The following is a 72089-nucleotide window of genomic DNA, read 5'->3' on the forward strand; positions in this document are numbered from 1 at the left end:
GATATTTCTTAACATGGACATAAATGAATAGTTTATCCTAACAACTTCACATTCATAAACATAGTATTGAGAGATTTTTAAAAGTCTTGGCCAAAGTGTTATTTATAAAACTGTGTATGCAAATTTGTGTAAAAAGTCAGACTTCTGAACATTTGGCTTGTTACTTAATTTAACAAGACAGCATAAAGTGTTTTTTATGCACATTTACTGGGAAAAAATGTATATCCAATAAATCTTTTTTGTGTTTAGGACTTTTATTCTGATGATCACAATAAGAATACAAACAAAGAATAAGCTTAAGTCTACCAAAAAGTAAACATATATCAAAGTTAAAGCATATATTTCATTAAACCTGTTATTTTGTTATTCTCACAGTATTTTCAGTTCTGTTTTCCACAGTTTATGTCACAATGAAAACAGGTATAGCAGCAGAGAAACTGAAAGGCTGTTTTTATTATTTGTCTGACATTTTGAGGGCGACTTCATGTGGAGTGCTCATTTTAATAGTAAAGAGAGCAGATCATTTTCAGAGGAAATAATGAATAAATAAGCAATTTGGATAATAAATATTTAAGTTGTGTCATGACTGTATGGCTAGTGGTGACTGTAAATGACAGCAAAGATGGTTATTTATTAAATAGGTTGATGCATTAAAATAGGTGGCTGATTATTAAATTGGTGTGTTGATGGGAAGAAAAACTGTTTTTGGTATATATCTTTTGAATCAGTAAATAAATTACACATCTCCCCAGAAGGACCCACAGGAAAAACCCATATTTATAGAATTATATTCTGAATATTGTTGATTTTCTATTAGTATTAACTCTGCATACCACTCAATTAAATATTTTTTAAATGTATCCTCAATTAACTTGTTTCCAGAGGTAGACATTTTATAAACAGTTCTTATTTTTTAACATTACATTGAATCCCACCTAAAGTCTTGTCCCACAGTTTCATAGAATTTGATGTTAAAAGGTCTATAAAACTCCTGCAGCTGCTCTATGACCTCCTGCTCAATCTGTACATGAGTTCTGCCCTTGGATTTCCCAAGGCATCGCGGCTGACTGCTGCTCTCTGGCTTCTTTAAACAGGGAAAACCTTTGGTTCGATTGAAGTAGAAGTGCTTGTCTGTGATTATCCGTTTGAGCCCTAGAAAGTCCTGGACACGGCCCATTTCCCCTGCTGGATCTGTAATCAGCCGCTCACCGCTCACAAAATGCATCTGTGACAGGCGAAAATACTGCAGCCAGTTTTCCAAGTGAAGGATATACATCCCAATCCGAATGGCATTCCAAGATGTATCCACAAGACCCAAGCTTCTGTTTCTAAAGGCCAGCTCTTCGAATGTGGGGATGTCGGGCTTCTTAGAAAGAGTCTGAGTATAGTCAGAGATGGCTCTGGTGACAGGGTTTCGTACCACCACAATCAACTTGGTATCATGAGACATGCTGGAGATGCGATGGGGTGCCTCTCTGGTCACAAAATAGCTGGGAGTCTTCTCTAATGTTATCTGGCTGTCGAGTGTGCGTGGCATTAATCCCCTAGTGAGAAAAAAACAGAATAAAACACACATTAAGTTGGAAAAATTATTTTTTATTTTTTTATTTTGCAGGAACACTTCAAGATGTTTTTGTTTTTCAGGATATATACACTATCAGTCAAATGTTTCAGAGCCACTTTCTTATTTAATGGTTTTATTTATCCTCATGACTATTTACATAGTACAAAGATTGTTACTGAAGGCATCAAAATTGCGAATTAACACATATGAAATTATGTTGCAAAAGTAAAAGGTAAAGTAGCCACCCTTTGCTGTGATGACTGAAATATTAACCTTTAGCCATCTCTCAATGAACCTCGGGGAAATTCTTTCAAGACTCTTTGGAAAACCGTTTCAGGGGACCACCTCATGAAGCTCATGGAGAGAATGCTAAGAGAGCAAAACAGTAATCAGAGCAAAGGGTGGCTAGTTTGAAGAATTTAAAATATAAAAATGTTTAGTTATTTCACACTTTTTGTTTACTATATAATCCCATGTGTGTTTATTCATAGTTTTGTTGCCTTTGGTGAGAATCTACAATGTAAATAGTCATGAAAATATAGAGACCTATTAAGTTAGGAAGTGCATCTTACACTGATAGTGTGTCTCAGGGCAATAATTCAACTGAAATATACATTACCTGAAACTTGAGTATGTAAAAAAGTTAAAAAAAATACATTAATGAAGTGACAGCTGTTAATATCACAAAGCAGACTTGTTATCAAAATAAAAAAAAAACAGAACAAATGTAAACCAAAAGCTTTGACTAAAATGTCCACTTCTATAACAAGTGGTCAACATAAATATCCAATGATATCCTATTGAAATTCATTTTAATACATTTTTAATACATTCAATAATTGAATGTATTAAAAATTTATTAAAATGCACATAATTTTATAATTGCAATGCAAATTGAAGTTGACTGTATAGGAGCTGCACGTTCTTAGCTTTATGTTTTATTTTATGAGCCAGGACACATATGTAATAAATAATTTGTGTGGAGTCATTTGAGGTCAGCAGGTAGTCCTTCATCGTGGCTTAGGGCAATTTACAGTATATAATCAGACTACTAAAGAAATAAGAGCAAACATATCCCTGAGTATTGACCTTCAATTTCATCCTAAGATTGTTCATTCATGCTTAAAGCTCTATCTAGGTGGGATCAAATTGCCCAGGATGGATGTTAAGCTGCTGTCACTGTTTCATATTATTATCACAAATATTGGCTTATCTAAAATACGTTTTATGTGAGTCTAACTGTAAAAAAAAAAGTGCATTTTGCTAAACATCAAATCATATCATGTCTATGAAGAATGTATCATTTGTGAGTCAACTGCATTTTTATGTGAGTGCCTCCACGTGATCAAATAATCCTAAAGTGGGTTGAAATGCCAAAATATTTTAGCTACTCCAAGCATTTAGGATGCCCAAGTGAGCCTATCTTCATTAGCGAAGACAGAGTGTCTGCATCACTTAATATAAGATGACTTAATATAATATACCTGTCTGAACTTCAGAGTAAAGTTTGAAGTGGAAAAAAGGGAACTTAAAGGGTTGTAGGTAGATTAGTTCTGGCACGTACTGACTCTGAAGAACTGCTTTAGATAACAAATGACATGCCTTACTCTTGGCCTGGGTCTTGTTGTGTCACTTCAAAATGCACCGGACTAGTCCTCTGGACCTGCGGTTCTGAACGCTTGGTTCTAAGGGAACCAGGAAAAACCTCTGCACATTTGTTCAACCTATAACATCAAGGTTCTCTTTTCAACAAGCCACTAAATTCTTTTATTTGGCTCAGTCAGATGTTTGATGGCAATGGATGCCTAAAGTTAGATTTTTTCCCATAACACTACTCCTAATTGGCAAAAAAGCCTTCTATCACTGTCTGATTGTTGGCATTCAAACAAAAAATAACAACATTGGATGAATTTGGGGGCCAGGGAGATGGTGGGCCTTGAAGAAGTCTATTTCATTATTAAGTTCAAGATACATTGCTTTCAGTTGAATGATCCTTAAAGGAGGTGCCAGATTTTAGGAGCCTTTTCAGACGGTCACCCAATCCTGATGTTTTTTTGTCCACTAATTCTTGCACTGACAATATCAATGTACTTAGTCCACTTCTCCCCCTTTTCACACAATGAAATGTCATTGCATTGCAAAAATATTTTTTTATCATGGGGTTGAAACTATTCATTATCCGGGTTGTTAAATTCAAAATACTTCACTAATGTATTGACAGTAAATCTGGAATAAAGAGGAATATAAATAATTTGTTTCACATTTTAAGACATTCAGGAAAAAAAATAAGGACAGTGTGAGTCTCAAATTTTCTGCTGAAATAAAACACCCAAATATACAAAATTTGGATGAATTTGTTAGGTACTCTGCAGTGACATGCATCATAATTACCATCATAATACTGCAACAATAATGGGTTTGCAGGCTTCAGGCAAATGACAGCATTTGTCATGTTCATCAAGGAGAGGTTTCTGTCCAGCTGTAATATTTCATTTTGCTCTGGCACTTTTGCCAATAAAAGTTGATTATTAACCAAGTTTGGCTGGCAGTTTAGAGACCAAATGCTTCATTTACAATCCAGAGATCAGCCATACATTCATGGCTGTCTGTTTTCTCCAGAGATAAATATGACTCAGTTGCATCATCAGCCCTGAAACTCAGAAGTTTGGGAGGAATCTCATGACAGTTCTTTTGAAAATGGCTATTAAATTGATAATTTCAGAAGATATAGTGTCTACATTTTTACAGTTGCTGTTGCAACATGCAGAGTAGTTCTTGATTGCAGATATATTACAACACGGCGCTGATGATAAACAGCACTCTTTCTTAATTATTGCCAGAGGAAGTCTTCGATTAAAACCTAACCTTTCTCAGAGCTTTCTCTCTCAAGGTAGGGAGAGCCATAGGTTACTGCTAAAGTCTTGGAAATATTGATCCATTTAGTTTTATTTATGATCCCGGGTTGTTGGCTTGGGTGCCTCAGGGCCACCAGGGAACTATTAATCTTTTATGAGAACGACACCTTTCCGAGCAAACAGCTTTGCTACACACGCAGACACATGCACACCGACACACACATTAAAAAAAAAAACGTTGCAGCTATATCCAAGATGTTGGAGAATCTTCAGAGCCCTTACTTCTGCTGAAGGGAGGATCTTTGAATTCTTACTTGTCAGTTCCATACATTTTTACCATCTTTAGAGAAAAAAGTAGAACTGTATGAACTGGTTCAAAATTGTAACTTGTCATCTTAGAACTCTGAACTGACAAAACTCACAGTGAAAGTTTACAAATGCTGCTCCTTAAAATAGAACCGCTAGCAGGTTTCATGACAGTTTACAAAACCTGTCTGTTGACTACATGTTTGCGTATGTCGCATCATGTGCATGAAGATGCTGGGACATTCAGGAATGTGGAGAAACATTCACAAAGCTATATTTCACTCAGGTTAGCTGTTTTGTTGAATACAAACTATAAAGATGAGCCTGTCCATCAAATAAAGTTGCAGTACCTAACTTGTCTGGAGTTATTGATTTTTACAGCTGTTCGGTTTGTTTACTCCCAGGGAGTCTTAGTACCTTATAGATTAGATGACTGTTACACAGAAGACAGAAAGAACTGATGGAGCTGAAAGAGAAGATGAAAACACTTCAAAGTGGAAAGCTTTGAAGAAAGCAAAAAAAAAAAACCATGTCTTCTTTATTTGTTTCTAGTTAACAGTGATTTGTCAATAAAATAGTTTTTAATGCAGAAGTAAAATTTTAAAATAAATAATTTCTTTAAAGCACTTTGTCATTGTCAGTCCCTGGTAAAAATCTATTTGCATTTGGTAATAGGATGAGATCCAGCAAAACACATTTTGAAAGGTGTTAATGAATACAATACACATTGGCAATTAAAATCCATCTGGATTGCATCTGCAGGCGGTCTCACTCAGTTTGACAGGATGATGTCAAGCTCAGTCTGTCAAAGTCGGTCAATGTTCTTAAGAAAAGACGACAGATGTTTAAAGAAAAATATAGATAAACTACGTAATGACATAAATAATCCATAACCTAATCACCAGAAAATCATTAGAAAAACAACAGTGTATGTTAACTAAGAGTCTATGGTTTAATCTTATGTATGACAGACTTGCTACAGAGTCATCAGGTAATCAGTGACCGTCTAAGAGTGAATACATATTATTACCCTTTTTTAGCCAGTTACCTGCATGGTGAAACAGTTGTAAGCATGGTGCCTTGCAGTTAGAAGGTCCATGATGGTGCTTCAGTTTCCTCCCACCATCCAAAAACATTCATAATATGTTAACTGGCGATTTTAAATTGTCATTAGGTGTCCATTTTCTACTGGAGATAGGCATCAACCCTCCATTATGACCAAGGATAGAGCTGGCATAGAAAACAGATGGATATATGGCTGAATCAATCCTAACCAGTTACAACTGAAAACTCAAGAACTTATTAATAAATGCCCCCATCAACAGCCAAAATGTAGCTCACAAAGGATATACAGTGCTACTTCTCAAATTAGGGATATTATTCTAAAGAGTAACATGTATAGCTAATTTGCTATGCATTTCTCCTATGGAAGGACCTACCCTTGGCTAATGTCCAGTGCTCTGTTCTGTGTTGGACCCACATCCTGTCCAATATGTGTCAATAGCAAAAAATAATTAGTGCCAAAAGAGCACCTCGTAGCAGCAGTGCTGGTGTGTTTTTGTCTTAGGTCCATCCAGCCAACTGGTTGCACATCATTATGCATGATGAGGATACAATTCCAGCATTTAGTAATGGGAATTGTCATTTAGATACCAGATTTATGAAGATAACACAGAAGTTTGACTTATTTTCAAATTTATCTAGAAAGTTTATTGCCAAAATAAATGTTTAAGAAGGACGGATTGCTATGGTGACTCGATAGAATGACGAGGAAATTAAGTTGTGTGTGACCACAGGAAAGGAGAAGATAGTGCAATCAAGTGATCAAAGAGCATTCGTCTTTACTTTTGTAATGAAATCAGGGATGCTTTCATGTCAGTGGGAGAACTCTTGGCTGATAGGTTCCATGTTGTATTGCTGTAATGTTAATGAGGAACACTGTGGGGTGGCTTTAGTATCTAAACAAATCTTTTTTGACCTAATATTTGTAGTGAAGGCATGATTCAGGCTCATTTCTCTAGTTTTAATAAAATCAACATTCCCCACTAAGATAGCTCTGTGTGACAGGATTTATTATGTTTAAGAACCAACAATGTTTCTTATAACAGTGAAATATTTTTATACTAAAATCTGTTAAATACATGGCAGCACAGCCCTATTTATGTGTCTGCTGGTTACTGAGATAGCCAGAGGTAGTGAGAATATTTTACAAATGAGGCGGATTTCTAAATCAACCATCAGAAATGTACTTTTCACCTTTTTTCTTTTCTTTCACTACACCCTGAAGAAATTAATAACACTGACTTTAGTATCTGAAATGAAAAGATAAAACTGAGTTCCAAATGCTTCAAGTTCCTCAGTTAGAAGATAATAATTATAAGCAATTAGAAAACCCAGATAGGGATTCCCATGGACTTGGTCCAAGGGTTACTAAAGTTTATGGAAGTTGGAAACACTCTCCTTCTGCCTTGACAAGTGGGGAAAGTTGCTCACACTCACGTCTCACATCTTGATTAACAGACATGTTGGAGAAGTGCCTTGTTTGATTACCACCGTCTCACTCAGAATCAACAGCAAACTTCTTTGGGGTAATTTACAATCTTCTTCACAATTCCTGGTCAAACGTCAAGTCAGGATACATTACAGTTTTGGCCGTGATGATTTAATCACTCTGAGAAAATGAACTCATGTGTGAAAGATCTGCTTGATACTGTAAATAAAACCTTCTACTAGAGAACATGGTTGAAAGCTAATTTGTACAGGATCCTTTACCCCTGCGATTGGTGCTGTAACTGCAGAGGATTTGAGCTAAACAAAGAACAACTTACAGAAAGTAACTACTGAATTTGTTTAATACTAAAGACACCAAAGAGAAAAAAACTATAAAATAAAATGGTTTGCTAAAAGACTACCAAAAGTTAGAGATATGCTGTTCCTTTCAATGGATTTTTGATCTGGGTCTCTTTACAGTAGATCGACTTTATATTACAGTGTTTATGTTGAGCCTTTTTACTTTGTTTGTTTTATACATATTCTAATGCTACAAATAATCCTTTCAGGCTTCATTTTCCTACAAATAATCCCTTCATCGATCTATTGTTTATACCTGCTTGTCTTTTGGTTGTAGGGGGTCTGGTGCCCCCAGTGATCACTGGGTGAGAGGGTGGTACACCCTGGACAAGTCACCAGTCCATCACATGGCAACACATACACATACAGGACAAAGAACCATACACGCACACACTCATACTTGTAGAGACCAATTAACCTAATAGTCATGTTTTTGGACTTTGGGACCTGGAGAGAACCCATGCATGGACTGGCAGCACATGAAATGCAGACAGGCTCCAGGCCAGGATTCAAACCCAGGACCTTCTTGGTTTAAGGGAACAGTACTACCAACTCTTCCACCGTGCAGCCAATTGAGAAATAAAATGTGTCATTTTTATTGTGATATCTTTGGTCAGTGATAATATAACATTATTTAAATTATTGTTAGAAAAGAAATCTTAAAACAATACTGTAAAATAAATGCTTTACTTTAGCTTTTCATATTTTGCTCAAAACATAGCAGTTATTGCCTCTCATTAAATAAATATTTCTACTAGATATCCACGATTTAGTCTTGCCTTGGTTTTTGGGTTAGGTTATTTCAAAGTATTTCCACAAGAAGAGTGAATGCATATCACTTACACTGATAAAGTCAGGCCAGTCATATAAATCTGCCAAATCTTAACATGCAATACTTCATGCGACTGTATACCTGGAGCAAATTTATTTGAACTTTATGGCATTTCTTTACATTTTTCTAGAGCAATAACATTTCTGAATTCCTGCTTAGCCCTTGAAACAATGAACATATGTTGTTAATATATGTACTTCATCAAATCTAGCAGTATTAGAATGAGGAAACAGACTGGTAAGTCTGCTGCAGACAGGTTTGTTCTGCTGAAAAACCTCTACCACTTAAGAACAGTGTAGTCTCATCAGTGATGAACATTATGAACATATAAAGGTCAATTTTGAATCATCTTGTGCTCAATCAGTGAACTTGAATTTATAACAGTAATACCAGAATAGTTTGAACTTTAAACATATTGTTAGATGGTGTCAATCAAAGAAAAGGTCTCTCTGCAGTTTTCAACACAAATTATAAATTTTACTGTAACCATACAAAGCCAAAACAATCAGAATTGGTAATTTAGAGAACAGCAACTTGTTCAGATGTTTTTTTGTTGAACATCACACATAACAGGACAAAAGAAACATGTTTTTTGTTTTCGTGTTGCAAATTGGTTATAATAACACTTCAAAAATTCTAACCATATCTGAAAGAATATGTAATTAGTGTAAAACAATTTAGTCCGGGTTTGACCAAAATATGTGCTTCACTAAAAATTCTCTTTTTGGGAGTTCACAAATAAAATAAAGGTTTTATAAATCTCCAACTATGTTTTAAAGAAACTACATAAACCATGGAATTACTCAGTCAGCTTTTACTAGTCTAGATTTTAAGACTAGAGCTTATTAAATTCAGTCCGAAGACTTTGAAAACAAAGAATTAGCCCTTTAATTAAGCACCACTGAAATAAATGCTCTGCTGCTCTCTGACACAGTGGTGCCCTGGGCAACCAGCTATATCGCCTCTATCTAAAACCACCAGTGTTGCCAAAACTTTAAATATCTCAATCTGACATTCACATTATTACAAAAAGCCTTTAAAAACAGTCACCAACAATTGTGGTCAATGATTGAATGCTTGAAAACAAAAAGTAATCAAGTGTGTTAGCATTTCTAAAAGTAGAAGAGGAGGCAGATCCTTTAGTTATCAAGCTCATCTCCTGTGGAACCAGCTCCCAGTTTTAGCCTGTAAGTTTACACCCTGTCTACTTTTAAGACTAGGCTTAAAACCTTCCCTTTTGATAAAGCGTACTAGTTAGAGTGGCTTAGGTTATTCTGAGCTATCTCTGTAGTTATGCTATGCTATGCTATGCAGCTAGGCTGCTGGAGGACATAATGACCACTTTCACTCTCTCTGCTACATTCTCATACTGTTCTCCAATTTTGCATTATTTGCTGTCATTTCAGCTTTTAACCTTATGTTCTCTCTGTTTTTTTCTTTCTACTGACTTGATGCAATCTGGTGGGTTTCCTTGCAAAGAAAAACATTTTAACCAATTTGAATAATAAACTGAATCTGACTGCACTATTTCATAGTTAGGATTAATTTGAATGTATTGTAATATTCTCTCTGTCTAAGCATTGTAACTCCTATTAAGAATGACTCTCGGTAAAGATGGAACGATTTATTGAAATAGCTGTGGTTGGCCACAGCCACACCGTACAGAACCAGTCAGAGAGAGAAAAAAACCCGCAACCCCTCCTTGCTGTAAACTGTCGTGAAGGCCAAACTACAGAGCTGCTTCAGGAATGTATAACTATAAAAATGCTCTGGAACAATTTAACTACAGAACATGCTACACTACCCCACCCCGTAGCCAAGTCCTTGACCCGGAGGACAAAGTCTCTGAACCTTGGTGGGAGCCGGCGTTTTCTTCTTGGGTGCCGTGGTGGGATGACATCCCCCAGGAGCTCCGCCCTTGATCGAGAATATTCCTCCTGCCCACCCCCAGTGGCCAACTGTTTGTAGCACTCTCCCCTGAAGAAGACCATGTGGGTGGCACTCCCTTGTCCTGACCTAGAGGAGCCGCGGTGCCCCTGTAAGGTGCAAGTCGGTCCCGGTGCAGAGCTACCCGGCATCCCCGCTGAGGCAACTGCACCCGGTAAACAACCTCCCCCGATCTCTCCAGGATTGGACATGGCCCAACCCAGTGACTGCCTAGTTTAGGGCACCTGCTTCTCTTCCGTGTGGGAGAGTAGACCCACACTAACTCCCCAGAGAGTCCCCAGAAAAAAGAGCCGCCCCTTGGTGTGCATGTCATAATTCCTCTTCTGTTGTGCTCCAGCATCCTGAATATGCTTCTTGGCATATTCGTGTGCCACGTCCAGCCAATCCTGCAGTTGCCTAGCATAGGCAGGTCCAGCCGGGGTCCCTGGTGTCTCAGGCGGATGCGAACTGTGCAGGAGTCCTCAGCTCACGGTCAAGCATCAAAAGGGCAGGTGTACAAGAAGCTGAATCCTGGACTGCCGTGTAGCATGCCATGAGGACCAGTTGCAGGTGTAAATCCCAGTCGCTCTAATGACCAGACGTTATGATGGACAGCTGCTCTGCAAGAGTCCGATTAAGTCGCTCCCCTAACCCATCATTTTAGGGGTGGAGGGGTGTGGTGCGCGTCTTGGCTATAGCCAGCTTCTCACACGTTGGAGAAAACCCTGGATTCAAAATTTCTCCCTTGATCACTGTGGATGGATTCTGGGACCCTGTTAGGATTATGAATCTGAGAATATTATTTAATATTTAATTTTAATATTTTAATATGTTATCAAATAATATTCCGGTCTCTTAAGGGTTGTCCTGTGAATACCAGCCCAGTAAGGCGATGGTATTAGGACAAAATAGAAAGGTGTGAGACAAGCTCTGACATTATTGAACAGCATAAACTCTGCACACACATGGAATGAATTCACACAATTTCTTAAAATACAAGAATTTATTAACAAAAATAAGTCAACTCAAAGTCAAACATATTTCAATGAACAAACTCTTTACTATGCTAAAACAATCCAACTAACTACCAAGTAGAATGAAAGAATAACGAAGACTCATGGGCTATGTACAATATAAACAAGTTGATTAAAGATGATTGAAAACCATGGACCACTGGAAAGGGGGGTGCTTTTATGCTCTGTAGACCAATCAGCAGCTCCGAACACTTTGGGCTCTCCGCACTTGGGACTGGTTAACTCATCCTCCTCTATGTCCCCCTGGTCAGCCGTATTTAGAGCCTGCTCTCGAGATTCTCGTCGGTCACAGTAGTGGCAGCCATTGTCACTGCATGGTCTTCGAGACAGAGCATCTGCGTTACCATGGCGATCTCCGGCCCTGTGGGTGACTGTAAACTCATAGCTTTGTAGCTCCTCCAGCCACCGGGCCAGTTGTCCTTCCGGTTCTTTGAAGGTCATAAACCACCGCAGTGATGCGTGATTGGTATGTATGGTGAAGGAGTGTCCACATAGTTAATATTTGAAATGATGGATGGCCAAAACAACAGCCAGCAGCTCTCTGCGGGTGACGCAATACCTTCGCTCCACCTTACTCAGAGCCTTACTCTAGTAGGCCACTACTCCTTCTCCTTCAAGTCTCACCTGCGACAGGACCGCACCTAGACCCACACCACTTGCATCAGGCACTACAGTGCCCAGGATGAAGGATAACTGTGGGTCTGGTGGTGCCAAGATGGGTGCACTTGTGAGGGTCTGCTTCAGGCTAGCAAAAGCCCCTTCACAGTCCTGTGACCAGATGAATGGCTGGTCCTTCTGTAATAGCCGGAACAAGTGGGATGCAATACATGAAAACTCCTGCACAAACCTCCTATAATAGGACGCCAGCCCAGAAAACCTTTTGACTGTCTCTGATCAAATGGTGTGGGCCACTCATTGATAACCCGCACCTTTTCTTCAGCAGTTCCCACTCCTTCACTGCCAATGCTGTTGCCTAAAAACTCAATTGTCTGGTCAGAAATCTACACTTCTCAGGGTGCAACTTCAGCCCCATCTCTCTAATGCTCTCCAGCACCCTGCGCAGTGCTCTCACACCGGAATCAAAAGAGTCCCCATGAGCCAGAATGTCATCGAAGAACATCAAACATTCTGTTTGTGGAACACTCGACAACACCCGCTCCATCAGATGCTCAAATGTGGCAGGTCCATTGCACAGGCCAAAACAAAGCACTTTAAATTGCCACAGTCCTTTGCCCATGCAGAAAGCAGTCTTGGGTCACCTGTCTGGGGCCAAGGTAACCTGCCAGTAACCGCTCCTTAAAAATCCAAGGAAGACAACCTGGAGGATCCAGCCACCAAGTCTAGGCATCCGTCCACATGTGGAAGGGGGTATGAATCTTTCTTGGTGACCTGACTGAGTCGTCTGTGGTCGACACAAAAATGCCACTCCCCCCCCCTTTCTTGGCACCTTAACCACAGGCGATGCCCAAGGGCTCTCAGAAGGCTCTATAATGCCCATCCGCTACATTTTCTCCAAAACTTGATCTGCTGCCTCCAGATGACCTAGGGGAAGATGCTGTGGACGCTGACGTTGGCGCTCCCTAGTATCAATGGACTGCTGCACCAGAGAGGTACACCCCAGCTCATCCTTCTCACATGAGAAGCAGTCTTGAAATTCTCTTAAGACGCCACATCACCTCCTTCTGGTTGTTATCCAGATCCATGACACTCCTCTGCAGGAGCCCCTGAGCAGCTCCATCCTTTTTCTCTGGTTCACAAGTGCACAGGCTGTCTGCGCCACTGGTACCGATGTCGGCAACACAAGTGGGTGAAATAATTGCCTATGCAGCATCAATCTGGAACACACCACCAGTAGCAGCATCCAGGAGAGGGACCCCCCCACACACACACAGTACTGTTGGGGCATTACTGTCAGTTCTGCACCACCACCGACATCCTGAGGCCTCATATGAACAATACAATTCCCCCCAACACTCAGTGTGGCCCTCTTTAAGTCCAACTGACAGTCATGTGCTCTCAAAAAGTCCAATCCAAGGATGTATGCATCCTGTACATCAGCCACCCAGACAGGATGTGTGACTTCCTGTCCCCCAACTGTGAGCAGCAGGTTACCCCTCTCCTGCATTGGTGCTAACTCGCCAGTTACTGTGCGAAGCAGAACAGTTGTTTCCTCCAGCTGGGTCCCCGATGGTACCACCTCCGGTCGCACCAGTGTCACTGTTGACCCTGTGTCCACTAATGCCACACTGGGAACCCCCTCAATGCATATAGGAATATGGCAGAAGTCTGAAATGGAAGTCCTGCCCACCACAGCACCCAGGCTCTCTCACCCAGCCGTCTCCTCCCAGTGCGATGGTGGGCATATTGGCTGTGCGGGACCAAGGTGTGGGGAGGCGCAGTTTTCCGCCTACTGCACCCCTGGTTCGTTTCCTAGTTGTCTGGTCTGGGTAGTCCTTCACCAGATGCCCAGGGTTCCCACAGCCCCAGCAGAGATGCTGCCGCAGCCTTGGCGGTGTCTGCTGACATTTCTCTGGGGGTACTTTCAGACCCCTTATTAGTTCAGTGGCTTCTTCTAGTCACACTGGTCTCTCTGCTGCCCTCTCACCCCCAGTCATCGACCTGGTCCTTGGTGGCACTTCCTCTGTGTGCCCTTGCACAGAAGCCATCACCATCTCTTTCTCCAGTGCATATTCCAGAGCCTCTTGTAGCGTGCGTGGGCGCGTGAGCTGGGTGTGGGCACGTAGGTCAGGAGGAGACGGAGCCCTCATAAACTGATCCCGTGCCAGTTCAGTCAACACATCCAACGGCATGTGAGCATAAGCTCTCCTAGTCAGGTTCTCCACATCGTTCGCCAAAGCCTGCAGAGATTTTCCTTCACGTCTTCATTGCCCACTCAGTTCCGATCGTAAGAGCTCTGGACGGAAGCACTGGCCGAACCGCCGCTTCAGCGAGCTCGTCAGCACGTCATAGTCACCCCTCTCAGTAGGATCCAGCAGCAGCAGACAGGACAGGCTGTCCCCTGTCAGACACATGGCAAGTTGAAGAGGTCTTTCTGCCAGCAACCAGCCGCTAGCAGCTGCCAGTATTTCAAACTGAGCCCTGAAAGCTTCCCAGTCCGATTTACCGTCGTCTTTAAGTGTTTTACCCCACACAGTCTGCTCGGTCCATGGGTGGCCCCATATTTCTTTACGTCCATGGTGCTGGGTCCTGAAACTTCTGAAGGAGGGACAGACGGACCCTCCGTGGTGGTCTGGACTGGGTTCTCTATGGAACATGGCTATGTCTTCACCTTGGCACCAGCAGCGTGGCCACCCAACCACTGCGCGGCCCCTGGTCCTGCCTCTTCAATCCTAATGCGGACCGGAACATCCATGGTAATGTTGCACTAGATAATGACCAGCACACCGTAAACTGTTAGGCTGCGCTTGTTACAGGTTTCCAGGTCCAGTAAGGTTCACTTCTGACACCACTGTAATATTCTCTGTCTAAGCATTGTAACTCCTATTAAGAACGACTCTCGGTAAAGATGGAATGATTTGCTGAAATAGCTGTTGTCGGCCACAGCCACGCCGTACAGAACCAGTCAGAGAGAGAAAAACCCCGTCTCCTTTTTTCTCCCATCTGCTCCCCCTCCCTGCAACAAACTGTCGTGAACGTCCAAGCTACAGAGCTGCTGCAGGAATGTATAACTGTAAAAATGCTCTGGAACAATTTAACTACAGAACATGCTACAGTATGTACCCGACTTAAAATCTGTGTGATTCCATCAAACTGACTTTGTGCAGTGCCTTGAGATAACATGTGTTGTGTATTGGTGCTATATAAATAAAACTGATTTGAATTTAACTGAATTAACATCGTCCTCAGAGATCTTATATCCAGGTATGAATTGTATGGGCTCCTGTAGTTAGTAATATTTTTCACACTATTTCAAACTGCTGCTGGCTAGTTAGCTGAGAAACCAGTGTTTTAGCTTATTGCTGTAGCTTCTATTACATGCCCTGATCTTCTTGGTCAGTTTGTTTCTGGCGCACTTATACAGTGCCCAGTACGTACTGTTGTAAGCCTCTTAATTGGTTCTACGCAGCTTTCTCAGATGTAAAGTGAACTATGGTTTATGGATGTTGTTTGAAAGGTCTTGGTCTGCACTCCAACAAATACTGATGAAAGAAGTCACGGTTTCAGCAAGTTAGTCGCTAAAGCTTGAAAAAACAACCTGTGCAGTCAAAGCAGGTCTGTAACATCTGCTTTGACTACTCTGTCCACCTTCTAACAGTCCAAAGCACAGGCTTTTCTTTTTTTTTTTTTAAGGAGTTTTTAACTTCTGCCTATAGGTTGAAATGTGATCAAAATCATCCAATTTATACGTAGAAAGAGATAATCAATTCAATCTAATCATGCAGACAGATTCAAAGTCAATTACAGTATATGCATTGTAATGTGATTATAGTTATTAAACAATGAAGTAAAGTTCAGTTTATTATTTGAAATGGAAAAAAAATTCTACTGAAGGAAACCGAGTTGATTGCATTGAATCACTGACTTGCAACTATCAGTACGGCATCAGCATGTGATGACAAAGGACAGTCAATTGCTTGGAGTTAGTAACTTTGCAATAATCCGTCATACTGAGCATGCAAGTATCATGCTCAATGTAAAAATGCTGCATTGTAAATTTGAAAAGTGGACTGTTCTTAACCTTTCATTATACTTCATGGTTTTGTCAAATCTGTTGTAAGCTATTCCAAAAACCTAAAACATATTCATCTATGTTTTACATAGTGCTTATTCAAAACTAATGGATTTTGTTATATAAACTCCAAGATTGTGTTTAATTTTTTCACATACAGCTAAATTTGGGTGTCCTTCTCTTAATTAAGCAGAACAATTGAATTTGCACTGAGTTTATCCATTACCCACTATTTTCCATTACACAGAAAGCATATGAATGTGTTGGTATAATAAAACTCACTATTGCTTTTGCATATCATCCTTCATGTTGCCTTTATGTATTGTAGCCACATACTGTAATGGCATTTAGGACTTCATGTTTATTGTTTTGTATTGAGATTTAATTTAGAAGTTTAGCAATTTTTTATTTTTTGAGATCTTAGTTTTCATTTTATTTGGTAGTCTGGCTCCTTGGGTGCTACTTACTTCCTGTTTTCCTTAGTTTTGGTGTGTTATCTTGACTCATTCTTGTGATAGGATTTGCTTAGCTTCTGTTCAGTCATTCCTCTAATTAGATTACCTCGGTTTACTTCATCTTATGGTTTCCCACTCATCTGTTTTCACTCTGGTCATTAGTCTCTTGTCACCTACGTGTTTCTGGATTTGTTTCTATTACCTCTCTGTTCTGGACTTTACATACGTTTCCATTTTTAGTAGACATCCTTACTTTCAATCTTCTGTCTTTCCACCTGCGTTTGAAGACTCATATTAACATTAAATGAGAAATAATTTAATGCAAACATTGATCACCAGATTTACCTTAGTTTGTTAATCACAAATGTAAAAGTGTCTTCAGGCAGTGGGCTCTAGTTAATAACCCTAACCTCCCATGGGACAAAAACCAAATGTTTGCCATTAAAAAGGTCTAATAATGAATCTTACCCATTTAACAATATGTTTTCAATTTATCCATTACCTTCTCTAGTTGTACACTCTCTGGGGTAATTTAGCAACAACATAGCAAGACAAAGTAGTTTCAAGAATAAAAAGAACTATTCTTCGCCTGGTAGTCAACATTTCTGGTAGACTCATTTCTAGTGAACCTGGCCCCTTGATAGTTTTGTCTAGTTTCTTGTTTTTGCCTATTTTTCTTGTAAGCTCAACCTGATTTTTGCCTCTCAGTAAAAGTCAGGTTACTGCATTGCCTACACAAATCCCTGTGGCAGAAGAACAAGGACCTCTCAAAGACATTTTTTGACCAAACAAACAGCCCCATCACTACCTGCCTGTCCACTCTCAGACTTTGTGCAAACTACCCACAGACCTCTTAAGACCACTTGGCTGCCAGACCTTAAAATACATGGATCAATTGCTACCCGGATCATTAGCCTGCCGTTCAGCCTTCGCCTTTCCCTGAACCTGGTAAGCCACCTGTCTGATCACCATGCTGGCAGAGATCTCTACCATCCTTGCTAACTCTCTTCTCCTTTTCCCAGACCCAGATGAATATATTGCCTGAAGTCATCCATTATTATTGTTGTAAATAAATATTTAAACTGCTTCCCAAGTCCTGTTTGATTCTGCATGTGGGTCAAAATACTCCCTACCATTATAACATGGACAGTAATGGTAACAGTTTATGCTTTATCTGGAAAGCAATTATATAAAGAAAATAACATATTTACATTGTGACATCTACTGAGTAAGGATTTTGGTATTTTAAATGAAACTACAAATATTCATTTTATTATTAATTGCAAGTTAGGTATATTTATTATGCTTATTTATTAAATGTGTACGATCTTTGTGTCTTTATTCTTAAGGTAATAGTACAAACTAGTTATCCTGAAGTTTCATGAAAAGGCAGCATCAAACAGAGATGGAAAACTTGCTGTCCAATCTTATCAACAGTATCTATTACACAGATTAGAGCAGAGAAAATGTTCTTGTGCTGTGTGATTCTCATGTCTGCGGCACCTTACTTCCTAAAAATGGCATCGTCCTCCCTTCTGATATGACAGGAAAAATCTTCTGCTGAGGCTGCTCCATTATTAAACTATCACTCACTTTGATTACAGATGTGATTTCTGATCATTAATCACCAGCAACAGAAGACTGTCACGTCCAAAAGTCTATTAAGAGTTAACAGTCCAGCAGTCCAGGTGATTACAGCAATCCTGTGCCCATTTTAGCTCAGTGAGGAACAGATCTGAATGGCAATTTACCATCATGAGAGCCACACATATATTTCTCTAATTTAATTGGAGACAAATTGGCTGGAAATAAAAGGTTGAATGAGCCTGATGTTGCAAGAGACTTTTCTTTTGTCATCAAAAATCTTCTTAGTCAAATACCTAAATCAGAAGCATATAAAGACTGACAATGCAGTGATGGAAAAAAGGAAAAGTAAAAAAGAAAATGCTTTGAACAAGATTCTGTTTAACTGCTGTCAGATCAACTTCGGGCTCTTGTGTCCCTTGGAATAACACTTACTCATGTTTTGGCCTGCAAAGGGAAATGACTGATTCTTGCTCTCCTTGAGCAATAACACGTTCAATTTAACTGAGCTCTGAGCTGTCACATTAACATGTCGCAAGGCAAAATATCCAGAGACACTGAAATAAAGACAATAAGACAGACAAAGAAGCCTTTGAAATCCCAAATATTCACAAATGAATGTTAGTTCTCCTGAGAGTTTTCTCTATGGCAATTTTGTTAATACTGAACCCATCAGATCATGGCCATCAGATCATTGAATATTCTGCAGGATAAAAACATGATTAACGTTGCAACCATTTTTAGCAATAGCATTATTTTTGTAGAAACTAACATTAAACTGACAATTCACATCACATGTTTCTCATTAAATTAATAATAATGGTCGAAATCAATGATAATGATGATCAAATACCCACTCTTTCCTTTAGTTTCCGACTTGTGTGTGCAGCTTTACTGCAGCATCTTAGATGATACACATGGAAAGATGAACATAAAAAAAAAATCGTCAACAACTCTTTCAGGATTTATAGTAAAGCCTCTAGCAATGTGACAGTCAAGGATATTTATAAATAAGGAGCAGACAAATTGCGTATCTTTAGAACATTTCACTCTCAGATGGTGGAAGAGTACAAAAGAAAACAGAAAGTTAAGGCAGAGGAGAAACAACTCAGACAGAGTTTGATCCTTGGTCAATAGACACACTGAGTTTGCCAAGAGAGGAAAGTTAACAAGCTGAAACTCTTTTATAGGTGGCTAAGAATGACTAACTGCTCAATATATCTCCAGAGACATCGTCCATAAAGCTATGGCCTTTAACAATTTTGTGACCAATAGAAACAGCTTGAAATGAACTTGAAGCTGTGTAATATGATATGTGGCTAAACATGCATCAATATACACCATCATGAAATGTATTGCTAACATTGTGTCCACTTAATAGTAGGAAAGTAATATGATAGACTAATGATATCCAGGTTTATACATGTTTGTGAGGCTGTTGTACAGGTGAAAAAAATACGGATAATTCTTTGTCTTATCTAAATCAGATATTTTGCACTTTTTGAACTTAGTAGAGCATTTCTTCTAAGGCTTGGCCGAGACCTGCCTAATAACTTCTAACCTTACTTAACAGTCATAACACATTTTTCCAATATCCTCAAAGGTCTTTCTTCCTCAGTACATGTGCTAATTAAAGACGGTGTAGTCGTTAAAGGTGGTCAAAGTACTTTCATATGAAAGTGTATAATTGACATTGTCACACAACACTGCAAAATTTCCACTTGATTTAAGAAACACCAATACTTGCATTTTAATAAAACCGTTGCACTATCTACATACAAATACCACTGCAATACTAAATGTGATGGTTTACATAGTACACAAAAACAAAATAAAAAGCTGTCTTTTAGTTACTTACGTACTGACTCAAGTGCTCTGCGTTTTGAACACTGAGTCCCACTTTGCTTCATATTTGCAAACCATTTGCGTCTTTCTCCCAACACATGTTGATGTGCCCTAGGGCATGACATTAGTTGGCTGCTGATCTGCGCATAATTGTAAACCTGTGTGAACATCAGTGCGACTGAGTGAATGTGACTCTAATGTTAAGGCTCTGTAGAAACTAAAAAGGTGCTATATAAGTTCCGCCCATATAGCATTTAAGCCTTTTATCAGAAAATAAAACATTTACAAAGATTCAATGGGGGCAAACTCAGTGAGTATTTTTGCAGGATGAAGATGTCTTCATTTAGAGCTATATATTTCTGTATGGATGTCCAAATATCCATACAGAAATACAAAAATAACCCACATTGTTGATGTCCCAGGAGAACTGGAAATGGACAAAATTTATATCATGCTTTTCTAGTCAAACTGACCCCTTAAAGTATTTTACACTAGAGCCACATTCACCTATTTGCTGTCACAACCGTACACACTTTTAACGTGGCATGTGGCTGAAGAAAGATGGAATCAAGTCCACCACTTTTCAATTGCAAGACAACTGCTCCACCCAAAAAGCCATAGTTGCCCTAGAATTGATGGACTCACCACTTGTCATTTAGGGAATACAATCTCCGAAAGTAAAACTTTGAAGGAGATGGGCCACAGCAACAGTCAACCACACAACACACTAGGTGCCCCTCCTGTCAGCTGAGAACAGGAAGCCGAGGTTACAGTTTGCACAGGCTCTCCAAATTCGGCAACATTTAAATTACAACATTCAAAATTTGGAGTACACAACATGAAAGTAAGGATCCACCCAAGCTATTATGCATCAAAAGGTTAGACGGGTACTGGTGGAACAATGATGTGGGGGATAATTTCTAGGCATAATTTTGGTCCATTAGAACCAATTTTTATTTTTATTTATTGTTTTTGTTTTTTGCACAAATATCCTATTAGGCATTACAGAGTTTACTGGAGCATTGTTGCAGAACATGCTCATCCTTTTATGACCACAATGTACCCATCTTCTAATGATTGCCTCCAGCAGAATCATATCACCAAGCTTAAGTCAAATGTATTCCTTGAACATAACAATCAGATCACTTTACTCCACTGGCCTCCACAGTCACCAGATCTTAATCCATAAGGCACATTTGGGATGTGGTCAAATAGAGGATTTGCATTTCGAGTGTTTAGCCAATAAATCTGCAGGAAGTGTGTGATGCTATCATGTCAATACAGACCAAAATCTCTGAGAAATTTGTGTGAAGGTTGAATCTAAAACACGAATAATAAAGGCAGTTCTGAAGAAGAAAGTGGGTCCGACCCATTCATAGCAAAGTGTCTGATAAACAACTACACAGACTGAGAGCCTGTTTAAAATCAAAGTTACCTTTTTCATGTTCTCACAACAATGATTTGTCTATCAGCCTGAACGGATTAAATTACACATCAATCAGAAGTAGGAAGATACATGTAGAGTCAGTTTTAGTAAAAACTGTACGTTGTTTTAAAATATTAGCTTTTTGTTGCATTTTTTAAGATGTAAACTGTAGTGGAAGACTCAGGGGAAATATAGAATAAACAAGCACTAAATTGAGTAGACGTTTTTAGTTGAATGTGCTTATTGTGCAGAATATTATTCCTTTGTATCGTTCCGCATTTAATTTTAAAACAATGGGAGTCTAACAAGCTGATATTAGCTGGTTAATTAACTTGGATTATCTGCCCATGTAGTGAATCTGCAGCATGCTGCTTAACAGACATATTACCTTAAATTATAGTAATAGCGTGTGCTCCTATATTTGCCATTCCATGACTTTCAAACACAGCCACTTTCCTTCTTGTGAACAAGACAAATGTGTAGGAATCTCCTTTACCTGTTTCAGGTCAAGGCAGACAAACTTTGCTTTATTTAGCCGGAGGAAACTCATGTCAACCAATTTCTCAGGAATCTTTTTTTTTATCTGTTTGAAATCATAACTTTTTAAACTACTGGTTTCATATGGTAGCATTACTGAATTCAGTCTGCAAAAACTGCAGTGCATTATGAAACAACAGTGCATAAATAAAGTTTACACCTCAACATAAATTTTTTACTATAAAATAACTGGGAGCATAATTCCAATGCAACGTAATGTTAGTATTGCTAGATTTGGCTGTGACTGCTTAAGTTTTATTTAACTTTTTAGACATAAAATGGCTGTTTTTCAGTTTGTGGTTTTGTTCTCAGCACCTTGCCCAGTTTAGCTATTAATACATTCTGTTGGGGTCTAAAACAACTGCATCACTCATATACTGGTTGTGAAGATACAGGATTGAACTGGCTAATTTTCCTATGTGCCATGCAAAAAGGCAAAGGCTGCAAAATATTAACACTTTTTATTGAACATTTGATTGAAAATTCAAATTGACTCAGTGCATAGTTTAAATGGAAAAACTGTACAACGGTGTTAGCATTAATGATGAGCACCACACCTCAGACTTGAATCTCTAGGGAAATGTCTTAAAACAAGTTGTGATTAAGGGTAACGAGTGCATGCTGAAGACTGTGATGGAGTGAAGACAGCTCATTAATAAATTAGAGTTATGTCTCACCATCGTTCATTCTATAATGTGCAGTTTTCTATGTTAAACGAGAGCCATCCGGCTTTCTATCCTCATCAACCTTCTGATGCTACTGTTCCAGAGTTCCCTGCCTCCCAAAGCCAATTAATGTGGACGTGGAGAATATTTGTAGCTGCAACCTTTTATACAATTTCAACACTTCTCTGAGAAGTAATTGCAAGTGCTTCAGACGTCTGTGAAATCAATAGAGCTGAGATGCCCTTTTAAGTCTGCATGATGTATAGCAATGTGTTTTTGTTTGATCTTTATGATTCTGCAGAGAATGGAAAAAGTGGAGGGAAAAAAGTAAGGAAATTGGTGGCAGAGGAATGTCTTTTTCATCAGGTCCTTTATCGTTGCGTGAATACCTGCACACAAAATAAATGAGGCCATGCGTGTGTTCTCTTCAGGAGCCACGGTAATGAACACTGCACCATTTTTCTTCTGAGCCTAAATGGTCTGTCACATGCTTAATGTAAGAAGACAGACTGTGCAGAACAACTGGACAGTACACTGAAACTCTGGGCGAGTTAATTTGTTGTTCCAGTTTGTAGATTTCTGCCTGACTATTAAAGGACACATACAGGGGTTGGACAGTGAAACTGAAACACCTAGTTTTAGACCACAATAATTTATTAGTATGGTGTAGGGCCTCCTTTTGCGGCCAATACAGCGTCAATTCGTCTTGGGAATGACATATACAAGTCCTGCACAGTGGTCAGAGGGATTTTAAGCCATTCTTCTTGCAGGATAGTGGCCAGGTCACTACGTGATACTGGTGGTGGAAAACTTTTCCTGACTCGCCCCTCCAAAACACCCCAAAGTGGTTCAATAATATTTAGATCTGGTGACTGTGCAGGCCATGGGAGATGTTCAACTTCACTTTCATGTTCATCAAACCAATCTTTCACCAGTCTTGCTGTGTGTATTGGTGCATTGTCATCCTGATACACAGCACCGCCTTCAGGATACAATGTTTGAACCATTGGATGCACATGGTCCTCAAGAATGGTTCGGTAGTCGTTGGCAGTGACGCGCCCATCTAGCACAAGTATTGGGCCAAGGGAATTCCATGACATGGCAGCCCAAACCATCACTGATCCACCCCTGATGCTTCACTCTGGGCATGCAACAGTCTGGGTGGTACGCTTCTTTGGGGCTTCTCCACAACGTAACTCTCCCGGATGTGGGGAAAACAGTAAAGGTGGACTCATCAGAGAACAATACATGTCCTTGCACCATTGAAACCGAAGTTTGGCATTGGCATGAGTGACCAAAGGTTTGGCTATAGCAGCCCGGCCGTGTATATTGACCCTGTGGAGCTCCTGACGGACAGTTCTGGTGGAAACAGGAGAGTTGAGGTGCACATTTAATTCTGCCATGATTTGGGCAGCCGTAGTTTTATGTTTTTTGGATACAATCCGGGTTAGCACCCGAACATCCCTTTCAGACAGCTTCCTCTTGCGTCCACAGTTAATCCTGTTGGATGTGGTTCATCCTTCTTGGTGGTATGCTGACATTACCCTGGATACCGTGGCTCTTGATACATCACAAAGACTTGCTGTCTTGGTCACAGATGCGCCAGCAAGACGTGCACCAACAATTTATCCTCTTTTGAACTCTGGTATATCACCCATAATGTTGTGTGCATTTCAATATTTTGAGCAAAATTGTGGTCTTACCCTGCTAATTGAACCTTCACACTCTGCTCTTACTGGTGCAATGTGCAATCAATGAAAACTGGCTACCAGGCTGGTCCAATTTAGCCATGAAACCTCCCACACTAAAATGACAGGTGTTTCAGTTTCATTGTCCAACCCCTGTACATTTATGTATTCTGAAAATCAGAACCAAGTCATTTTGTTAAGTTGGTTATGTAAACTGATTTCAGTGATGCTAGGTAAGGTAAGGTAAGGTAAGGTAAGTTTATTTATATAGCGCTTTTCAGTAACGAGACACTCAAAGCGCTGTTACTTGGTATTGAAGTTTAGGGTTGAAATCTATTAAAAACAGCAAAATAAAAGAAACATTTCAGCAGCATTTTGTCAAATATTCCATCAGAAACTATTTATTTGATCATGGACATCAAGGCAGCATAAAAATCATCAGTGACCATCTTTGGGAACTGACTAGATTGTGCATAGATTTAAATATGAGGTCATAAAACAAAGGTTTACTTGCTAGTTAATGATTTATGCTTTTTGGCAACAAATATTAGAGCCAGTTGTTTAAGAATTTTACATTACAGCCTTTCCTCATTACTCAGTAATTGGTGTGTCTGTTCTTTCCCTGGCGCACATTTGAAAGCACTTAGTCTGTAAGAAAATATTTTTACCACAACCATTGTAATGTCTAGTTTAATGTACTGCAATGTAGAGTTTTTGCTTTGCATCATTGTTGATAATTCAATAACCCCAAACACCACCCATTCCTCTCTGTTTTTTTAAATGGCTATTCCAGTTAGATGAGTTTTTGTTTTTGCTCAGCTCAGAAAGATACATTGATGTTGTGACTTTCAAGCCCATTTGTTCTGTTTAAATTTAGGCTAAACAAAGATGCTAAAAGCAAGGCTTTGTTAGCCCATTTGATCAACACCATAACAAACATTGTGGCACAGTACTTATAATTTAAGTAGAACAAATGGCCTTAAAAAGTCACAATTTTAATGTACTTATCTGAGCTAGGTAAAAAAAAAAAAAAACATCATCAAAAGAAATTAAACTGTTCTCCTTTATGATAAAGGTTTAAGATGCAAGACTTGGTGTACAGACAGCTGCTTGTAGTATTGCTTTAAATATTTTATTATTCAGTGGAAAAATTGGCACCAAAAATACTCTGCAGGCCAAGCGGCCTCTGAAACACTATATTTTAAGGGGGACATGACTATGGACACAATTTTAACAACAGGTCCTTGTTGCAACTCTGAGAGTGAAGCATTATTTCAAAGGGAACCTGAACTGACCACAGTGCAGTCAGCTGCTACAGCTTAACATCATGTTTAAACAAGTTTGCACAGTAAAAACAGCGCATATTACAAAATAAGCATTCTGGGAAAACTTGGTGTTCAAAATTTATTATTATAATAGCATCTCCTAATATTGAACAGTAAATATGTTATAGTTGCAATTTCCAAAATTATGGTTATTGTGCAACAGTGTTTGTTACAGTGTTTTGCTTGTGGGAGCGCTCTTCCTGTTTCATGCACCATTCTATAAGTTCTCCATAAACGCATATTAAATATCATAATGTTCATCAAACGCTTGTGTCTGCACCTTGGTCCTATTCCATACAAAAAGTACTTGACACCAATAGCTAACTTACCGACAATGAAAAGATGTCTTATCACTTTGAATTTGTAGTAAAATGAAGAAATTCTCAGTGCTGGAAGGCTAACAGCTAGAAAAATGGGGGTGCCATTTAGCTAATTTGATCCAAAAAAAACTTAAACTGAAGATTTTTATGCCCATGAGATACAATATTGTATTGGATTTTAACCGACCACATTTTTACCAGAGCGTTATACTTGTTTTCTAAGCCTACAATTTCCATGTTACTATGTGAAATTCAGTTAGCAAATGCTCCTATCCGCATAATTCATGTCATAAGCTGCAACTTAGTCTGCCATCAACAGTTAAGTACACTGAATTGCAACAGGTTGTGATTTGTGCAAAGATGGTACATTCTTGTGCTTTTCTAGCTCCTTTGGCTGGATTAAATGATCCCAATGAACTCAGTGGGATTGGTTAAACCAGCAGCTTCAATTACCGTAATGTTATTTTATGGAGCAAAACATTTGGTTGTTGTTTACCTGGGAAACTGATGACAAACCTAACCGTCTCTTGTGAATGTGTATATGACTAACACCTTATGATGACTATGATGAGAAAAAACAAAGATGTAACTCAAAGGAATTAGGAGGCATATAGTAAGCAGGGAATAATTTTGAATAAAGAAGCTATTTAGTCTTGTTCTGCAGACTGTTGTATATGTATGTTTTAAACACAAACTGTCAACTTGTGAAAATAGTGAACTTTTCAGGTTTGCAATTTCCACAAGCAGTCCTGTATCAGCATGAGACCTCAATAAGTTACAGAAAAAAAACCTAAATCAAAACAATTGTTTTCTTACATCTGAAATGGTTCCTATTTGTCACTGATCTGTCCCGAAAGAGTAGTTTTAATGACAGAATCACTCTGAGTCACAGAATGGATCAAAGATGAAGCAAATACAAGGTTTGATAAAAGCTGACATTTTTCTACTTTCACATTTGGTGAACACAATGTTCCACTCCATCATGCAGCTGTGCATTTGAAATTTGATCATTCCTCTAGTACTTGTTTTCTATTGCCGTATTAATATAAACACATCTCTAAGTCTAAATACTCTAATATTTGTTGTTTCTACAAAATTTTGTAGTTTCAGTTTAGCCCAGTCACACAAGGAAATGTGTACTATGGTTGTCCACCTGTCCAGAACACAAGGGTGTTACTTTAAATGCACACAAATTATGAACTTACAATGATTGGCTGTTGTTTCATAAAAGACTAAGTTAATATGATCCCAAACTGCTTCATACAAATCCTAATAAGAAAGCAAAATCCTGTTATTTATCCCCACCACAACGATTGCATTAATTCAAATATAATTTTACCCATCCATGTAATGATATCGAAACCTAACCAGCATGTTTGACTGTGAAATTTAAAAGTTGATTCTGTTAATGGAGTTAGGGTTCGAGCTTTTCAGTAACACCCCTGTCCAACCTGTTCCTCATTTTTCTGATTTTAATTTCATGTTTTTGGAGCTGTGAAAATAAAAAAAGAATTTAAAACATTTGTACACACCTATAAAGTTTAGCATTCCTTTGGACAAGAAATTATGTTGTTCACATACCGGTAATTTAAATGGAGTAAAACAAGTCATGAAATATTTTTGATCTAGTTTAAATGTTGTTGCCCAACGCTACCCAGATATTAAACATGGGAATTTATGTTTCATAATCAAAATACGTTTTGCTTGCCAGGATTGTGGGATTTGCCTTTGGTTTCATGCACTCATAGTGTACAGACAAATAAATATATCAACTTTAGAGAAAATCAAATAATGGATGAAAGGCACAGTGTGTGCATGTATGTGTATGTACAGCAATCTTTTATATAGAAAAAGAAAAAAAGAACGGCAGCCTGAGGTTTTTGCAAAAAGCACTCTGCAGCACTGACCTGAAGGTAAATGTCTAAACAATTTGTTTCCAGGATGTGTGGGGTCTGCAGAGATGTTAGCTACCCTTTTCCTGATCCTTGACCTGCAGAAGTCATGGATCAAGGGAAGGTCAGCCCTGTTGATCCTCTCTACAGACCAAATCGGTTGTTCGAATCTGTACCTGTCCTGTTTTGTGGATGAGCTTAACCAGACAGTAATGGATGTGCACAGGAGAGACTGAATAATGGCCCGTGGAAGGTTGTACATCTTATTGTTAGGAATTGTGAGAGGATGGAGTGTTGTGGGTGTTCTTCAGAAGTCCATCGTCATCTCAACAGTCTTGAGTAGGTTAAGCTCCAGGTAGTTCTGACCACACCAGTGGACCGGCCATTCCACCTCCTGTCTGTATGCAGACTAACCACTGTTCTGGATCGGACCAATAACAGTGTGGTCATTTGCAAACTTGAAGGGTCCACTGAGGTGCAGTCATTCGTATACAGATAGAAGGGGAGGGGAGAGAGAACACACACCTGGGGTGTGCCAGCACTTATTCATTTTCCAGAGATGATGCTCCCCAGCCTCACCTGCTGCTGCCGGTCATTTAGGGAGCTGGCGATCCACTGACAGGTAGACACTGGCAGTGTGAGCTGGGTAATGTTCTGGTGAAGGATGTTTGGGTTGATGGTGTTGAAGGTCAAGCTGAAGTCCAGAAACACGAGTCTGGCATACGTAACTGGGTCGTCAAGGTGGTGCAGAATGAAGCGTAGTCCTAAACTGATGGCATCATCTGCTGACCTGTTTGCCCGGTAAGAAAACTGACGGGGGTCCAGCAGGGGGCCTGTGATGTCCTTTAAATGCTTCAACACCAGTAGCTCAAAAGACTTTATGACCACAGACATCAGGGCGATAGGCCTGCAGTCATTTAACCCTTTGATGGTGCATTTCTTGGGGACCGGGAGGATTTTTTGTATTGACGTGTTACCTAATGAAGTTTATGTTCATATGAGTTGGCAATTCAAATGGAAAGAAATCAAGCTGAAAAAAAGAAATGTATGACTGCCTACCATATCTTTACTAAAATGATTAACAAAATGTCAGTGGATGAAAATTTGAGGCTGTTTATTATATCACGTTTTATATGCATGGAGTTATTGACCACATCTATCCAGCCAACAGGGCCTAGATAGTAGTCTCCAAAGATGGTTTGGCCTTTGGACAAAAATGTTTTTATTTATGGTAATTTTGTTCAATGTTAGAGTTTAATTGAGAGTTTGTTGCTTATTTAAGCTGTCTGTTCTTGAATAGTTACCACTATTACATTCTCTATTTAAATAAAAGGTGATGTTCTTCATAACAGAATCATTTCAAATAAACAAACTGTAGACAGCTGAACAGGTGCAACAAATAAAACGCAATTTGCACTTCTTCTGCTCCCCTGGTCAGTATTGGAATGAGCTGAATAAGAATGTGTTAAAAGGTCAGTCAAGTTTTGAAATCCCACCCACAGAATTGGATTGCTGCAATTTCTTTGATTGATTGTCCAGTTAATAAACTAAGATTCATATCAGAAAAGCCAAAAATTCCTCAAAAACAGGAACATGACTGACATGACTTCATTTTGCCTGGTGGGTTATTTGTTTGGTAACAAAAAGGCCAAATTCTTTTTATATCAGCATATAAATACTCTTGAGTCAGTGCAAAATATGCACGTGTGTCATTCCGATTTTCTTGCATCTGCATGACTAAAACAACCTTCTTTTGTCAAAGGAAAGTTTAGAATAGGAAGCATTGCACTGACAAAACATCTCTATTTTACTTTTACAGTTTGTTTTTGTTTTTTTGTCATCAAGGATTAACCCTGACTGAACAATGTTAAGTTTTCATTTAAAATAAAAAAAAATAATAATAATAATTTTAGTGGCTTAGTGGACACTTGTAATAATTTGTTAAAAATGTCCTTTTTACTACAAAACATGTTTTTTATTTCCTCTGCGGTGTCTATGTTCAGGAACAAACTAACTATATAATATAATATATATATATATATATATATATATATATATATATTTATATATATATATATGAAAATAGGACTTTGGACCACTGAACAGCAGTCTTGTCATTTTTCTCTTTAGCATAGGTAAGATGTTTCTGACATTTTCTCTGATTTGGGAGTGGCTTCACACATCTGTAGCATATGTCCCTCACATGTCTTGGTATTTTCCCTCAAACTCATGAGCTTTGCTTCAAAATTTTCCTATTGTGGTTGCTATTCCTGATGGCTGTGCACCTTTTTAAACCTAAGCTTCAACTTTTTTGAGATATCTACATACAAAACAAGAAAGAAGACACATGCAGATGAGGATCAAATCCTTATCTACATTTGCCTTGTCATCTCCATACTTTAAAAGCCAAAACTATAACATTTGATCTTGGTGTGGTATAAAGCCCATGGTGATTTGGGGCTTCTTTAGTCTTCTATGATGCTGGCTATGACTTCCTTTTTGACATAAAAAGGACGTCATAGACATCACCTCGAGGAATGGATCATGAGGTGATGTCTTCTCAGGAATATGAAGCTCAACTGACATAACACCAAAACTGCAAGGTGACATGAAACTTTGTCTTGTGACTAGGCTACTTTTTGTCTGGTGTGAGTTTTGATGACTTTTAGAGTGGAGCACAATTTGATAATGTTATAAGCACTTTCAAGGTTGCTCTACAGATGAAGCATTTGGAATTTTAAGTTGCGGCATAGGACCATATAAGCATGCGAGAACAGAGAAAAAGACGGAACAGAACATGTGCAAAAAGGCTAAAATGTTCACATTTTATTTTTACATTTTCCTCACCTGTACCAGTCCAGCCCTCTGTCATAGTTTCTGTCAAAGAAGTGTGGCTCTGTTCCGAGTGCGCGCACATCTGGATGTATCCGGATGAACTCCAGCACCGCCCTGGTCCCCCCTTTCTTTACGCCGACTATTAACGCATTGGGCAGCTTCTTGTTTCCATATTTCTGCGCAACACTCATGTTTTTTAAATTCGCATCAGTCTCGTGAGCACCAGGCGAGGCTGGAGCTTTGCTCTGGTCTCGGGGATCCCATGATACTCGCTGAGCAGCAGACCTGACATCCAGCGAGGCACAATTCTCCAGTTTCTCAAGAAGTTTCTTTCCTCCTGCATTTTTGTTCGGCGGGCAGCGTTTTCCGTCGTAAGCCTGGTTTGTCATGACTGTGCCGCGATAAAAAACAATATTATAGCATAAGTACGCACAGGACAGGGACAAAGTGAATATGAAGGCGAATCGAGCGGTGACTCTAGTTACAGATGTGAGGAGCCTTTGTGCCATGTCTCCATGGGTTCAAAGTGCTGCATGATTTTCCATCGGAGTTTTCCTTTCCTGTCGATCTGCGGTGAGAGCCTGCTGAGAATAGTACAGATTCTAAAGTGAGACAGAGCAGCCCATGTGGACAGGGGTGTTTTTTCCGTGGCACCAGCTGCGCATAAGTCCTACTGGCTGATGAACTGACAGAAAACTTGGATCCGCTGAGAAAATGGGGTCAGTTCTCATCGAAATGAGCTTCCTTACAAAAACTTGAGGCAACCCATCTGTTTTCAAACGCATAGTCTATGAGAGAGGATATTTAATGTTTAATTTAATCCACACTGTGCTGTGCGGGTTAAGGAAACAAGGTCGACTGCGTCCCAGTGCGCCAGAAACTCTCACCAGCGCAATCTTTCTGCTCGCCTCTTGAGGGATTTCAGAGCTCATCCTCTTCTTTCTCTCATTCTTAGGTTGCGAAGTTATAGAAACTTTCACTTCCTAGTATAAATATTTAATCAACCTTCTGACGTCACGCATAAGATCATAAATCTCAGTGCGCCCTTTTTTTTTTTAAAGAAACGTGGAATAAATACCTGCAAATGTCGGGATGTAGGACTTTATCTTTTCGGACCACAGTAATTTGAGTCATCTATTTGTATCTATCTGAAAGCTTTCGCTGAAAAGTTTCATCATCCTAAACAGACCAAACACATCTGTGATATGCAGCTATAGAAACAGCACGGGCTATAAGACACAGGGTGATGTCTACACTTTACTGCGGCACATCTGGTGAACCCTTTTTTAAAGTTTTTACGGTGAGATTGAAATGTCACCAATTTATCATTGTGTTCTTTAAAATTAATTAGATATTTATAGAACTGGACATTTGGTTTACTTTTATTTGTTTTACTGCGTTACACCCTTATAATTTCTTTAGACACCCAAAAATAACTAACCTCTTGTTTTTGAGAAAACTGCATACTATTTTGTCATCTAATTTCTGCTGTGTAGCTTAATGCAGGTTTGCCTTTCACTTGAAACAGAATGATTTATCAAGGCTCAGCGGTATCCTCATGCTGATAATATTTCTTAACACACATAGGCATTAGCAGCCTTAGAAAGTCAAGATCACATTTGATCTTATCTGTTGCTATGATGCAAGGTGGATTAGGACTGGAATGCAAAGTTTTCTGCTCCTTTACTTCTATGGTTAGAATTTAGTTTTGAGGGAATGTCAACTTTCTTGACAGCACCCACAGCAACCTCTCCGCATTTTATTGGCAACTCTGGTTAAGGTTTTCAAAAGTCTTAAAAAATGTATCTTTCATTACTATAACTTTGACGACTTTGTGTATTTTCTTTTAAGACAAATCAGATATAAATGGGATTTATTGCTATCTTACAACTATAGTCTCATTTGCCAATAAATAAGACTTAAATAAAACAATAAGACTTGGTTTGCAGGCATATTCCTTATGAGCGTATTGCCACAGATCCTCCGCTACCACACTAAGAGTGAGGATGTGCCCCTTTATAAACTATCTTACTGTCTTGAAAAAAAAACACTCACTCTTAGCTTCAGCACTCAAGACCTGTTAAAGTACTTCTAGCCTTTAGCACATTATATACATTTTAATGTTTGTGATAGTAGGACAAAAATAACTTTTTCTGGGCATGCCTACAAACAACTGGTTGGCTTTAGAGGGTGTTTAATGGCTGCTATGGGGACCTGGTGACCCCAAGACACCACTCTTTGTTGCTGTGCTCCTGCGGTGAGCTTTAGAGATGTGTTTATTTCCTTTACCATTGTCTTCACCGTGTGTGGTGACAAAATAAACTCGGGTCTAGGTTCAGCTTTGTTTCAGTGATTTCTCTTTTATTTTTGCTATTGCTCAATCATTTCCTGACTTATGAAAATCAGACGTATCTGTCTTACTTGAATGGCATGTGCTCCTGTCTTTTACATTATGCAGAGAAGGCCTCTGTGTTACAAACTGACACTGTAGGAAAACAGAAAGTTATGGACTACTAATCCTTAGGTTTTAGACATGCTGACCAAGTTCAGCTAATTAAATGTACTTACATCAAAGACTTAATTTTTGTTTAATTCGTCAATGTGAGATTATACTACTAAGATCAAGTATACATTGTATTTTACAGTTTTTACACATATTTACCAGTGGTGTCAATAATTGTAAATAATTTAACTGCAAGTTAAATAATTTACTGTCACGCAGAAGTGCATGCAAAACGCTTGCCCTGGTTTGCAAGGACACACATAATTGTAACTGCCATAAATTAAAATGTACTCCACAACTGAAGGACAAACAAAGATTTTAAGACATTTACCAAACAGTCGAATATCTCGTTCTTTGTTCTTCAATGTGAATGTTTTTCATATTTAAAGCTCAGTCCACAAGGTTATCATGACAACAGCATTTATTTGTCAGGATGTGAGATTTTGGACTTTGTTTGTGGTTTGGTGTTTTTGTTTTACTAGATGCTCTTGTTTGAAGTTTTGTATTCTTGTTCATCACTTTGTGTTCTGACAATTCTGGTTTCCTTTTGCCTTGCTGTCTGTTCTCCTCTCATCATTAGTGTTCCTCTTTTAGTTGTTAATTACTCAGTTTCTGTTCCCTTTACATTCATTGTCCCTCTTAGCTCTGTTTCTTCTGTTTATCTTTATTCTCCAATTCCTCCTTTAACAGGTTAGCTTTAGTTACTGTTTACTTTTATTCTAGTAATCTTTTCTCCTGTTCTGCTTGGGTCTGTGTTTCTCCTTATTGGTTAATCTGTTTCACCTGCTTGTGTCACCTGTTCCCTGTTCCTCTGATTACCTGCCCTATTGTTTCTTGTCCACCTTTGTCTGTATTTAAGTTTGCCTTCGTCCTTTGTTCCACGCGGTGTCGTTATGTCTTTTCAATGTCCTCATGAGATGTTTTTTGGATTTTGTCCTTGAACTGGATAATCTTGTCACCCTGCACCTCGCCTGCATGTAAGTGGACTCGCTTTAAATTAAAGGAGTTTTCGACCACTTCTCTGCTTTTCTCTGTGCTTGTCTGCCTTTTGGTCCACCACAAAAAATAGAACTATGACATTATGTGTCAAGGACAAAAATGTTTTAATTTGAGATCAAGTCACTTTAATTTAGGATTCATTGATATGGCTTTTATAAAGCACCCAAAATGTGTACTGACATTACCGTCTAAAAAAACAAATAGAATAAGTTGTATGTGAACGTGACTTATATTTTAAACAAAAGGGATCAAATTTACATGGTCTAGGCCATTTGACAGGACAGTGATACTGAAGCAGATTTCTTTTTCTAAATGTTCTATGACATTTGGTGCTGCTTTGTTGAAGTTTATAATCAATAAGAACTAAATGGTTAAATAAATATAAGGATTAAGGCTGGAGAATGCTGTTGCAGATTCAGTCGATAGTCGATTCAGTGTTTACACGGCTAATAAAATTGCAGGTTTTTGTGTTTTAATTTTAAAAAATGAGACCATGATAATTTCAAAATGCTTTAAAAGATTAACTTATTATTTGTGATGTGCATTTTAAATGCAAAAAAGCATAAATGCAGTAGTCTTGTCCTTTTGTGTACATCCTTGAACTAATAATACGCTAAAGCATATTTTCATTCAGTCTTCTTTGATAAGAGTCCATCAGTATTCCACATCTTGATGCAGCAATATTTACACCTTGCAAAAGCATACTTCAGATTGTGAGGACATCTCTTGTCTTCAACCCTCTTCAGGTGACCACACAGATTTTGTGACAAACGTAGTTCTGGACTCTGGCAGGTTATTTCAGTGTTGTTGTCCTGATGCCATTCCTTTGTTGGTTTAAATGTTCTGTCTGAAGAATAATACCCCTACAGCATAATGTTGCCAGAACTATCTTTCAGTGTCAGCATGGTGTTCTTCTGATGATGATCATGTTGTTTATATTTTGAAATTGTAGAGCAAAAGTTCAAGTTTGGTTTCATCACACTACAAGATGTTCTGCTACAAGGTTTTGAGAGCCAGAAGAATACAACCAACCCTTGCAAAATTTTCTGCAGAGCTCCTTCATTATTACTGTCAGCATCTCTGCAGCCTCACTGAACATGTTTCATTTTATCATCTTCATCTTGTCTAGTTTTTGGCATTGTTGTCCCACATTGCAAAGTTTTTAACTCTTTTAAATTTATGGTTAAACTTGGTTTTAAGGGAACCCTGGTTAAGATGTGTAAAAAGACTGAGATACTGAGATACTACAGGTCCTTCTCAAAATATTAGCATATTGTGATAAAGTTCATTATTTTCCATAATGTCATGATGAAAATTTAACATTCATATATTTTAGATTCATTGCACACTAACTGAAATATTTCAGGTCTTTTATTGTCTTAATACGGATGATTTTGGCATACAGCTCATGAAAACCCAAAATTCCTATCTCACAAAATTAGCATATTATTAAAAGGGTCTCTAAACGAGCTATGAGCATAATCATCTGAATCAACGAGTTAACTCTAAACACCTGCAAAAGATTCCTGAGGCCTTTAAAACTCCCAGCCTGGTTCATCACTCAAAACCCCAATCATGGGTAAGACTGCCGACCTGACTGCTGTCCAGAAGGCCACTATTGACACCCTCAAGCAAGAGGGTAAGACACAAAGAAATTTCTGAATGAATAGGCTGTTCCCAGAGTGCTGTATCAAGGCACCTCAGTGGGAAGTCTGTGGGAAGGAAAAAGCGTGGCAGAAAACTGCACAACGAGAAGAGGTGACCGGACCCTGAGGAAGATTGTGGAGAAGGGCCGATTCCAGACCTTGGGGGACCTGCGGAAGCAGTGGACTGAGTCTGGAGTAGAAACATCCAGAGCCACCGTGCACAGGCGTGTGCAGGAAATGGGCTACAGGTGCCGCATTCCCCAGGTCAAGCCACTTTTGAACCAGAAACAGCAGCAGAAGCGCCTGACCTGGGCTACAGAGAAGCAGTACTGGACTGTTGCTCAGTGGTCCAAAGTACTTTTTTCGGATGAAAGCAAATTCTGCATGTCATTCGGAAATCAAGGTGCCAGAGTCTGGAGGAAGACTGGGGAGAAGGAAATGCCAAAATGCCAGAAGTCCAGTGTCAAGTACCCACAGTCAGTGATGGTCTGGGGTGCCGTGTCAGCTGCTGGTGTTGGTCCACTGTGTTTTATCAAGGGCAGGGTCAATGCAGCTAGCTATCAGGAGATTTTGGAGCACTTCATGCTTCCATCTGCTGAAAAGCTTTATGGAGATGAAGATTTCATTTTTCAGCACGACCTGGCACCTGCTCACAGTGCCAAAACCACTGGTAAATGGTTTACTGACCATGGGATCACTGTGCTCAATTGGCCTGCCAACTCTCCTGACCTGAACCCCATAGAGAATCTGTGGGATATTGTGAAGAGAACGTTGAGAGACTCAAGACCCAACACTCTGGATGAGCTGCATTGAAGCAGTCATTTCTGCCAAAGGATTCCCGACCAAGTATTGAGTGCATAACTGTACATGATTATTTGAAGGTTGACGTTTTTTGTATTAAAAACACTTTTCTTTTATTGGTCGGATGAAATATGCTAATTTTCTGAGATAGGAATTTTGGGTTTTCATGAGCTGTATGCCAAAATCATCCGTATTAAGACAATAAAAGACCTGAAATATTTCAGTTAGTGTGCAATGAATCTAAAATATATGAATGTTAAATTTTCATCATTACATTATGGAAAATAATTAACTTTATCACAATATGCTAATATTTTGAGAAGGACCTGTATAGCTAAAGGACAGACATCAGCAGATGTCATGATGATTCTAACGTGAAAGATAAACTTTATTACTTGGTTTATCTGATTCAATATAATTAATGTTAGGTGTGTACCAAAGAAGAATTAGCGCTGAAATTGTAATTGTGCTTCAGATTTTTCTCCGTAACAAGTTTTCTTGTTGAATTGTATACATGATACATGTCACATTTAAGGTAGCAGAAGTTATTTATTATGATCTCATTTATTTGCGTCATTAAAACCTGGCATTTTAAGGGATCTCTACACTACTTTGATCCACTGTTTTATATTATCTGTGTAAAGAGTGAACCGTGATGGTAGATGGTATTGTGTGATGGAGTGTATAATGGATAAAATAGAATGCTTGTTGGATGTCTGTTTGCATTGCAGAAAAAGCTGCTAAACTGATTTTTATTTTTGGCATTGTGTTATAGTTTCTGCCACAGAAAGTTTTATGAGATATGACAGTTTCAGGGCAGCATTCCTACTTTCAAGCTTTGATTTTTGTTCTCATTCCAGCAAAAGCAAACATATCAGAATCTGTATTTAAATATCATTATATATCCATTTACTACTGTTAAATAAATACAGAATAAGAACAGCATTCAAAGCTAACTTTAAAAATATGTACCTTTTTAGCTGGCCACTGACTGCTGTGTCCTAATTAGAGTCACACTGCCTCGCTGCCATTTATTATGGCATCACTGCAACTGGGCTTTAGCTAAAACTTGTGTTTCCTGTAGGAAAATTTGTCCTGGGAGATTCAAACACTTTGACTTTTTAAGTTCTTAAAAACCAGAAATAATAAGCAACCCTGTCTAGCAGAGCACTTGTCATAGGGATGCATAGTTATGTTTGATGAAAAGTCTGTCATGACAAAACATCAGGTTAACTGATAGACAATACAATCTAGAGTGAAACAGATACTTTCCTGACTGTAATTCAACACAAACTCACCAGAATAAAAATGGTAGGTTCAAAGGAGAAAAAGGTTTTGAAGAACAAAAGTGAAATAAATTGTTTTTGACTGGTCAACTTGTAAAACGTTCAACAGAAAGAAGAGCCACACAGAATATGTTGGTGCGCTCAAGCTTTGTGAGGAAAGCTTTTCCTATTTTTCAAATATCAACTCCAGCATAACTTCACCATTTTAGACCATTTTGGAACAACCAATAGCATAATATTCTTTGTAAGCCTCTCAAAATCTAAAAGAAAAATATATATTTTTTTCCTTTCGAGAAGAAATGTGTTTGTTTAAAAAAACATGGTAATTTTTCTGACATTGGGCTGGAATGACATAATAAAACCTTACTAACATTTTTATGCACTCCTGATAAGTCTGAATGTTATATTGATTTTTAACCTTTTAGGATTTATTAGAAGTGGGGGTTTTTTCTGAGTGGAATGATTATATAACACATTTCTATGGCAAGAATTGTACAATGCGGAATTCTGTGGATTTTTTCACATGGCAATATTACACATACAGGCTCAAATACCTATTTGGTTAAATGTCTCATATGCTCAAGTTAATTTAAACTGTACGTTAATGTACAGGGGGTGGACAATGAAACTGAAACACCTGGTTTTAGACCGCAATAATTTATTAGTATGGTGCAGGGCCTCCTTTTGCGGCAAATACAGCGTCAATTCGTTTTGGGAATGACATATACAAGTCCTGCACAGTGGTCAGAGGGATTTTAAGCCATTCTTCTTGCAGGATAGTGGCCAGGTCACTACGTGATACTGGTGGAGGAAAACGTTTCCTGACTCGCTCCTCCAAAACACCCCAAAGTGGCTCAATAATATTTAGATCTGGTGACTGTGCAGGCCATGGGAAATGTTCAACTTCACTTTCATGTTCATCAAACCAATCTTTCACCAGTCCTGCTGTGTTTATTGGTGCATTGTCATCCTGATACATGGCACCGCCTTCAGGATACAATGTTTGAACCATTGGATGCACATGGTCCTCAAGAATGGTTCGGTAGTCCTTGGCAGTGACGTGCCCATCTAGCACAAGTATTGGGCCAAGGGAATGCCATAATATGGCAGCCCAAACCATCACTGATCCACCCCCATGCTTCACTCTGGGCATGCAACAGTCTGGATGGTACGCTTCTTTGGGGCTTCTCCACACTGTAACTCTCCCGGATGTGGGGAAAACAGTAAAGGTGGACTCATCAGAGAACAATACATGTTTCACATTGTCCACAGCCCAAGATTTGCGCTCCTTGCACCATTGAAACCGACGTTTGGCATTGGCATGAGTGACCAAAGGTTTGGCTATAGCAGCCCGGCCGTGTATATTGACCCTGTGGAGCTCCCGACGGACGGTTCTGGTGGAAACAGGAGAGTTGAGGTGCACATTTAATTCTGCTGTGACTTGGGCAGCCATGGTTTTATGTTTTTTGGATACAATCCGGATTAGCACCCGAACATCCCTGTCAGACAGCTTCCTCTTGCGTCCACAGTTAATCCTGTTGGATGTGGTTCGTCCTTCTTGGTGGTATGCTGACATTACCCTGGATACCGTGGCTCTTGATACATCACAAAGACTTGCTCTCTTGGTCACAGATGCGCCAGCAAGACATGCACCAACAATTTGTCCTCTTTTGAACTCTGGTATGTCACCCATAATGTTGTGTGCATTTCAATATTTTGAGCAAAACTGTGCTCTTACCCTGCTAATTGAACCTTCACACTCTGCTCTTACTGGTGCAATGGGCAATCAATGAAGACTGGCTACCAGGATGGTCCAATTTAGCCATGAAACCTCCCACACTAAAATGACAAGTGTTTCAGTTTCATTGTCCAACCCCTGTATGTACTGCAATGAAGTTGAAGTTCAAGCGCTTATCCTGCTTTATCCATTGAAAAAACACATATTAAAATGTGTTTGAATCACTTTCTATTTCGAAGCATCCAATCTTGTTAGTTTCAATCATTTTTAAGTTGATTTGAGACCATGGGAATGAAGAATTTGAAGATAGTCATTCATTCCTTTTCCTTCCATCTTCTGCAACATATGTGCACTATTAGCACTGGAAGCAGCCCCACAACATGAGGCTACTACCACCGTGCTTGACATGGGGTGCACCGTTCTTTGAATTGAATGGCACATCCATAATTTTCTTTACTGTGGCAAAATAGCTTAACCTGTCTCATGGATAAAGCAGGCTAACATTAAGCTTCTAGAATTACCTTCCCAAAGCCCTGGCTTCAATCATATTAAATTTATGGACTATGCTGAAAGGCAGTGCCAGGAAACCAACCAATTTCATCAACTCTACTAATTCGGGCAAGATGCCAGAATTATGGTAAAAATTGCTTGATGCTTATGTGTATGATGCAGGGTCCTTCATTTTAATAAAATGAAAGGTCCAGAAAAATAACATTTTTGTTTGCAGTGAACAACAAGAATCGAAATTCCCTTTCGGAAGCTTTGATTGTAAGCAGCATTCTTATTCTGTATACAGTTATTTAATAGTCTTTTTCTACCTCCTGTGTATTAGTTGCTGAGCTGCACAGAAAGGACAAGATGAACAAAAGCATGCAGTGACTAAAGGCTGTTGAACAGCAGGTTACCTCTCTCCTTGTCAACCAGTGTCAGATAATTGTTGCTGACATTTTGCCTGTGTTTTTTTTTTTCTATCCGAACTAGTCTGATGCTTAATTTTCTTTTTTATTTGTATACACAGCACACAAGTTCAAAAATGCCATCTTCTTTGCTGTCCAGTGCGATATTCAATATTTGACAAAAATCAGCTAATTAGAGCACAGTTGGCATTGACAGCGCTCAGCGGTTTCCCTGAATGTAGAGTAAGTCTAATCCTATTGCAGGAGGGGAAAAGTCGACATACATACAGGTCCTTCTCAAAATGTTAGCATATTGTGATAAAGTTAATTATTTTCCATAATGTAATGATGAAAATTTAACATTCATATATTTTAGATTCATTGCACACTAACTGAAATATTTCAGGTCTTTTATTGTCTTAATACGGATGATTTTGTCATACAGTTCATGAAAACCCAAAATTCCTATCTCACAAAATTAGCATATCATTAAAAGGGTCTCTAAACGAGCTATGAACCTAATCATCTGAATCAACGAGTTAACTCTAAACACCTGGCAAAGATTCCTGAGGCCTTTAAAACTCCCAGCCTGGTTCATCACTCAAAACCCCAATCATGGGTAAGACTGCTGACCTGACTGCTGTCCAGAAGGCCACTATTGACACCCTCAAGCAAGAGGGTAAGACACAGAAAGAAATTTCTGAACAAATAGGCTGTTCCCAGAGTGCTGTATCAAAGCACCTCAGTGGGAAGTCTGTGGGAAGGAAAAAGTGTGGCAAAAAACGCTGCACAACGAGAAGAGGTGACCGGACCTTGAGGAAGATTGTGGAGAAGGGCCAATTCCAGACCTTGAGGGACCTGCGGAAGCAGTGGACTGAGTCTGGAGTAGAAACATCCAGAGCCACCGTGCACAGGCGTGTGCAGGAAATGGGCTACAGGTGCCGCATTCCCCAGGTCAAGCCACTTTTGAACCAGAAACAGCGGCAGAAGCGCCTGACCTGGGCTACAGAGAAGCAGCACTGGACTGTTGCTCAGTGGTTCAAAGTACTTTTTTCGGATGAAAGCAAATTCTGCATGTCATTCGGAAATCAAGGTGCCAGAGTCTGGAGGAAGACTGGGGAGAAGGAAATGCCAAAATGCCAGAAGTCCAGTGTCAAGTACCCACAGTCAGTGATGGTCTGATTGCCGTGTCAGCTGCTGGTGTTGGTCCACTGTGTTTTATCAAGGGCAGGGTCAATGCAGCTAGCTATCAGGAGATTTTGGAGCACTTCATGCTTCCATCTGCTGAAAAGCTTTATGGAGATGAAGATTTCATTTTTCAGCACGACCTGGCACCTGCTCACAGTGCCAAAACCACTGGTAAATGGTTTACTGACCATGGTATCACTGTGCTCAATTGGCCTGCAAACTCTCCTGACCTGAACCCCATAGAGAATCTGTGGGATATTGTGAAGAGAATGTTGAGAGACTCAAGACCCAACACTCTGGATGAGCTAAAGGCCGCTATCGAAGCATCCTGGGCCTCCATAAGACCTCAGCAGTGCCACAGGCTGATTGCCTCCATGCCACGCCGCATTGAAGCAGTCATTTCTGCAAAAGGATTCCCGACCAAGTATTGAGTGCATAACTGTACATGATTATTTGAAGGTTGACGTTTTTTGTATTAAAAACACTTTTCTTTTATTGGTTGGATGAAATATGCTAATTTTGTGAGATAGGAATTTTGGGTTTTCCTGAGCTGTATGACAAAATCATCCGTATTAAGACAATAAAAGACCTGAAATATTTCAGTTATTGTGCAATGAATCTAAAATATATGAATGTTAAATTTTCATCATTACATTATGGAAAATAATGAACTTTATCACAATATGCTAATATTTTGAGAAGGACCTGTAGAGTTGCTTTTTAGCAGGTGAGTAAAAGACTCCTAACTGTTGAGAGAAATTATAAAACTTAAATTGGATTTAACGTCAAAGGAAAAAAATGCTTTGGAGTATTTGAGAGAACAATGCTGCATTCTGACACATTCATTTAAATGTAAAAATATTCATCACTGAATTACTTTGAAAAACTGAGTTTTTAAGTTTTTGTGTATAAGTGCCACGACACCAGAAATACATTCTAAGTGACTCATTTAAAGCCAATCTATTTTTATGTAACAGCTCTGATGATGGACAGCTACCTTCAGAGCAGAACATTGGTGTTGTTAAAAATGAAGCCATCTATTTTCTTCGGGTGCGTCGGAACACAGTTGCCTATTGATTTAGACAAACGATGTGAGTTTTATTTGGATCTCAGTGTCACAGACAGTGTCTCTTTGGTCAATGATTGATCACTGTGTATAGAGGGCTACACCCCCCTGTTTCTGTGTTCTAAATGCAACACATTTTATTGATGGCTGTGAAGTGGATTTCAATGTCCTCTCAGTGGGTCTCAGATTTGTGTTCTTTGATTGCATCACAGCTTCTTCGTTCCAGATGGCCAACACGCAGAGAAAAACACACAAACAACGATAAGCTCGCAAATACTGAATCAAGCTGAAATGAGAACCGTCTCTCTTCTTCTACAGGCCAGTATATCACAGACCACTCAATCCAAGGAAAACTAAAAAAAACACTCATGATGATATTGGACATTACATATCTGTGTGCAAATAAATATGTTGCTGCCACCATGACTTTAATGTGCACAAAACATTTATAAAGCAATTCTGACTGTGTCTAAATTAATATTTACTACCTGCTGTTAAACAAAACCATTCATTTCTTAAAACACGAGTTGATACTTTAAGCACACTTGTTGTAGAAGTCCCAATATTTCATTCCCTCTTGTCTAATCTATGACCCCAGGAGTTAATTAACAACAACAAATATTGACTGAAATGTCTTGCAGCGTTTTATGACCAGCAAACATGAGCATGTTTAATTTGGCACTGTTCTTTGAGCAAAAATTTGATATTAATTTATTTTCATAGAAATTAGCGTAAGCACATGAACTGAGTGTATTTACAAGTTTTCCTCTCCTAATCATGCAGTCAACTAAATGAGCATGTTAAGCAGGGGGAAATCAGAGGGAACTGCATGTGTCTGTAATGTCAGACTTTGGTTTAAAGAAGTTCATCTTTGTGCATCATAAGGGCAAAAAAGTAAGGACTCTGCATTGCAGTGTGTCCTCATTCAGTCAATGTTGATTATTAGCTGTATATCATAGAGTCAATCAGTGCCTAGTTGAATAAGATATTTTCGGAAGTTTTACATTTTAAAAGGCACAGTAACTTCCATTGTTTTGGACTTAGAAAGGTATAACCTTATGAAAGGGCAGACATAAGAAAACAAAACATGAGACATTGTTAACTGCCTGATCACACCTGTCTGTCACAGCTTTGACTAAAATTACCTCAATCACTCACAAAGTATGCGAGTAGAAGAATCTTCTGATGTAGCAAATATTCATATATGAGCTAATACTTTACACAAATGTGTGTGGAAGCCACTGAGCACTGAGCAGAGTAAATGCATTATGGCTCACTATAGAACAATATCTAACCTTTCCATGATTATAGTCCTTGTCAATCCATAATTTAGTTTAAAGATTGTTCGAGAGCCAACAACATCAATTAAAAATTCCAGTCTGGTTTTAAATCTGGCTATTGTGCAAAAACTGCCCTTTTAAGAATTCTTTTATGACTTTCTTTAAACTGTTCTTCTGTTTTAATGCTTTTAGGTATCTATGCAGCCTTTTATAGCCTTGACCACAATGTTCTGTTATGGCAACTTGAACAGATGGATTGGTGTTAGAGGCACAGCTGTATCTTGGTTTAAGTGATATTGAACGAACATAAGATTTTTAGCCTCTCATGGTCATCGTTCCTCTTCAGCATCTCCTCTTACTTATTGGGTTGCACAAGGGTCCATTCTGGGCCCACTACTATTTAACCTGTAGTTGTTGCCTCTGGGTTCCATCTATAGAAAACACAACATTTATCTCCATTGTTTTGCTGCTGATATTCAGATTTACCTGTTTAGTAAATGAGACAGCATCATCCCAATGCAATAATTTCTGAACTGTCTAAATGAAGTGAGAATCTTGTTAAAAATAAAAAGAAATGATCAGCTTTGGAAGGTAGAGCACCACTGATGTCCCTTGGTTTCAAAGTGAAATTTAGGCTTTTGACAATTATTTTAGACTGGACAAACAGATCTTTGAAGTTGTTTAATCCACCTTTTTCCAGTTTAGGCTTATAGTAAATGTTAAGCTGTATTTACCCAATGCATGTCTAGAAAGAGTGATTTAGGCTTTTATTACTTCTCTCTTGTACTATTGTAATAAATGGCATGCTGGTTTGGACCAGTTTTTCCCCCACCACCTACAAATCATCCAATATGCAGCAGCCTGTCTTCTTAAAGCTAACAGGAAGCAAACTATATAAATCCAGCCCTGACTTTTCTCCATTAGTTCCCAGTTTTAGAATCGACTTTAAGCTTTTATCGTTTTAAAGCTTAACATGGTCTTGTCCCACCATAGTGATCTGAGCTATTTGGCATTTTGACTCCAGTCAGAGCACTCTGGTCAACAAACTATTTTTTCTTAAATGTTCAAAATCTAAACTACAACACAAAGCTCATCAAGTTTTTGCATGGTTGGTTCCAAAACTGTGAAACACTTTGCCACAGAGTTTATGGATGGCTGAGACTGCTGAGACTTTTAAATCAATTCTTAAGACTCATTTGTATTCTTTACATTTAATTCCAGCAGAGTCTGAAAGATAGTTAGAGCAGGTGGTGTTTCTTACTTTTTATATTTTTGTATTTCTGTTCTTTGGCTCATTTGTAAAGTGCTTTGGTTAACTTCAGTACCAGTAAAAGCAATATATCATTAGCACCTGAAAATGTGGATTAAACCAGTTTTGTACCAGTGACTCAGCTTCCCTAGTTAAAATTCAGTGGAATGATGAGACTATCAATATTATCTTCTTTTAACATAAGATGCTTTATTATTAAGAGTGGCTTGGAACCAATTTCTACCAGTAAACCTGGAAGGATTAATTATTATTACTCCCAAGGATTATAAGTATTATTTGATTTGTTTTTCTGTGTCTGTATCTGTTTATTTTTGTTGTGATTGTATTGTAATTGTTTTTCCTCATGTACAGCGCTTTGAATGTCTTGTTACTGAAAAGCGCTATATACAGGTCCTTCTCAAAATATTAGCATATTGTGATAAAGTTCATTATTTTCCATAATGTAATGATGAAAATGTAACATTCATATATTTTAGATTCATTGCACACTAACTGAAATATTTAAGGTATTTTATTGTCTTAATACGGATGATTGTGGCATACAGCTCATGAAAACCCAAAATTTCTGTCTCACAAAATTAGCATATCATTAAAAGGGTCTCTAAACGAGCTATGAACCTAATCATCTGAATCAACGAGTTAACTCTAAACACCTGCAAAAGATTCCTGAGGCCTTTAAAACTCCCAGCCTGGTTCATCACTCAAAACCCCAATCATGGGTAAGACTGCTGACCTGACTGCTGTCCAGAAGGCACTATTGACACCCTCAAGCAAGAGGGTAAGACACAGAAATACATTTCTGAACGAATAGGCTGTTCCCAGAGTGCTGTATCAAGGCACCTCAGTGGGAAGTCTGTGGGAAGGAAAAAGTGTGGCAGAAAACGCTGCACAACGAGAAGAGGTGACCGGACCCTGAGGAAGATTGTGGAGAAGGGTCGATTCCAGACCTTGGGGGACCTGCGGAAGCAGTGGACTGAGTCTGGAGTAGAAACATCCAGAGCCACCGTGCACAGGCGTGTGCAGGAAATGAGCTACAGCTGCCGCATTCCCCAGGTCAAGCCACTTTTGAACCAGAAACAGCGGCAGAAGCGCCTGACCTGGGCTACAGAGAAGCAGCACTGGACTGTTGCTCAGTGGTCCAAAGTACTTTTTTCGGATGAAAGCAAATTCTGCATGTCATTCGGAAATCAAGGTGCCAGAGTCTGGAAGAAGACTGGGGAGAAGGAAATGCCAAAATGCCAGAAGTCCAGTGTCAAGTACCCACAGTCAGTGATGGTCTGGGGTGCCGTGTCAGCTGCTGGTGTTGGTCCACTGTGTTTTATCAAGGGCAGGGTCAATGCATCTAGCTGTCAGGAGATTTTGGAGCACTTCATGCTTCCATCTGCTGAAAAGCTTTATGGAGATGAAGATTTCATTTTTCAGCACGACCTGGCACCTGCTCACAGTGCCAAAACCACTGGTAAATGGTTTACTGACCATGGTATCACTGTGCTCAATTGGCCTGCCAACTCTCCTGACCTGAACCCCATAGAGAATCTGTGGGATATTGTGAAGAGAACGTTGAGAGACTCGAGACCCAACACTCTGGATGAGCTAAAGGCCGCTATCGAAGCATCCTGGGCCTCCATAAGACCTCAGCAGTGCCACAGGCTGATTGCCTCCATGCCACGCCGCATTGAAGCAGTCATTTCTGCCAAAGGATTCCCGACCAAGTATTGAGTGCATAATTGTACATGATTATTTGAAGGTTGACGTTTTTTGTATTAAAAACACTTTTCTTTTATTGGTCGGAGGATATATGCTAATTTTGTGAGATAGGAATTTTGGGTTTTCATGAGCTGTATGCCAAAATCCTCTGTATTAAGACAATAAAAGACCTGAAATATTTCAGTTAGTGTGCAATGAATCTAAAATATATGAATGTTAAATTTTCATCATGACATTATGGAAAATAATGAACTTTATCACAATATGCTAATATTTTGAGAAGGACCTGTAAATAAACTTACCTTACCTTACCTTCTGTTGCTTTTAATGTGCCAAATAAACCACCTCCAGATAAAAACCACAAGGTACCTCATGACAAAATAATAAAAGATACATATAAACTACATCAAGCTAGAAAAAAATAAATGTCTTCGGCTGTTTGAGTCCATAGAATTTAGATTAAAAGGCAAAGAGTTATTTTTAGGGGCTATAACTCCCAAGGGTCGGTCACTTTTATTTTAAGTCTTAAATTTAGGGACAAATAACAAGACTCAAGTTCCTGGTTGTTAACTATGGCCGTACAAGCTCACAAATGTGTAAAATCTTAAAGGTACAAATCAGAACCTGGTATAGGATTCTGTATCAAACAGGGACCCAGTGCAGAGAGATCAGCAATGGTGTGACATGGGCGAGGTTCTAAGATCTAATCAAACATTTTGCAGCTTAATTTTAAGTTGCAGACAATGCAGAAACGTTTAACTGAGGCAAGTAAAATGACATTACTGTAAAACCATACAAAGCAAAACAAAGGCATAATTAATCATCCCTGTCTCAGCATAGAGTATTAAAACACTGAGCTGAGTTAACAAATGACTACCAACTATCTGAGTCATCAAGCTCTCTGGCACATATTACCATACCATATCTCTATCCAGCTGGATAAAATATTAGATGTGAGGATGCAATCATCACAGCAATGATAGGAAACACCAATGAAAGGATCCTGAAAGATGGTTTAAGTAAAGTGAATAAAGCACAAACTAATTAGGGGCAAGAACAGAGCCCCAGTGAAACACTATGCTTAAGAGTAATATAAAATGATTCACAACTGATTTGCATTTTATAAGGGAGCATTAACTCATTTAGACTTTCTCAAGTATTAGGATTTTTTTCTGAAATACCATACAGTAATATGTCTAAAACTTAAAAGACTCAGAAAGTTTAGGCACACTCAGCTTTGATTCCTGCAAATATTTATTACATGTGTTTTTATTACTTTTTGTTGAAGATTGTTAGTATTGCTGGGTACATAAGACATTTAAGGTCTGTTCCTTTACAAAAATGTAGCAAAGATTTTGTGCTTTTGTAAACCACCTTATTAAGATCATAAACAGCAAACAGTCAAAGTCCAGGGAAAAAAATAAAATAAACTGGAAGCTTGAAAGCAATGTGAGCATTTCAAAGAAAGAAAAAAAAAATGAACAAGCATCAATCAAAACAAAGGGAATCAGGATATGTTTATACTGACATCGCGTACAATTTATATAATGGAGTTAGCAAGCAAACAACAAAACCTGAATAAAGAAATAAAAAATGTGAGAAATTTGCATTCAAACCATTTATCAAATCATTTTCCTTACAGTCATCCAACTTGTGAAATTAAATCAATAAAATAAAACTAAAGCAAGGACTTAGAACAGAACCTATGACAGAACTTCAAATTTAAAAAGACAAAAGAAAAACATAAATCAAGAAAACTTAAAATATATTAAAATAAAACCCACCACCAGCAACATAGAATACAATGACCCTAATACCTTGGCCCAAATACAATTGGGACAACCTGGTTGGAGTACTGATTATTTTGATGCATTGTTTAGGGGCTGAAATTTGTTGCTTTCCTTCATCTTTGCCACATTTCCAACATTGTATTTGGGGACAGTGGACAACAGTCGGTCCAGCAGAGTCCATTTGTTTTTCAAAGCTGAATGCCTATTATTAAGTAAATGTTTACCCCCAGCAAAATTCATAGGAAGGGTACATTATGATCACTTGCTCTCAATAGGTGATGCCTGTTAGGACTTGAGCAACGGAGGAACCCAGAATGCAGACTAGCAGGCAGCATGATGGTAAGTGATAAGGATTTAATGACTAAAAAACAAAAAAACTCACTCTCAGAAGAGGTAGGAACAAAACAATAGATGGGCTGGCAAGACTGACATGGCATGACCCGAAAAACAAGACATGAGCCAGATCTGAAAATGTTTCTGCAAGGAATAAACAGAGCAGGTGTGTATATATGGAGTGTGAACCAGGTGGAGCAAGGAGACAGATTAGCTTGGAGCAGGTGAACCGAAAAAAGATCATAAACAGACACAACACAACATGACAGGGGCAAAACAGAACTTCAAGGATACAAACAAATAGAAATCTAAACATGAAACCAAGGCATAACCAGAAGCCCAATCCAAGAACACAACTTAGCAAAACATGAATACAAAAACTAAAGCATGACCAGGAAAACAAACAGAAACATGATTCAGAAACTGTGAGAAGCATATATGAAAAAAACACAGAAACCAAACAACCCCAAATCATAACAATGCCAAGTAATAGTTCTGAATGCCTCCATTAAAATATATATTTTTTTGTCTCCTGCACAGATCTACCAGCAGCCTACCTTCTACAATTCTGAGCCTATCATCTGGGATGATCCAGGTGACTGAGATGAGCAGAGTACCTATCTGTCCGTAACCGTACATTAATTTTAAAAAATATCTGATACTGACTCCCCTACAGCACACTCTTCCCTCAGCAGTAATAGTAGTTTCCTGAGAAGCATAGCAGGTCATCAGGCATCACAGTGCTGTAAGTTCTGTGAGTGCAGAAGGAAGGGGCTTTGCTGTTACAGAGAATCTCACTGTAAAAACAGCAAATGCAGGAAATGTGCTTTACTAAAAATAACACTGCAATAAATAAAAAGTAGGTGCAGCACTAAGCTCCCAGGACTCATTATTTGTATTTTCTTCTTGTTAATATAAAATACACATCATTGGAAGAGCTTTGCCTCTTTGCAGAATAATATTTAAATCAAAAACTTGATAAAAAAGAACAAATACTATTCCTGCAAACACCAGTGTTTGAACTGGGAATCCATATGGACTAGCAGAGAATTCAACCGCATCCATTATTGAAGTGTACGGGGGAATTTTTAGACCACTCAGAATTTCTGCTGTATTCATAATTTATATTTAAATCCTTCTTGGTCCCCACTACATATTCTGATCTCATTTACTGTCATCCGTGCAGACTCACCACCTTTATCCTCGAGGAATCTAGTCTCAATTAAAGTTCTTATTGGGATTTGGGGGAGGATTTGAGAGGGAATGTGATTGACAAGGACTGAGAAAAACAGATAGTAGAAAAAAATATGTGTATTCTCAGACAGTGGAGAAATTGGTTGGCATTGATTTTTTTTTTTGCTTCATTTTATTTTCACTGGGATCATGCTCCATTTACTAAATTCCTACAAACTAATTTCTATATGTTTCAGAAATGAACATACAAATAGGAAGTCTGTCGGAACTCTGAATATATCAATAACCTTTAAATAAAGAAGATTCTGCAAATAGAGCAATACAAGTTCAAATGTATTTAGAAACAGAAAACAACCTTAATGATTGAATGATTCATTGTACTTTTGCATGGCAGCACAAGAGTACTGCAAAATGTTATTTAAAAAAGCTAATTTAGAACAATAAGAAATCATCTTGATTTGTGTCAACTTTTGAACTTGGCATGGTCTCACAGGTTCTATTTGATGACACCAAAACAAAAGCCTGATTAATGATAAGTCTGAAAACAAAGACGGAGAGCTACAGTCAAAAACGTTATTGTTTATTTTGTATCAAATAGTCTGCTAGGTAATTTGTCTTCTTCTGGTAACATTGAATAAAATTAAAAGTGATTTCAATACATATCATTTGAAGCTTTAAGCGGGATTGTAGTGGTACTTCACAATAGTAAAGGCCTTACTTTCAGGAGACAGGAAAGGGGTTTTACACTAGGAAATTGGGGAGAATTTTCCATGGGAGAATTCAGAACAAACCAGTGCTCAGATCATTTAGGAGGGAATTTCTGTGCTCTAACAGAACTCTAACATTAGCAATTTAAAGGTCATTCAAGTGAACACTTTGTCATTTTGTCCATTGCAAAGGAATATGTAAATACAGTCATATTTAATAGATTAGAATTTTTCTGAAAAGTTAATTTATTTCAGTTAATGAAAACACAATATTTATAATTAAAATATTACATCAGTACAACCAATAAAAATAAATTTTAATACAGAAATGTGGGCTTAATCAAAATAATATTATTACCTACTTTTGTTTTTTCAAAATGCCCTGCTTCCGCCTCTCTGCCTGCTCAGACGCTTTTCTCCTAAGCTCCCTGCTTGCTTGCATTCTTTTACTCCTAACTTTTTATCTCTTAGCCAAAATTACAGAAATATTGGATTAAAACAACTTCTTACCAGTGACTCCCAAGGATTATTATTATTATTATTATATATTTTTTCTAAAGGATTTTGATGTTTTTATAATCAAACTCGAAACAAGGACAAGTTGACGCCAGCTAATCAGCACAAAATGCCTCGCTTCACCACAGAGGACTTTGACAAATTACAGAAATTGGCTGTTTTGGAGATGAAAATCCATCGACTAGAAGTGAATGTGGAGGTGAATATGGGGTACAATGATGATTCAACTCTGCCTGTGATCCCAAACAGTGACAGCCAGCTCAACAACTCAGCCGGCAATCAGAACACTGAGAATAAACCTACCGGCAGACCCCCCTGGCTTGTTTTAGGGGCATGCCGAAAAAATCAAAGTGGACGACTCCCTGGAAGATCTCAGCAATTAAATAAATTAGAATGGCCAGAATTACAGAGAAATGCCCCTGTTTCCCCTGGGAAAAGGAGGCTTCAACAGCGAGCTGCTGTCACAACAACTGATAGGAGTGAGGCAGCGGGAAATAATAGAATTCCCCTCCAAAACAGATTTGCTCCACTACAGAATGAAAGCCAGGAAAATGATCCATTTTCTGAGAACAATGAAAGGTTGGAGAACAAACTTCATTCTAAACAGTCTTCTCCTAAATCGCCAGAGAAAGAGTTCCCCACCAGACAAAGAACCCTAATAGTGGGCAACACAGCTGTGGATGGGATTAAAAACTTCTGCAACAAGAAAAACACAGAAGTTATGATTGGTACCAGTAACATTGTATCCGATATCTCAGAGAATATTCTTGCAATCACAGAAAAGCGCCCATCTCTAGAAAACCTTATGTGGAGCTATGGATAACGTGGCTAAGAAAAAATCAGAAGGACTGAAGGAGGATTTCTCTCGTCTTCTAAATATTGTTGGAGGTCTCAAAATCAAGGCGTTTCTCAGTGGACCCTTTGCATCGATTTTCTGTAGAGATGGGATTGTTTCAAGACTTCTGATGATTAATAAGTGGTTGAAAAAAACATGTGCCACCACACCTGTGAACTTCATTTACAACTTTAATATTTTTTGGGAAAAAAGACAACTCTTTAAGCAAGATGGTTTCTGTTTGAACAAGCCAGGAGCCAGACGTCTCACATCTAATCTCTTCTATTCAGTAAATAATTTACCAGCAGATTTGACCTTCAGCAGAGAACATGGAGTATCAAAAACAATGATAACGCTGCCCCCAACAGCTCCAGCAGAAACAATCGGCCAGTTGGTTGAGAAAGAGACAGAAAGAACAAAGCCAAAAGGATAAGAGACAGTAATAAACAATTTTAAAAAAGCCATAAACTGTCAGGTAGAACCAGACACAGAGTTAATATCAACAACTAAGTCATATAAACTGGCTTTACTGAACATTAGATCTCTGTCAGGAAAATCATTTTTAATCAATGACTTCATTACTGACCACAATCTGGATGTTATGTTTTTAACAGAAACATGGTTATATGAATTTAATTAAGCTCCCATCCTGATAGAGGCGATGCCTCCGAACTACAATTTTCTTTGTGAGAGCAGACAGCACAGATAAGGTGGAGGAGTGGCCACTTTGTTTAAAGATTTATTAGAGTGTAAAAAAGTATTTCTGGGCAAATTTGATTCTTTTGAATATTTGGCTCTCCGGGTAAAGAGCCTGGTCCGAACCATGTTCTTGAATATTTATAGGCCTCCTAAGTCCGAAACAAACTTTATCAGTTATTTTAATTAGCTTTTATCTGTGATATGTGTTGATTATGACTGTTTAATTATTGTGGGAGACTTCAACATTCACATGGACAATTCTGAAGACAGAAGTCCAATAGATCTATGTGACACTCTTAGAAATGTTGGTTTGACTCAACATGTTAAAAAGCAAATGCACAAACAGGGACATATTTTGGACTTTATCATCACTAAGGGTCTAAACATTTCCAAGGTGTCTGTAACTGATGTTGCCCTATCTGACATTTTTTCTGTTATTTTTAAAAGCATCATCTGCAATGACTCAGTTTGTCAAAGAGACATAATAAGAAAACGCATCTTTAAGGACGGTGCTGCTGAAACCTTTAACCAGATTTATTTTTCTACCTCCACTTTGCCCTGTAACACTGTAGATGAGCTGGTAGATAACTTTCATTCTAAAATCTCAGACATCATTGATTCAATTGTTCCAATTAAAGTAAAAGTCGTTTCTGGGAAGAAAATGTTTCTGTGGAAAAGTGCTCCACCAGTCAGAAGTAAAAAAAAGGAGTGTCGAAAAGCTGAACGCAGGTGGCAAAAGACTGGACTAAGACTATACAGATATAAGCTACAACTGAAAAATGCAAGGGAATCTTTCTTTTCTGAGATCATCAGCAAAAACATTAACAATGCTCGTGCATTATTTGCCACGGTCGACAGGTTAACAAACCCTCCTGTAACTGTAGCATCTGAACTCAACTCTACCAGGGCCTGCAATGAATTTGTTAAATTCTTTACTGAAAAAACCCAAAAGATCAGAGAGGCAGTCAGGACATCCACATCAACTCCAGTACCAATGTTGTCTCCAACTAGAACTGATTTTGACAAAATTTCCCAATTTCACCAAATAAACTGCAAAATCTTAGAAGAAATCGTACACCTACTAAGCACACTGTGGAATAACCACAGTGCTGGTATTATTGGACCTTAGTGCAGCATTCGACACTGTTGATCACTCCATTTTATTAGAGCACCTGGAAAACTGGGTCGGCCTTTCTGGTACAGCACTCAACTGGTTTAAATCCTACTTGAAGGACAGGGACTTTTTTGTGTCAGTAGGTAACTTTACATCAGAGAGCACAAAAATCACATGTGGCGTTCCCCAAGGGTCCATCTTAGGGCCCCTCCTATTCAATATCTACATGCTCCCCCTAACTCAGATTTTAATAAACAACAACGTAAGTTATCATAACTATGCAGACGACACACAGCTATACGTTACAATGTCACCAGGTGACTATGAACCCATTCAAGGGCTGGGTAAATGCTTAGAAGAAATCAATGCATGGATGGGCCAACATTTTCTTCAGCTGAATCAAAACAAAACTGAAGTAATAATCTTTGGACCAAAGGAAGAGCGTTTAAAAGTTAGCACACAGCTTCAGTTAATACAGCTAGAAACCACCAGTCAGGCTCGAAACCTGGGTGTAGTGATGGACTCAGACCTGAACCTTCAGAGGCAAATAAAGGTAGTAACTAGGTCAGCCTTCTATCACCTAAAAAACATCTCCAGGATTAAAGGACTAATGTCTCAGCAGGACCTTGAAAAACTAATTCATGCGTTCATATTTAGTAGAATTGATTACTGCAAGGGTGTCTTCACAGGTCTGCCTAAAAAGTCGATCAGACAGCTGCAGTTGATCCAGAACACTGCTGCCCGACGTCCTCACTAGAACTAAGAAAGTGGAGCACATCACCCTGGTTCTAAAGTCCCTACACTGGCTCCCTGTAGTTCAGAGAATAGACTTTAAAATACTTCTGTTTGTCTATAAATCACTGAATGGCTTAGCACTTTCAAAATACATTACAGACTTGTTGTCATATAGCGCCGAAACCCTAAGTTGCTTTAAATCAAGATTAAAAACTTATTTGTTTACAGTGGCCTTTGACTGTGCCATCTAAGCATAATTATTTACGTTTTCAGTCCAATTTTCCTTTCATTTTCTTATCCATCATTCTATTCTCTTTTATTTTTTTTTTAAATTACCTCTGTTGTTTGATTTTAACATTTGAGTTCTTTTTCTGTATCTGTATCTGTGTTTATTTTCTTTGTGATTGTATTGTAATTGTATGTGCAACTCTTTGTGTGTTTCGTTGCTGAAAAGCGCTATATAAATAAACTTACCTTAACTTACCTTACCTTTAATCTAACAAACAAACTTTATTGGAATGCATATTCCAATAATTTTTATGCAACCTTTGTTTCTATTAGGAAATGAGACTGGCATCACTGAAAAGATAAAACAACTTAAAAAAAAAAGGGTGTCCTTGGTTTTTTAGTTACTGGGATTTTTTTGTTTTACATTTTCTTTATCAATAAAATTACAATACAGCAATCAAACCCCTCTTTTTGCATATTCCCTCTGGTATTATGACAATTTATCTTTGGTGATCTGCTCCATGTCTTGAGGCTAGAAGGCCTCTTTGCCACCACCCTAATCTTTAGCTCCTTCCACAGATTCAGATTCAAGTTGGGGGCTCTGACTGGGCCACTCAAAAACATGGAAATTACTTTCAATCCGTTTGAAAAAGATCGCAACTAAGAGGATTTAGATGATGGAGCTGACACATCCAGAAAGTGCAGGCTGGGATGCGACTCCACTGAAGCTTGAGTCTTTGCCTCACTATCAGTGTAAGACAGCTTTTGAAGTGAGTTGAAAGAACTTAAATCTGATGATGACTGGCTGCACTTCTTCATCTGTGACTACGAGTGTGTGTATGTAGCATACTTAATGAAGATGCTGTTATTTCACATTTCCTCCAAAACCACCTGAGATAAAAAATCTGATTTCCATCTGCATGGACAGTCTTCTGCACATCGAGTAAAGGAATGAATCTAGTGCATCACTTTGAACTAACAGGAGCCAATTGAATATTTATAATCAGATTTTGAAACAATGATCCTACCTGTTAATGACCTTTTGGCACAGATAAAGCGGGATAAGTCTGTTACATGGAACAAAAGAGCAAATGTATTACTCTGGTCTGAAGGGACAAAACAAAAACAAAAAAAAAACACCCATTTACAACATCTTCAGGTGTCTACTGTTAAAAAGGATGTTAGATCATTAAATCATATTGTTACTATCAAATTTAAAGAACATTTTATCTCATAAAAATGCAAGTAACTGCCTCTCTACCGCTCTTATTAGTTGATTAAATAACTTTTATCCCCCATTCTGGCACTTTTTTGTATAAACTTGAGACTTAATTTATGTGACTTAGACTTTAGACTCAACTTGAGAATATTATAAAAATCTTTGGACTTTACTTGAACTTTCACGCCATTGACTTGTTAATTCATTTTGACTTGAACCCTTGACTTGAAAAGACTTGATATCTTACACCAAACAGAAAGTGTGTTTCAGCAGAACCCCACCTTGCGTGCAACAATGGAACTGTGCCAGCTGCGCACTGCTGGCGGAATGCCAGAATTTCCTCTTCTTGTTGCTGCAACATGCATGCTGCATCTACTGTGTTGTTTGTATCTACTGACTTTTTCCTGCATCCTACAATAAGAGGCAAGAAGCCAATAGGGAAGGAGCTGTGCTCTCATCCGACACTATCAAAGAGGTGTGTTTAAAGTGTGAAATGCAAAAAAAAAAATAATCCAAACAACAGGAAGTCTGATTTGCAGAATAACTCTTTACAGTATTGTTGAGGCACTTTCAGTAAAATGTTAAACACAGATAATAGCATGTGTGAGACCGACCCTTTATTGCAGCCCTGGAGACAAGAGCTGCCAGTGGTTGTATTGACCAGAAGTGGTCGATACAACCAAGTCCAAGTAATCATTTCGCAAATTTCAAATAAATCTGAAGTATTTTCACCCAAGTCGCGAATAAAGTCCCAAGTAAAGGTAACAAAATCCACAGTCAATTCCAAAGTCAAGGTGTGCAATTTTTAAATCGAAAGTCTTAATTTAATCAGAGTAATAATCATTTCTGAGGTTTTAAAAATATTTTAAGAAGTGTTTTGATTCAACAGAACAACCAGCAAAAGGAAGTATATTTCAAAAATGTATAAAGGTTCGTGATGATGTTGCTTTTTAAAGGACATTTTAAGTAAACCACAATAAACAAAACGTCTATTAAATTTAGAAAATAATAAAATATTCCACAGTAAAGAAATATAATCAAATTTCTGTACTTATTTTCATGTTAACCAACTGCAACAGTATGAACTTGATATTACAATATCACATAAGTAACATCAGATAATTAAAAAAACAGAAGAAATACTGTTGTTACATGGTAACACTAACAGTATTTTCCCTATTCAGACTGAATAATTATGTGTGCATGGTAATTTTCTGAGGTTTGAGCCCCAACCACAAGTAATGTTAGTGCATCCAAACCAGCAGATAGCAGCATCCTAATCATGTCGTTTACAACAAACTGACAAACATACAAAATTTCAATGCAGATGTATGAATAATCTGAGTTATTTTAATGATCTGATTTTACTAATGTGATTTTGTAAAAGCCAGTTTGTACTGTTGCAGTTTTTAAAAATTAATAATGTTTATATTTTTATTTTGCTTTTGAGGGCTGTACGGTGGTGCAGTTGGTAACATTGTTACCTTTTAGTAAGAGGGTGCTCTTCGACTCCTGGACATGGGTATTTCTGCATGGAGTTTGCATGTTCTCCCCGTGCATGCATGGGTTCTCTCTGGGTACTCTGGCCTACTCCTACGGTCTAAAAACATGACTATTAGGTTAATTGGTCTCTCTAAATTTGCTTTAGGTGTGAATGGTGTGTGTGTGATTGTCCTGTGTGTCTCTGTGTTGCCCTGCGATGAAATGGCGATCTGTCCAAGGTGTACCCTGTAGTATGTGACAAACGTTACCTGCTACAGCTTTAAGACTCAAAATTAAAAGTTTAGGACTTCAGTCCAACTTGAGACTTTCATGCATTGACTTTGGAATCAATCTGGGACTTTTCTGCCTTTACTTGGAACTTGACTCGAGACTTGGGTGGAAAGACTTGAGACCTACTTGTGGCTTGCAAAACAATGACTTCCTCCCACTTCTGTTAAAGACAATAACCAAGCTTTGTAAGATCTTTGAACAAGTCACTTTCAGAAAAGAATGCAATTAATGAAGATGTTTTGGATCTATTTGCTTGAGTTTTGTACTAATATTCCTCTTGTCAAGCTTCTTGCCAGCAAAGGCATTATTTTGAAAGTAACTGACACTTTTACATTACTTTTTTGAGAGCAAAGATGTGCAGAAATCCCTCCTTGTCTGCTCATAGTTTTGGAGCTGACAGCACTCTCAAATTAAAGCTGTCAGTCTACACTTCTGATCCCTGTCAACTTGTAACTCCACATCCAGTGCACTGACTGGAACAGTTTGTATCCAAATGTGTAACTTATTCAGAGTCATGTGTATTTAAGAGAACAGCAGTTTTCCAACATGTAAATTAAACTCTTTTCTATATTTGAGGTGTAGAGAACAAGAGAAAATTGAGGGCACAAAGTTAGGACAGCAGAGTTCAGAAGCAGAACCACAGACAGTGCAAAAGTCTTTAGCGGTAATTTGGGGCCTGAGTGTGTAACCTCACTCACAGGGTGCTCTGATTAAAGAATGATTTATAGGCCTGCTGGAGAGCCATCTCAGCAACCCGGCTCCTCAATGAGATTTTTCTCCCTTTTCAAGAGGTTTGGTAAATCAAGCCATCTTTGCGAGGATCTCATGTGGACAATGCCAATGTGTTAGTGAGAGGGAGTCATTAAATGCTATAATCATAAAAACATTGTGTGGGGGGGGGGGGCACGGCTTATTTATCACATACAGTGTTGCTTCTGACTCCTTCTGTAGAATAAATCAACCTGTGGATACACATAGACATTTATTGCTTCAACAGATGGATCACTAAAGCAATGTTGATGTCTCAGGCTGGAGATTCATTAATATATGAAAATTTATAAGCTGTTTGGTCAAGCATTTAATAAAAACATAAAATGATTTACTGTCATCCATAATTTGCCAATAGACTTTTTGGTGTCTCTGATTTTTCAAATCTTAACATTTATGTTTATGCCTTTGCAACATATTAGAATTTTACAAAGGTAGTTTTATTATTTTCATTTTACAGTCATATTCAATAATTTAGTACATGTGTTCCAATTCAGCTTGTTTGTCAGAATAAAAGTACCTTTTTAAAATAACAACCCATAAGCAGGACATATGTTTTATTAAATCCACATTTCTGTATTAAAAACATTTTTATTGGTCTGATGTAATATTGTAAATGTTGTGTTTTAGCTGCAAGCAGAATATCATCAAAATTAAATGAAATAAATACATTAGTCTGCGTGTAATTAATCTGAAAATTAGTTTCAATTAGTGAATTGAGTTAATGAAATAAATACATTTTTCAGCATTATTCTAATATCTAAAATTATATTGCACCATGAACAAATAACTTTATGTAAAAATATTGAAGCAACACTTCGAGACATCAACCAGGAGCTAAAAGCATGGACATAAATGTGTCTTCCAAATGGACAATGACCATAAGCATACTTCCAAATTAGTTACAAAATGGCATAAAGACAACAAAGTTAATGTTTTTGAGTGGCCATTACAAATCCTACTTATCAAACGCATAGAAAATTTGTGGGAATAGCCTAATAGGCATGTATATCAAGAAAAATGGGCCAAAATTCCAGCAAACTATATTTTTGAAAGGTTATGAAAGGATACCTAACACATTTGACCTAAGTCATACTGTTAAAAAGCCAATCCTGCCAAATATTACGAAAATGTGTGTAAACTTTTGACTTTGAAGAAACTAATAAGAAATTATGTGAATGTGTCAAAGTGAGGTTTTTGGAGTGCATCTAAATGCAGACAGGCAGGCAGAGGCAGCATGGTGAGTAAAAAGGTTTAATAAATAACAAAGAGGAAAACTCACAGCAGGCCGTATGCCATACATGCAAGCATGAACATGGACAGGCTTGGTATGGCAATAGTCAAGGACATGAACTAGTTCGGCATGGCAAACAGGATACTCTAGCAAGGATCAGACAGAATGGGAGAGTATAAATAGGGCATGGCACAGGTGGAAACAGTGAGACTGATGGAAATGGAGCATGCGGACCGACTGAAGCTGATTACCGTCTGACAGTAGCAGCGAGTGGTAACTAAAACATGACTGAAACTAAACAGAAATCCAAGAACACAATCTAACCAAAGGAAAATCTTGCAAATGTATCAGAACATAAAATGCACCATACTCAGAAAACGTAAGAAACCAAACCTAATTGAAGAAACCTGGAAAACACAATAATGATCAGGGGAAAACCCGCCAAATAAACACATACACCAACAAATCATGACAGCATGACTTGCTCTCTCTTTATTCCAGCATTTAGCAAAAGTAAGGAATTTTGCTAATCCTAGGTGACCTAAAACAGTTTATTCTGATTTTAAATTTTGTTTATCTAGCAAAATTCAACTTTAAACATACTCCAGGATTTGTGTTAAAAGGAGAAGAAGCTTTCAATATATATTGTTTTTCGCAAACAAGAAAAATATAACTAATTTATGTTTAAAAAGTATTGAATAAGATAGAAATATCTAATTTGATATAAAGACAACAGGGAATCTTGATATGAAGTAACCGCATTCTCCTCTGACACGCCCATTAATCATTACGAAGTCATCCAAAGACTAAATCCTATCGCTCAGATGGTGTGACACTGCCGTTTGATCACAGAGTGCCTCATGAATCACAAGTATGACACAATAAAAAGCTTTTTTTGTTTCCATATTATCTACAGAGATGATCCACAGAATTCATTTTTTGTCACAAAAATCAAACCTAACCTATCCCATTAAGGTTTGTACTCTCTAACTTTTTTAATGAACAAAGCGAACACCCGCTCTGTGTTTTGTTTCCCAATTATCTCCTGCTGTTTACCCAATTATATTAATTAGAATGCACAGTATTTACATCCCCCAGGACAAATAAGCTATTGAGCTAAACCTATTAAGCTTGTGAACATAATTAACCCACAAACTGTTGCCATTGTCTCTATGCTGCAGAAACGTTTAGGAACAGCTTGTAGCAGGCTTATTAATAAAAATGTTTAGTGCTCAAAATATGAAGTGATAGTTAAAACTAAGGGATGTAAAACTGTAAATAATGTGAAAGTCGTCTTTTACATGCATATAGTGTTTGTGCAACTGTGATCAAAGCACTAATAGCCTAAGATTGGAAAGTGTATTGTAAAGAGACCATGATGTCTGTTTGTTTATATAAGGTCACAAGGTCATTGTTAGATTAAAGTCAGTTCAAAAAAGCAAAAGACAAATAAACATAGTTAGGAAATGAGGAGAAAAATATGCACTCATTGACCACCTTATTAGGTACACCCTGCTATTACTGGCTATTACTGCTTTTAGATCATCCTTAATTGTACATGGATTTTGGTACATTTTGAAATGATGGTCTCAAACAGTTATTGCAGATTTGTCGGCTGACGTACATCTCCCAAGAAAATATTGGTTCCAGCTGTTGATACAAGGCAGGATGGATTTTTGGCTTTATGTTGTGTCCACTAAAGTCTAACCCCACCATCTGAATGCTGCAGCTGAAACTGAGACACATGTGACCAAACAACATTTTCCCAATCTGTTGTTTTCCAGCTTTGGTGAACCACTGTAAGGTTTCTTGTTGTCAGCTGACATTAGTGGCACCGGGTGTGGTATTCTCTTGCCATAACCCATCTAGTTCAAGGTTCAATATGTTATGCTTTTTGATATGATATTCTGCATTCTTTGGTTTTAACAAGTAGTTATTTAAGTGACTGTAGCTGTTATCTCAAACTAATCTGCCCATTCTCCATTGACCTCTCGTACTGTCAAGGCATTTTTGTTTGCAAAACTGTGTGTACTGTATGTTATGTCATTTTTCTGATCTGATATCTGAAAGTTGTCTGAGAGTTGTCTGAAGATGAAAATTTTAGTAGATCAGCAATTTTTCCAAAACACCCAGACCAGCCTTATTGGCGCTAACATTGTTCTCCATTCTGATATTCAGTTAACCTTCTACAAGCCATCTCCACCACATCTTGTTTCAGTCACAAGGCAACCCAGATGCACAAAACAAACAGCTATGGACACACACCCATGCATAAGGAAAATTTAGAGTGGCCAATTAACCTTGAGTGCAGTTCTTTGACTGTTGGAGGAAACCAGTGTACCCAGAGAGAACCCAGGGGAGGGGAGAACATGTAACCTCCACACAGAGCCCAGTCACGTTTTGAACCCAGGACCTTCCTGCTGTGAGGCAACAGTGCTAGCAACTGAAGCACCCTGCAAGCAGCAGATAAACATAAAACAGATGTGGCATAAAAACAAAAATATTGATGTAAACCATCTTTAAAATGTGGAAAAATTTAGCTACAGTTTTTAAAGAATTCTGAGGACAAATGTCTTCACATTAGCATGCAAAGAAGAATCTTTAATTTTGAAACGGTCTGTTATTTAAAGAAGAGGTAAAAAAATAATACCACACTTAGATTTTAATGAGAGACTGTCTATGATCCAGCCAATAAAAATGTAAACAAAGCAAGCCAAGGCTCCTCTATGTGCTTCACTCTATATATTCAAATTTGCCCTTTAACAATGTAGCCCACGTATAACTCTAACCTGTCTGAATAACAGTGATTAAACTGGGCAAATGGCTTGCTCATCATTATGGCACAAGGAGAGGGCAGTCACAGAGCACTTGAAGGTGCTTAACAGTAATATAATATTTTTTTTTCTGCTGATTAGCTTACATGGTGCAGAAGAGCAAGGGCGACATACCAAAATGACACAAGCAACATTTTAGCACAGTTTCTCGTGAAGCTTATTCCGCCTGAAGTGAAACATGTTATCCATGACTGTTATGCAAAATGAAGGAGTAGCCTCGGCAAATACACAAAGGCTCTCAGAATCCCTAGTCATAAAGAACCCTTGCCACAATCGTGCTGCTGCTGCTCATTCCGTTCAAATTGCAGCATGAAGTCTGTGTGATTAACTAGGCAGTCCTTCTTTGACGGTTATGACAAGACTGCAAACAATGTGTACTGAATATGTAATGGGTTCATCTATGGCTAAGATGCGTAGCTCCTTAAAACGATGCCGTCTTTCGGGAGAAAGTGCCAATTATAATATTAAAGCTGTCTCTACCAGTGACCTTTTGCATTTGCTCAGTGTGCTATTACACTCAATCAAAAAAGGTCAGCTGTGGACGTGGGGCCCATGCAAAACTACCTTTTTTACATTGTGTTTGTTGTTTTTCCAATTCAATTTCCTCTTTGCAGCCCACAATTACAGGAAACTTTGTCTGACTTGGTTGGGATTTTACAAACACCACAGAGTGGGATATAGAAACAGCCAGTATCGCTGACACTAGTGCATATTTAATTATTTTGTCATTTATATAAAATGTAAATGTTAATGTTTTTATTTTCAGATTGCCAGTTTAATGGAGTCCTTTGATGCCAAGTGTGTTTTTATTGTTATTGTGCCCCAGGTTTTGGTTATTATGGCTTTAATAACAGAATAATAACTTTGTCAAGTACTGTTAGTTAGATTTTATTTAAAACATAACCCGTGACTGGCAATCTGTACCCGGCAACTTGCCATAAGACATCCCGAATAAGCTCCTGCTCCTACAACCCTGAATACACGCTAAGCAGATTAGAAAATACCAAAAGGGACATTAATTCAAATATTTTTTTTCAGTCATTTCCACAATTGCATGTTTTCTCCATATTGTTTGGTGCATCTATAATTTTGAGAATTTTCCAAATTAAATTTGCAGTCCAAAAAAAAAAGAAAAACAAATAAAAAAGAAAAACCTTTAATTTAGAATCATTTGACAAAGATAACTTTTCAATACCCTGTTTCTAAACACACCTGAAAAGTTTGAGCCATCTCAAACACTTTCTTTATGTGGAAAGGGAGCCCCTTGGTGGACAAACTTTAGATTTATTTTAGGTCTTAGTAAGACAATAAACAGCATTGTAAATGTTGTCTTTTTTTCTTCTTTAGTGACCATCAAGTTGTATAGTATGTTAAAAGCTATATGTACTGAGGGTACAAAAACTCCTTTAATTTACATTTTATTCACATGATGCAACTGATAAATCATTTCCTTCGGCACATTTTCATCATTATCTTTATACCTGTGTTTTTTTTTTCTTTTGTCACCCTTGAAAACACCCTTGAAAAATAAATTTCCCATTTATTTCCTGCTTCAACTGCCCTAATCGTACAGGCCTCCGTACCTCCTCCCTAACCTCTGCATTGCGTCAACACTGCAACCACACTAGTTTAGGTGGTAGTACAGAATTTAGTTTAGGTTCATAGCTTGTGAGCTTCAACATATAAAAAAGATAATCAATTTTTTCTAATAATTTCATATTGCGTGTTGAAAATTTAACTCGCACATTAATGTTTACTTAAAAAAAATACAAAACAAACTATTTTTGCAAAAACATATATATTTTCTTGATGGATCTCAGATTTCTTTTCAGTAATTTAACTCAAAAAGTGGAACTCTTATATTAGATTCATTACAGTGTGATGATATATTACAGTCATCGGTGATTGTGGCTCAGTGGGTAAAGTAGTTTTCTTGCAATCGGGAGGTTGTAGGTTTGATTCCACCCTACCGATCTACATATCAATGTATTAATGTGTGCCTGTTAGTGAGTGTGATTTGGTGAATGAGCATCTAGTGTAAAGCTCTTTCAGTGGTCAGTATGACTTTGACAAGTGCTTTATAAATCCAGTCTATTTGGCACATTCATAGGTTCATTTCTGTGCATTCTGATGATTCTTACAGATAATGAAAATTAAAGCATCACAAAAGACTGATATTAAAAACAGGATTTTCATACAGAAATGTCAGTCTACTGAAAAGTATGTATTGTAGAGAATTACTGTGGGGTAGCATGGAGGCAATCAGCCTGGAAATGCAAAATTTGCTTTCATCTGAAAGATGACTTTGGACCACTGAGCAAACAGTCTGGTTCTTTTTTCTCCTTTGTCCAGGTAACATGCTTCTGATGTTATCTCCGGTTCAGGAGTGGGTTGACACAAAGAATGTGACAGTTACTGCCCATGTTCTGGATATGTACGTGTGGAGGCAATTGAGGCACCAACTCCAGTAGCAGTTGGAGGGAGTTGTAAATCTCCCTCAACTTTTGAATTAACTTTGCTTCACATTCATCTCAAGGCTGTATATCCTTACTGCTTTATCACCTTTTTCAACCACACTTTGTCCTTCCACACTCCACTCAACTTTCTGTTTATATGCTTGCACACAGCACTCTGTGAACAAGCAGCCTCTTTAGCAATGACCCTTTGTAGCTTTCTTTTACGTGTAGCGTGTCAGTGACCATCTGCTTGACAACTTAAAGCAAGCATGATTGCGCTTGCAACATGGCCATAACAAAACACTAAAAATGCACTAAAAATCTTCTCAAATCAAAAAATTATTGGTCTTATGTAATGTTCAAATTTTCTGACAAATAGAGTTTGTTGTGTTCATTAGATGTAAACCATTATTCCAAAGATTTTAAGAAATAAACACTCGAAAGACTTCATTATATAAGGAATCTACATAACTTGAGTTTTCATTTTTGAATTGAATTACTAAAGTAAATGAACTTTTCAGTAATATTGTACTGTTTTTTGACATGGACCTATGTAGTATTTTCTTATATCTTTCAAAACTGAGTGGAGCACTTGCCAATTAATCCTTTATCATATCTTTTAATAACTTCATGACTAATACTTGGGACACATTTTACCTTCATTCATGTATTTATGAATGTGAGTTAAACTGTATGTGTTCATGAAAAAAATTTGATATTGTTATGACTTCGGCTTTAGTTTAATTATTCAGGGCCATGTTCAGGTACATTAATCCCAGAGCAAAGTGATCTTGTGCACCAGATTTAGCTATTTTCTAATTTCCATCTGTTCTCTCTAAGGTAGATAGAACATAAAATGTATAAAATACAATCACGAAGAAAATCCATAAAACTAAATTACACAATCACCTTGTTAACACACTCAAACGGATCACACTCATCTTAATTTGCTGTCTTTTAAACTATTCCATTTAACCTGCTAATTAAAAATCCTACATGGGAGAACATACAGAAACCCTTACGAATTTTCAAACTGTTAGAATATTCTGTTCCTTAATGACCCTAAATGGAAAAGCAGACTGACCAGATTGTAGTGGATTTAATAATGCTGTAATTTTCTGATTAATGTTGTCTTCTCTCTCTAAGAGAGTCTAGATCTGATTCCTAGCCCAGGCACTTTGCATTCAGCACTATAATAAAGTTGGCTGTCTACACCGTAAAAGCAGCTGAATAAATATTTTACCACTTCTGAAAAACTTTCATCTGTGAACATTTGGGCCTGGTTGATCAATTCTCTTTTGTGAGTGGAGCTCCCTGTGAGTGGGGCACACACTTACTGCGTGAAGAGAGACTGTTAAAGTTTGATTCATCATTTCCTGTGGGTGGAGAAGTGTCCACTGCCAAAGACAGAGCTTCATTATAATAAAACAAAGGAAATATTGGTCTCTGTGGAAAATGGCCATCTGTAGTAAAGTGCTTTCTACACAACTAACAACATAATCACAACTACACACCCGCATGTTTTGATGCTCATGAAAATAATTGTTAGATTCCTAAATGGCACATAAAAAAAAAAAAAAAAAAAATTTATGATGAAATAATTAGAAGCAGAAAAACATATTGCAAAAATAGTTCAAAAGATTAAAAATGCTACAACTACAGTTCTTCCGGAAGCAACTGAGCATTTGTATGGTAAACCACCTATCCACCTTTCTCTTGTAGCTTATTTAAGCATTTTCCAAATACTTGTGTTGGTACAGTTGGTTTTGCAAAAACAAAACACTTAAATTCCTAAATTACAATCAGAGAATGAAATATGTTGTATCATAACTTTAACAAAGATATAGAACTTTTAAACATGTACACACTCCTAACATCTTTTCAGATCCTCTTTTGCCTTCAGAACTGACTTAATTTATCACGATGACGATTCAACAAGGTGAGGAAAAGATATTTAAGAGAACTTTGATGCATATTGATATGATAGCATTAAACAGTTGCTGCTCATTTTTTGGCCACACATACATGATGAAAATCTACTATTTAACCTCATCCCAAAGGTTCTTTCTTGGATTGTTAACTAGGAGCTGTGGAGACTATTGAGGTAAAGGCAACACTATCATATTGAAGTTATTTGAGCGTTATGACATGATGCATTATCTTGCGTCAAGTAGCCACCAGAAGATGGGTAGGCTGTGGTCATAGGGGCATACACATGGTCAGCAACTCAATGAAGCTGTAATGTTTACAATATACTCAGTTGCTACTAAGGGGCCCAAAGTGTGCAAAGACAATATGTAGCTTGAACTGTTTATAAAAAAAAAAACGTGATGGATCCATGCTTTTATGATGTTGTTGCCAATTGCTGACCCTGCCATCCTAATATCACAGATGAAATTGAAACTCATTGGACCAGACAACCTTTTTTCAATATGTTATTGTCCATTGGCTGCATGGTCATGCATATGTTAGCACTGCTGCCTTTCAGCAGGAAGGTCCTTGGGAAAGGCAGGGTCTTTTTTGCATGGAGTTTCCATGCATGAGTGGGTTAGTTCTGGGTACTCTGGCTGCCTCCCACAGTCTAATACAGGCTTGTTAGGGTAATTGGTCTCTCGAAATTGCACCTAGGAGTGTGTGTGTGTGTGTGTGTGTGTGTGTGTGTGTGTGTGTGTGTGTGTGCATGGTTCTTTGTCCTATTGCCCTTTGATGGCCTGGCAAACTTTTTAGATTGTAACTCTCTTCTTGCCAAATGATCACTGGAGATCAACACAAGCCCCCTGTGATCCTGCATATTTAAGTGCATATAGACAGTAGATAGAAGGTATTTTTCTAATTTTGCTGAGGTCTGGTGTTTTTCTGTTCTTAGATGACTGAAGTGGCACTCGTGTGGTCTTTTGCTGCTGTAGCCCATCTGCTTCAAGGCTCAATGTGTTGTTAATTTGGAACTTGGTTGTAACAAGTGATGATTTGAACTACTGCTTTGTGGTCCAGGGAGTCTAAATGTCATTATAGTTGTGAACATTTTGTGTTATTTTATTTTTGTTAACTTTTGGTGGTGTTAATTAATTAACCACCTGTAGGACCCTCAAGTACCCCATTCATCTGTGAATGATAACTAATTCTGAACATAGTAAAAATTACTGTACAGCACATTCAACCTAATAAGAAAATGTGTTCCTTAAATCTGCTAGCAGTTTTTGGAGACAGCCATATACTGTTTGAAACAGCAGAAACCATAATGATCTAGAAGTAAAAGCCCACCTGTCCTTGTTGTTCCTGTGTTGCATTCAATTACCTCAGCAGGGATTCCTTCATGGCTAATCTATTCACTGATCAAAGCAAGCTGAGTTGAAAATATCCCCTGCTACCTCATCTCTGGCCTATGCATTCCTACACACATATTACACACAATTAAAATATATGGTCACAAAAACCCTTTCCCCATTGCTGCTTACATATTGATCTGGAGTATGTTAGCAATATTGGGTTAAATGAAATCAAACAAACATTAACATACAGCCCATAAACAATGGAACAGATTGCAGTTGTCGATTAGATGTCATAGCACTGTTAAAATCAATCTGTTCTGACTGAATGACATGAATGGACTTACCTTTTGACCTCTTTCAAGCAACAACCATTTTTGATCATAATTTCATTTGGCACTGTTTTCGGGGCAAAGTCTTAATCACTTTACATTTTATAGCTAAGATGAGACAATTAGGTAATAAATAAAGGGCAGTTTCATTTTTATTTACCTTTTCTTCATTTAGGATAAGTCTAGCCACAAACAACTGGGAAAGGTACATGGCATTTAAGGCCTTTCTTAGAGGTACTTCAGTGAGTGAGATATTTACTCATCCTGAAAACTGAACACAGGTAAATAACATTTCTCTGTTGTACAAAACACTTATAAAGTCTTATAAACAGTCTTATAAAATATGCTCTGGGGCCAATAAACATTTTTAATTATTGGATACAAAGTGACTTAACAGAGAGCTATATTGATTTTTATGGGCTATAACACTCTGCAGCTATTGTCAGACAAACAATATAATCATTTTAATCTTGAGTTATTCACGTTCGGTTGATCATCCATGAATGCGTCAATATATTACATCTCCAACTTACCCAAAGAGAAGATTGATGAATTATTGTAATGTTTGTGAGGGTTGTTTTCTTTACCTTCTGTTTCTCTTCTAAGACATACAGGATACTTGCATTAATAAAGCAGATTAAAACAATGTTGCACAGATGCATGTCTCTATAATTCATACCATAAGAAAAAATCAAGTACTTCATAAATTGTGACAAGTACTTACAATTACAGTTCACTCTTTTATTTCTTGTTTTAGAGCTGGATACTAGTGGGGCTTTTATGGCTTAAGCAGCTGCTCCAGCTTGTAAACCACTGCATAACCTAAACTTAACCTAATGTGCATGTTTTTGGATTACATGCACAGAACATGCAAACTCCACTTACTGCTCCACTAAGCAGGTTTAACCTTTATCCTTTTAAATGGTAAATGGCTTGTAATTGTATGGCGCTTTATCAAGTCCCCAGAGACACCAAAGCGCTTCACACTACATTCAGTCATCCACCCATTGATACACACATCCACCCATTACACACATTCACCCATTGATACACACATTCACACACTGACAGCTTAATTCAGCTCAGAATAAGATCACTGTATTGTTGCAGTCTATGAATTCCTGCCAGTGGTTTAGCAGCAAATAGCTTCTGACTACTCCCTTCATTCTGAGCTGTAGCAGCAGCGGCAGGTGAGGCTTATTCTGAGTTACGATGGTTGTCTGATATTTATGTGAGTGACAGTCTTAATTTGGGTTGTCAAAATAATCTATATTTCAATATGATCAATACTAAAAAATGTTTTTTTAAGATACTAATTTATGTCAAAAGCATCTCTCTAAGTTGGCACACAATTTACTTACACATAGTCCCAGTACTACTCATCTGTTCAGTAGTAAAGTAATTTGCTGCTATGGCTGGTGTTATGTTGATATCAATATTTTAATAAAAATGTTTTATCTGCTGCACATTTCAATTTCATTAATCAGCTTTATTTTACCTAGTTGAGAAATTTAATTTAATACAGTCATATTTTTTTTTCCTTTAAAAATCCAGCCCTAAGTCACTGGGCAAGAGTTATACCATGGACAGGTCGCCAGTCCATCACAGGGCAAACTAGTTCTGACCTTTAAAGAAAGTATGATACAAAGATCACCAGAGGCAAAAAAATGAACAGGACTGTTGAGAACTGGCCTGCACAGTGACACAGTTGTCAGTGCTGTTGCCTTGCAGCGAGAAGGTCCTGGGTTCAAACCTGGTCTTTCGGCATAGAGTTTGCATGTTCTCTCTTTGCAAGTGTGTCCCTGGGTTGCCCTGTGATGGACTGGCTAACCACTAGTGAGAGTGAATCCAATACTTCGTCAGGGTTATTAACACGAGCTCTATCCAGTCAACTGTTTTGCTACTTAAGTTAATCTTTTTTTATTTGAATGGTTGCTGACTTGCCCACTAGCAATATCTGTTTGCTTTTTTATCTTTATAAAAACAATTCTATTATTTTATGTATCTAAAAGAATATTGATGTTGAGGTTTTGTTTGTGGTATCTTTTTGATGTTTGACGCTTTAGTATCGTGAATAACCCTAGACTTAACATAATACAGCGTTTTGATCAAAGTACTGGAGCAAATGTCCACCATGGTTTAAAATAAATATTAACAGTAAATTCTGTGCACTCTCACCATAGTGGGTGTGGATCAATCTGTTCTTGCTGTAATGGGAGACCGTTCGCTGTCACCCTCCAGACAGTCTGTGGGTTCCACCACATTGCTTTTGCTTGATGGTAGATGTCAGCTAGAACAGAACAAATGGGTTTTGAATGAATACTGGCAAATTGAATTCCTTCCTCATTTGTTGGGTGCCACTGTAAATGGATACTTATTGACATCCAAACTTTTCTTGCCAAGAAGAGCAACCCTCGACGTTAAAGATCAATAATATTAATTGAGACATTTCAATTCTGAATCTGTGCGAGCAGAGACAGAATAAAATTGCAAGTATGAGATAATAAGGTGAAAGTAAAAGGAGATGGGACAATGAGCTCTCATGTGACTAGCGTGCTTTGTTTATTAAGTCCTTATGTATAAAATTATTCTTTCATGTCAATCCAGTGATACTATACATCAGTCAAAAAACTAAAAGCAAAGCAAACATGATGATTCCCTTAAAGTAAAGTATTTTGCAGTTATTGATACAACTTTCCCCTTATACCACTGAACTAACTCACAACAACTAACACATTTGTATGTGCTGCATGAAAGAAACAGAGCTCCATCTGTTTTTTGAGTTTGCAGGTTGTTTGCAAATCTTCACATTGATTTGTTTTTAGGTACTTCTGTAAATAAAAGTGGGGGGTGGGCTGAATTAAGCACAGCAATGCCAAAGTGATTATTTCCATTCTTTACCCTAATGGCAAATTTGAGACAGAATGCTAAATAGAAAGGCCTAATGGGCCTGGGGCATTTAGGAAAAAGCTGGCTTTACTGCAATCACGGCATGAAGCTCTAGTAAAATGTAGCCAAAGACAAGTTGTCAGAAATTATGTCCCTGT

At 38.1% G+C, this 72089-nt stretch overlaps 1 protein-coding gene across 1 annotated transcript; it reads right to left on the reverse strand.

Moving 5' to 3' along the window:
• Positions 1 to 233: 233 nt before the first annotated feature.
• LOC124863934 (heparan sulfate glucosamine 3-O-sulfotransferase 2-like) lies at positions 234 to 33684 on the reverse strand. The gene is made up of 2 exons (XM_047358509.1): positions 30642 to 33684; positions 234 to 1544 (listed from the first exon to the last, which is right to left on the reverse strand). The coding sequence occupies exons 1-2, from the start codon at positions 31136 to 31138 to the stop codon at positions 920 to 922; spliced, it is 1122 nt and encodes a 373-aa protein (XP_047214465.1). The 5' UTR covers positions 31139 to 33684; the 3' UTR covers positions 234 to 919.
• Positions 33685 to 72089: the final 38405 nt, after the last annotated feature.

This window comes from Girardinichthys multiradiatus, chromosome Y (assembly GCF_021462225.1).
Source record: "Girardinichthys multiradiatus isolate DD_20200921_A chromosome Y, DD_fGirMul_XY1, whole genome shotgun sequence".
Taxonomy (NCBI): domain Eukaryota; kingdom Metazoa; phylum Chordata; class Actinopteri; order Cyprinodontiformes; family Goodeidae; genus Girardinichthys; species Girardinichthys multiradiatus.

Coding starts and splice junctions, on each gene's coding strand:
- LOC124863934 (XM_047358509.1), bottom strand. CDS start 31,138: ATGGCACAAAGGCTCCTCACATCTGTAACTAGAGTCACCGCTCGATTC. Junction 1,545..30,641: donor AGAGGGCTGGACTGGTACAG/GTGAGGAAAATG, acceptor TTTTCTCACTAG/GGGATTAATGCCACGCACAC.